The following is a 70734-nucleotide window of genomic DNA, read 5'->3' as shown; positions in this document are numbered from 1 at the left end:
AGCTGCAATGAGACACAAAAGATTATTTGTCATGTGCCGCAGCACACAGTAACCCTGACCAAGGTCGAGCTCTGCCAGGATCATACATGAAATTCCTCATTTCCTTCTCATCCAAATCGAGCAGTGAAAAACCCATTTCACCAAAATCCAGAGGAGTGAGAAATCCTGCCCAAGGCCACACTCAGTAAGAAGGACTTGGACCTAGAAGTCTGGCATGAGGTCTCGAGCCGTGAATGTCTGCACCTGGCAGCCTCCCTGTGACAGGAGGAGAGGGGGCTTTGCAGTTGGCTCTTTAAAGGATGGGCTGATACTAACCATGTTGGGGTACCAGAGGCTGCTGCTGGCCAGAGGGCCTATCATGGGGCCAAGGTCAGAGTCAGTATGGAATGCTGGGAATGCTGGAGAGTCATCAAAACTGACCTTGAAAACCTCCTGCAAAGTCCAGTAGATACAGCTATGAGAAGGGCCCTCTCAGTGACGGAGCAGCAGGAGGTAGGGATGACCAGGGAGGGCCCAGGTGTTTCGGCCCCCATGAAAGCAGAGGCTTAAGGCCAAAATCCCCACGGCCCCAGACCTAGCCAGCTCCCCTTTTGCAACCCCGGAGCTTCTCGGGCTATGGTGGCACGTTCCTGTAGACTGAGTCATGGGGGTAGCTTCCTGTGCAGGAGACAGAGGGACCGCCTCCAGGAACTGCCCCTCTCCAGCCACTTACTGGCCACAGACCCACGCAGCCAGACAGCAGACGACATCATAACCACAGCGGTGGGCTGGCCCGCCAGTGACATCACAGGCCCCAGAGAGCTCCAACATATGCTCCCAGTTGAGAGAGGGGAAGCAGGGTCATGGGGCCTCCAAGGCCAGCCACTGCTGTTCTTCTGGAACCCTCTGGACATTCTTCCCAGCAGCTTCTTAGATGAATCGTCGACTTACAACTTGGATTACAGAGACATAAGAATTATTACTAAAAGCAGACCAGCCAAAGGAGAGAAATGGAATCACAGCAAACCTCAGTACACAGAGAGAGACACTCACATCGTTCAGAGTGTTTCCACCTTTCTACTTTGAGTTTTTACAAACATAGTCCTACAGAATATAATTATTTACACATTTAAAAAACAAAAATGACACATATGATAGGTACTGTTTTGTAGCTTACTTAAAACAAATCTTTTAAATCAGATGTGGGCACTTACTGCATCATTAATTATTCTGCTGAGTAATTTTTAATCACGGGGCTTCCCTGGCGGCTCAGCCAGTAAAGAATCCGTGTATTACTCTAGTATTGAACCTAGCACGAGTATTACTCCAGAGCTGAACCTAGCACGAGTATTACTCTGAATCCTGCAGTATTGGAGGGAGGTTCAGCTCTGAAATCTTGAGTAAAAATCATATACAGCCTATACTGATCTTGAAAATCTCCTATAAATGTCCAGTTGGTACAGTTGTATAGAATGTGTGTGGTGTGGCATGTGTTAGTCATTTAGTCATGTCTGACTCTTTGTGACCCATGGAATGTAGCCTTCCAGGCTCCTCAGTCCAAGGAATTCTCCAGGCAAGAATATGGAGTGGGTTGCCATTCTCTTTTCCAGGAGATCTTTGCAACCCAGGGATTGAACCTGGGTTTCCTGCATTGCAGACAGATTCTTTAGCGTCTGAGCCACCAGGGAAGCCCATAGTTGTATAGAATATGACCTTTCAAAGCTAAACTTTTACTCTGATGTTGGAGCAGATCCTTGCTTTTTTGTTTTTTTCTGGTTGAATATGAAAGAGAAATAGATGGCTTGTAGTTATAGGCATTTGATTCAAAACATTTCTCTATTTTCATCATACCAATATTATTATTAATTACTTAATGCATAGAGCTGACTACCCACAAGTTAAATGCAAACATGACCCAGTTTCACCATTTTGGATCTTCCTCAGCCTCAGTTTGGAATAGGAAATGGCAACCCACTCCAGTATCCTTGCCTGGGGTATCCCATGGACAGTGGAGACTGGCATGGGGTCACAAAGAATCAGCCACAACTGAGTGACTGAACAACCTCATTTTACCTCCTCACTGAGGACCAAGGAGATCTGACGGTTGGAACAGTCCCACCACAGAGACCATGCTCTACAGCACTGTAGCTGCACAGAAGATCAGCGCTTGAAGGGGCGTCTGGGATCATCTCATCCCGCTCTGCCATTTTCTAGTTGGAACTGAAGCTGGAGGAGAGGAAGGGGCCCCCCAGTAGGTCAGCAGCTGGGCTACATGCTATCAGGGCCCTCAAGTAGCTTTTCACATGGTCCTTGAGTGGCCCGGTGGGGTCACCAGACACCCACTCCTGGATTCTTTTATATAAACACGACTGTCTTGGGAGTGTCCACAGGCTATGGGTATTGATTAACTTGTCTGATCACCATAGCAACTCAGGCACGTATGGAGAACAATGCTCATCTGCCTTTTACAGCTAGGAAACTTGGGCTCGGAAGGGTTGAGTGACTTGTCCACCATCACAGAGCTGTCCCTGGGGTTTCCTTGGGTCATTTATCTGATACCAACTCCAGGGCATTTTGGCACACTTCCTTTCACCCACTGTGTCATGCTGTGTTTCATAAGATGATGGAGAAATAGAGCCACTTCTCTGGAAGTAGTTAGGGCAGTACCTTCTGGGTCCCACAGTTGGATTAGAACATAGGGCTCCTAATTCCAGGGCCGAGTTCTGGGTGCCCTGCTCGTCCATATAGAGTGCTTATACTACTTAGAAGAAGGTGCTCCACTCTGGGGAGGCCCCTGTCGGTTCATGGCCTGGTGACAGACAAGAGATGGATTTCAGCCATTGCCCTCTGACTGGCAGGGGCTAAGCTGATGCTGCTGTGCAGAATGAGACTCCCCCCTGCCAGATGCAAAGGCTTGTTTGCATCACTCAACCGAGTTTTCTGCCGATGACTACAGATCTCTATTGCCCTGGCTGAACACGTACTTGTTAAGAGTCATCTTCTCCCTCCCCAGTTTGTTGTTCAAGCTTTTTAAAGATGCAGAATTTCTTCCAGCCAGGCCACCCCCTCTTCGATCCTGCTGGGAAAATGGGAGAAAACAGTGGGTCCATCAAGTTGCTGAACATCCAAAGCTAGAACTTTCTGCCTGAGATGTCAGTCTTTTCTGTTGCAGGCAATGAGCTCGGGGGAAGTCAAGAAAGAACAGAGCTGCAGAACCGCTCCCTCCTGTGGTCAGCCCATGCCCCCGGGTCAGGTGGTGTCACCTCCACCCCTGCCCTTTCCAGAATGCTCTCTGCTCTTCTTCCTGGGGAGCCCTTCTCCCTCCTTCCTGTCTCCCTTCCTGTGAAGCCAGCCTGAGCCCCTCTGGGCCCTCAAGAGCTCTCTCCACCTTCCACGGAATTTCACTCACTGTTCCGTCAGCACGGAAAGTGCTGACTTGCAGTCAGTAACTTCCCTGCCTTCATCTCTGGGTGATGAAGGGTTCAAAGACTGGAAATGTGTCTTAATGATTTCTGTAGCTTGAAAGCCTTTGTCAGTGATCTCATGTTCTCAAACTTCCCAATTTTTTTGTGTTAACTTTTTTCTTTAATGGGAATCAATGGCTCAAGCTTCCAACCCTCAGATTTCAGGAAGTCCACTGCCCTCCCTCAAACAACGTGTCTGAAAGTGGCCTAGGGACTCTTTCCCAATTACCTAGACGATGAGCCACCTAGACCTGGGGTCCTCATCCTCCTGGTCTGAGGGACCACACCCAAGCTGGGTTACAGTCTAGACTTGGTCTTCTGGCCCCGGCAGCTGTTGTCTGGGCAACCAGGTTCCCATGGTCCTCAAGCTCTCCAAGCCCTGGGCAGCTGGTTGCCTAGACAACAGCTGTAAACCACTGGCACCTGAAAGCAGAGCTCCTGGCCATTGGCAGCTTGTGCAGTCCCACCAACGAGAGTGCTTTCTCTCCAAGACACGGCCACCTCCTTGGTAGCCAGAGCCTCCCTGCCGCCTTGGCCCCTGCCTCTCTGGGGTGATAGGAGGCTTGGGCTCCTGTGGCTTCTCCTCTTGCCAACCCAAACTGAGAGGTTTCTCTGAGGCAAGAAAACCAATCCCATGTCCATGACCTGTGGCCTTCATCCCCAACTCCAATGACGCCTTAGCAGTGTCCCAACATGTAGAGCCTGGAGGCTCCCCCTGCTGCAACACCGACACGCATAGGCACACACATATGGACACGCACATGCACACACATGTACACACACATGCTCAAGCTTGCTCTCCCTCCCAAGTGTGGTCCTCTGAACCCCTTGCCCCTCACTCAGCCTGCTTTTCTGCACCTCCTTCCCACAATGCCCTCCTCTCCTTGGCACCTCCCCACCTTCTTCACCTGAGAACACCACCTGCTTGCCTGACAGACTTGTCCTAAAGGCTGGGGTCATGAACACCACCCACACAGATCAGGAACAACTTGATACAGGACCCTGGATATTTGGGCTTCTTGGCCATCACACCCTGGGCCCTCTTTTTCTAGCCTCTCCCCAGGCTTACCGCCCGTTTACTCACCCATGGAACTCTTGCGATATCTCCCTCTTCTCCTCTTTCCTGACTCTGGCCTCTCTTCCCCTGCCCACCAGAAAAGATCTGGAATTCCTCTTATGGTATCAGGTGAGTCATCTTTACCCTCTCTGCATCCACGTCCTGGGGCGGGGGGTGGGGTGGGGAGAGGTCTGTGCTTGTCCTGATCCAAAAGGCCCTCTATGGCTTTCTTTCTAAACCAAAGTGTCACCCAGCATCGTCAGCCACATCATCCCTTCTGTCTTTTCTTTCTTTTTTCTTTCATTTGGCTATGCCACAGCATACAGGACCTTAGTTCCCCTACCAGGGACGGAACCCGCGCCTCCTGCAATGGAAGCACAGAGTCTTAACCACTGGACCGCCAGGGAAGTCCCCCTTCCATCTTTTCCACCTTTAGCTCTTGTTCATCAGAACAGTTCAGAGGCTTTGCAGGAGTCCCTCGGTTGCCACCCTGCCCCTCCCCGGGCACCTGCCCCCAGCCACACAGACAGGGCCCGTGGAGGTGCCTACTGGTCACGGGCTCTGCAGCTTTGGCCTTTCACACTGGCACAGTGGGGATGAGTGAGCAAACGCTGTTTCTTTGTGTGTTTAGGCGGGGAGAGTGGATACATAGGGTGGGGTTGGAAGTCATGTGAGTGCATGTTGTATGTGTGTGTGTGGGCACGTGTGAGCACATGTGACAGGGCTGGAGACTGTGTGCATGCTCGTGCTCCCTCGTGCTCGTCCCGGGAGTGGTGTGCGTGTGCACACATGACCATCTGTGCTCTGGGCTGGAGGTGGTGTGTGTGTGTTCACATTCGCCCGAGATGGATGTCAGGGGGCGGGCTGGGAGACATTTGTATATGGTTTGAGATTTCCCAGGCCACCTCTTGCCAAGTGGTTTCCTCTGAAGCTCAGAATCAGCCCATATGGCCTGGGATGGAAAATACCAGTGTCAGCGGCCAGGCCCTGACTCATTCTGAAAGCCCGCAGGCCTGCTGCTGGTGGCTGGGAGCCCTGCCCTCCGGCCGGCTCGCCCCTGCCTCCAGGTGGTGCCTCTGAGGACCCAGGTTCCCTCCCCAAGGTTCGGAGGGCCGTGAAAACCCTTCACTCCCTCCATCACCGACTCCCTCCCTCGGCCCGGCTCCCCTCCCAAGAACACAGCTCCATCTGCCACCTCTGCACTCTGCGTTCAAAATGCCCCCAACCGGAGCCTTCCCAGGTGGGCCTGGAATGTCACCGAAGCCCCAGAGGTCCTGGTGGCCACGGCAGGGAACAGCATCACCTCCGCCGCGGCGGGGGCCCTGAGACTGAGTCCAGCAGAGAAACCACAGAAACACCCACCATTTCATACCAGACCATCATCCTGTCCAAGACCCCTCCACTGCTCCTGATCCTTGCCCCCACCCTGCGGTGAGAGTCCCCGGCGGCTGGGGACCTGGGGCAAGGCTGGGGGATGTTTGAGAGCACGCTGAGTCAGCAGAGCGGGTGGCCACTCAGACCCGGACATCCTGATGCAGCGAAAGGCAGCGCCCGAGTGGCCACATCAAAGGGCCCCAGGGTGGGGCCACCCTCTGTGCTGGGAGCTGTACCCCACATGCAGGGTGTCGTCCTGAGCGGAGGCCACCCTGTAATTTCACAGGGTGTACCTTCTGCTGCTCCGGGGAGGGTCTGTTCTGATATTCAGCTGGAGTGGATCGGAACCACCATGCTGGTGATGTATTTGTAGATGCCCAGCGTGCCAAATGGCTGATTGACTGGCCCTGCTGTCATTGAATATTCTCCCTTGGGGGAGCGGCCGAGCGAGGGGGGAGTCCCTTCCCCCCACCACCTGTCTACCACCCCCTACGACTGCTTATGCATTTGGGGCCTCACTGTCATTCAGACACCCAAAAGCCTCCCAGGCTAGCAATTTCTTCTGACTGAACTACAGCGTCTACTTCCGCCTCTAGTCCCCTCTTCCTTCCTGGTATTAATAGATGGTGAACAGAGCCAAATGGAAATGTCACGCAACCTTGTCTTCCCAAATCCTCTCCTAGCTCCCCTGTTTCTCTGCAATCTAATCCCTCCCTCCCATGTCTGCTCCTGATTTCTACATAAAGCCTCAGTTGCTGCTCCAGGTCCCAGGATGCTCTCTGAAATGACCAGGGCAGACCAGCGTGGACCTCCACACCACTCAGGAGGATGCTGCCTCGGGGAAACAGAGCTGGACCCAGGGAAGCATAACTGCTCTGCTTACAGGCGGTGTTATCATCGCTGGAGAAACCCTCAGACAGGAACCTTGTTACCGCGCAAGGAACGTTCTGATTATCATGACAGTGGGTTCTGAATTTTACTCTCTCCAAAAGAAATTAGAAAGTCCAATTTAAAGCTTATTTTGAGGCCTGCTTTTTTGCCAGGTAACAGAAAATGACACAATGTAGTCATTCCTTGACAAATTGAGTCCCTGCCACTACCTGTGGGGACTCTTTGGGGTGAACATGCAGGAGCAGACATTCCTGGCCTCCTCTCCCACCAGCTGTTGCCTGATTCTTGGATCTCTGGATGTTGATGGGGACTGGATGTCTGGTCCATGTCCTCAGCTGTCCCCTAATGATGCCTATGTGTGCATGCTCAGTCACTAAGTTGTATCTGACTCTTTGCGACCCTTGGACTGTAGCCCATCAGGCTCCTCTGTCCATGGGATTTTTCAGGAAGAATCCTGGAGTGGGTTACCATTTCCTCCTCCTGAGGGTCTTCCCAGGGATTACATTGGCCGGCAGATTCTTTACCACTCAGCCACCTGGGAAGCACCTAAGTATGCCCACAGGATGTAAAGGTTCTCTTCCAGAGTTTGGTCTTTGGGAGCCAAGGTCTCAGGAAAACAGAAGTGGGGCAGTCTTTGCTCCAGGTGAGAGAGGCAAATCTGGACAACTCAGCCCTCTGGCCCCCACCTGCCGTTCTTGTTACAAGAAATGAAACATTCAATCGATCAATTGATTAGACGTTGCATATTTTTTTTAGTTATTCTACATTTGAGAAGGTCTGGCCTCAGTATATAGAAGCTATTACTAGATATGTAGTAGAAATACGGGCTTTGGAGAAAACAGACGTGGATTTGTAAATCAAAGTGTGAATGAGTGACACACAAGAATTCAAATGTGACCTGAACTCACTCTTGACTGGTATGAGACCTTGGTGTTAAAAAGTCAATTTCAGTACAGTTACATTTAGGATATATTCATATACAAATGCTGTACAATCTCATTTTCAGGATTGTGTAATAGTCTATCTTAAGATTCTATTTCTAGGTCTATTTCATATTCAATGTTGGACATCCATAGAATTTCTAATGTTTTGACAAATAAAAAATTCTTCCTAATGAAAGAGAGACACATTTCGTAGAAGGTCTCTATTTTGTTTTTTCTCTTAAGATGTTCATTGTTTTTTGTTTTTTTTTTAATTGTAAAAGTCACACAAATTTGCCATGGGAAGTTTTACAAATGTAAAAATTATGTAAATAGAAACTTTAAAGTCACCCCCAATCCCCTCAGAAATGCCAGAAACGATCATTGTAAATATTTTGACATATTTTCTTCTGACCTTTTGTCTCTGTGTGTGGGTATGTGTAGATTTACATAATTATGCTTGTTTTTTACATACACTTTGCATTCCTTTTTGCTTTCTGTTTCTTTGTTTTCTTATATCTACTGTTACACCATGAGTTCTTTGAATTTCCCACTAAGATATCTGTGAAGACATTAAAGAACAAAATGAAAGAGAAACTTAAATTTTTTTTTAATCTTTTTAGCATATCATGTCTTGGTGCTGTGTTTAATATATCTTATATTATCTCTCTTCACAGCAGCCATAGATGGGAGGCACTACTTTTTGTCCTATTTTACAGATCAGGAAACTAAGATTTAGACAGGTGAGTAATGTGTACAAGGTAACAGATTGTAAGTTGTGAAAATAAGACTGAATCAATGTCTATGATCCCACACCACACCATTCACTCATTCACTCTACAAATGATGAGTACTTCTCTTGCCAGGCATTGCTCTAGAATAGCTCAATGATCAGAACAGGTGAAAAGAAATGCCCTCTTTGGGTTACTTTCTATTGGAGGTCAGTGGGTTAAAAACAGATGATGAGTAAAAGAAATATAAACATCATACAGTAAAATAAATGGTTATGAGTGCTGTGAAGAATAACAGGGAAGGAAGAGGAGGTGAGGTGGAAGAGCATCAGCGCCTGAAACAGGGCGCTTAGGACAGACCTCACTGAGACAGTGTATTTGAGCAAAGTCTTGAAGGAGGTCAAGGAGGGCATCTGGGGAAGAATGTCCCCCAGAGAGAGAAGCACATGCAAAGTGCCCACGGCCGAAGGTACTTGAACTGTGAGCAGGAGCGAGCATGGGAGGAGATAAGACTTGAGATTTGAGTCATGGGGTCCAATCACTCTTGTAAACCAGTGTTAAGATGCTGGCTTTTCCTTTAGATGAGATGGGAAGGCATGAGAAGGCTTGAGAGTGACATGATTCAGCTTGTATTATAAAAGAATTCCTTTGGCTTTTGTGTGGAGAAAAGACTATACAAGTGAACAGGAATTTAAAAGAGAAGAGTTTAAACTATACTCAACATTTTGCAATAAACTGTAAGGGAAAAGAATCCGCAAAAGAAAAAGTGGGTTTAGGTGGCTCAGGCAGTAAAGAATCTGCCCGCAATGGGGGAGACATGGGTTTGATCCCTGGGTCAGAAAGATCCCTGGAGAAGGGAATGGTTAACCACTCCAGTATTCTTGCCTGGACAACCTCACGGACAGCCTTGTAGGTTACTGTCCACGAGGCAGACAGAGAGATGCAGATGGAATTGGACACAAAGAATTAGACGTACTGAGTAAGTGACACATACACTATAAGGGAAAACAATCTGCAAAAGAAAAAAGTATATATATACACATTTATGTATAAGTGAATCATTATGAGGTATACCAGAAACTAACATGATATTGTAAATCAACTATACTCCAATTAAAAACATTTTTTTTTTAAGCATTAAGAAGCTATTGCCATGATCCAGTGGAGGGGTGTAGACCTAGGTGATAGAAGGCAAGGTGAGAGCGGTCAGAGTCCAGATCCGCTTTGGAGGAGGCAGAGAGCACATAAGGGTGGGTGCCTGAGAGTTACTCCAGAGGATGTTCAAAGCTTTCGGTTTAGATGAGGTCACCTGGGAGGTGTGTCATGGAGAAGAAAGACTCCAGAGAACAGAGCCTAGGGCCATTAACAAGAAGTTGAAAAGAAACTAAGAAACCTGTGGTGGTGAGATGGGAAAGGAGTCTCTTTGGAGAGTCTGAGTTGACTCTCAAGCAAACTGAGTCGGGCAAAGGGCTGATGTCCGATGTGCATTAGTTTATCACAGTCCCACCCCTCATCTTCTCCCCAGTTTACGGCAGTGGGAAGTGGAAGCTCAGAGAGAAGAGAAGAATGATCCCAGGTATCGGATGAGGGTGGAAAGGAGCTTGGATCGAAGCCTTTCTCTGGGGATGCGGTGGGCAGCCATCTTGGGCCGGCTGTGTCCTGCACCTGGGCATCAGACTGCCTCGGCCTCTCTCTTTCTACCCTAGCCCTCAACTGCAACAGAAAGACACTTGATCAATAGATCAAGCCTCCTCCCTCCAAGGATGAGATAGTCCTGAGCTGTGTTCCACACCGTCTCCCAGAGCTCCCCAGTGGGGATGGGGCCCCGTCACCTGGTCACCACTGTGGGTCAATGATGTTTCTTACGGTCCCTGCAGCATTGCTTGACCATTCCTTTAGTGGGATTCCCCAAATCGCCTCCCAATACTTCCCTTGCCCTTGAATTCTCATCTCAGGAGCTTCTTCTGAAAAAACTCAAATGTAGACTTGTTCGTATTGTGGACAAAGAGAGTTACCTGTCATTTCAGTCAACAAAGAATGTTAAGGCCATAAAGTCATCAGCCACTGCAACTGTCCCCCACCCCGTCCCTCAATGGTGTACCTTGAGGGGATTCAGGGTGGAAAAATACAGGATGCTGGTGCTAGATAGTTATGGTGCATATCAAAAGAATAATTTCATTTAGTCCAGATGCTTGCATCTTCTCAAACACAGAAAAGTGCCAATTCATTAACTTAAGATATCTGTTTTTTTCTTTAATTAGATGACTATCTTTGCTGTTTGACCACCTGCGTTTTTGTTTTTTTTTTTTTCCTTTTGGAAGAAACTCCTATATGTCCTGGCTCCTCCCTTACCTCTTTAGAGCAGCCCCTCCAAGAAGCTGTATCTTGGGCTACAGTGCTCAGTAAGTCTGCCAAGTAAAATATTAATTTTCAACTTCTAGGCTGTGCATTTTTACTCAGTTGACAGCATGATGAACAAAGCCTCACAGCCTGGGGAGGAGAACAGATCATCTCAGAGGCCCTGCTGTGTCTGCAGTCAGGGGCTTGGGGGTGGGGTCCCTACGCACATGGAGCCTGTGTATGAGACACGTGAATGAGGGCACACATCCTCATGTACACGTGGGTGGCTGTCCATGTCTCTGGGCAAGCTCATGAGCTAAAAATAGGAAAGGAAAATGTAAGCAGCTTCTTACGTAAATATTGGGCAACTGAATAATTTTCTTTTGTTTCTAGTCATTTCAGTCTCTGAAACTTTGCTGCTCTTTCCCTTGGATGGAGGGTGGGAGTGGAGGTGGGGGAAAATGAGGTTATTTTGGTCCTGGGGAATTCAGGGTCCCTTACTCAGTGCATGTATCCCCCTTCTCTCCCACCCACTTGAGCCTCCAAAGGAAAGATCTGCTGAAGAGATGAGTTTCCTGTTAGCTTGGCAACGCAGGGGATGCCTCTGCTCGTCTGGATAGCAGACAATCCACAGAGAGACACAGGCTCAGCCAGTGGCTGCCCCCGGCATTCCACCCCGTTATCCCAGCTCCAGAGGAAAGGAGAGGCAGGTGCCAGAGTTGAAACAGTTCTAGATTTGACGGTGGGAGCAGAGATTTGCAGTTCACTTCCATCTGTGACAAAGTTAAATCATTCAACACTTCTCAATCTAGGAAAGGGAATGATGGAGCCCGCCTCAGGGTGGCTGTGAGTCTCAGATGTGTGTAGGAGCCAGTGGAGAACATCTGAAAAACCAGGTTTTGGAACCAGACAGGTTCAAATCTTGACTCTGCCCTTCCTGTGACCTTGGGGAATAAATGAATCTCTCTGACTCTGTTTTCACTTGTGTGAACATACTTCTGGGTGAATGTTTAAATAAATACAGTTGACCCTTGAACAACATGGGTTTGGACTGCATAGATCCATTTACACACAGATTTTTTTTTCAATAAATATATTGGAGATTGTTTTGGAGATTTGAGATAATTTGAAAAAAATACAAAATACACAAGCAGCCTAAAAATATCTAAAAATTAAGAAAAAATTAGAAATGTCATGAATGCCTAAAATATACATAGGTACTACACAATAGGCAGAAAGTGAATAGAAGTTTTAATATAACATAAATAATATGTTCATTTTCTTACTGTTTTATAACTTTGCTTTCAAAGAATAGCATTACTGTACAGTCTGCTTTTCTGATAACTGGAGAAACTGCCTACTAGCCTATGATCAAGTGTTTTCTTTACAAAGTAATGATGTTTCCAATGCTGTATTATGAATATGACTGTAATATGGCATGGCATAAAAACTTGATGACAATTCGTTCAGTAGTGTACAGGCCAGGCTACCATGAAGCAATCAGGTCAACTGCCCTTGCCTACCATAGGGATCACATCACTGTTCTTTGTTATCAACACGTGAATCCTTCAATATGAATGCATAAATAAGAATTTCTTTTTCAAATCATCTTTCTACTTTTGAGGTCTATTGTTAGTAAATACCTACAGTGTTTTACATGATATAAGAAAATATTGATGTAGATACTGAGAGAAAATTCATCTTGCTCAACAGACAGCATAAACTTACAGTATTGATAAACATAATGCAGTCCTGTAAATGTATTTTCTCTTCCTTATGATTTTCTTATTAACATTTTCATTTCTTTAGCTTGCTTTATTATAAAGATATAGTATATAGTACATAGAGCATACCAAATATGTGTTTTATGATCATTTATGCTGTTGAAAAGACTTCCAGTGAAACAACAGTCTATGTGTAGTTAAACTTGGAGGGAGCAAAAGGTTATTTATGGATGTTTGACTCTGTGGGGATGCCATTCCCCAACTCCTGCATTGTTCAAGGGTCAACTGTAAAGTTACATTGTATCAGGGAACATTATGAGATCATCTAAAAACCATATTTAAATGATATCAGTTTGATTAATAGGAATAGGCTGAGTGACAACAGTGAGATGCAAAGAGATATCTTTATATTATATTATGCCATTTTGATAATGCAAACAGTGATCAAAAAACTCTGTACACACACACGGATGATTCTAGGAGCAGAGTGGACAGGGCGTGTGCACATCAAGCTGGTAACACTGATTGCGCAGGGTGGTATTGGGAGTGGGGAGGGCTCATCCAGCAAAGGGAAGGGAGTGAAAGAAACAAAAAGGGAAAAGAAGGGAAAAACAGATCCGTGAGGCCAGAGACAGGTACAATATCATCTCACTTAGGGGCATGTGCCTACATGCATTAAAGTTGAGGGAAAATACAAGATTCCATTAGGGGTGCAGCCTCCTGACTTAAGGGAAGGACTCTGCATGTTGTTGAGTGAAATGAAAGGAGTAACTATAGTGAAAAGACTAATGAGTGGGACTTGAACTTTCAGTGGCACAGGGAAAGGGTGGAGGGGATGCGAAGGTTCAGATCTGGAAGGTGTAGGGTGTGCTCCTGGCCTGGAAAGGCGCAGCCCAGGGTGCTGGGAGAACGGACTCAGAAGTGACAGCGGGAATGTGATTAAGATCCCGGAAGTTTTCCTCCTTCTGTTGGCAGTGAAGTGGCCTATAGAAGTTTTGAGAAGATGGAGGAAGGATAGGCAGGAAGAGTGAGGAAAATGAAGGGGGTTTAAGGGTCCTGATCTTCTCATCCTCAACAATGCAAGTGACCGTTAGTCACTCAATAGTGCCTGACTCTTTTCAACCCCTGGACTATAGCCCGCCAGGCTCCTCTGTCCATGGGTTTTTCCAGACAAGAATACTGGAATGGGTTGCCATTCCCTTCTTCGGGGAATCAGCCTGACTAGGGGTTGAACCCAGGTCTCCTGCACTGCAGGCAGATTCTTCACCATCTGAACCACTAGGGAAGCCCTCCTAGAAAATGAATTGGCCTTGTGCAAATTTGATGAATCAGAAGTAATAAAGAACTAAGACAAGTGAGAAAAACCTTCTAAAAGGTGATAAATGTCATACCTCTTAATTAACCCACATCTTCAGAGGACTAGAATATTCTATTTCCCAAATATTCTGAAACTGCAAAGTTCATCATTCAAACTATCTATATTCACAGACTATTTTGAAATTGACAGATGTAGAAATCCCATCTGTGCAAGCATATCCCAAGTCAGAAGAAACTTCAGAAAAGATTTATATCCCTTATCCCTTATTTTAGCAAATTCTCCAGTACCCATCTGATGCCATTCCCTCTCTCTGATGGATCAATTATCAGGCTGCTGCTGCCATCCAGGGAGGAATCTGAGATCAGAATGATAGGAAGAAGGAAAGAAATCACCAGGTTCAAGCCCTGTTTAAGAGGTAAAGTCAAGAGGATTTGTTAAGATGTTAGATAAGGAAATGAATAAATAGCCCCATTTCCCTGGCATTAGCAAGTGAGCGGATGGTTGTGGCTTTATTAACATGGTGAGACTGTGGGAGGGCCAGTTTGGAAGTTCTGCCAAGAGCTCGGTTTTGAACATGTTGTCCTTGGAATGTCTATGACAGATCCACTGGACATACGCTCTCAGGTTCCCAGGAGAAGACTTGTCTGGAATTGTCCATCGGGAGCCACTGGTGCACCGCTGGTATGTCAAAGCACTGGAGTGTGCGAGGTCTCAGGTGAAGCAGAGAAGAGACCCTTAAAGAGTTCCAAAACCAACTCAGCTCTTTCCAAAAAAAATACCCAGCTTCTTGAGTATCTTTGAAATAAAGGATTTGGAAGGATTTCCTCCGAGGAGCTTGGTCCCGTTAATCATCTTTGGCTGCCGGACTGATGTTCTGCCCCGGTCCTTGGCTGGCCCACGCGGTGCAAAGTTGGCTTGGAAACCGTGTCTCCTCCTGTGTTTCCCCATCCCACTTCTTCCTGCTCCCCCTCCTTCCTTCCACCCCACCTCTGCCCCAACAGACAATGAGACTTTGGCCTTAGAGTTCTGGAACGGTTCTAAGGACTTGAAAAGATTTTGCCTTCTTTTTCATATACTATGACTTTAGTTAGGGCTTCCCTGGTGGCTCAGAGGTTAAAGGGTCTGCCTGCAATGCAGGAGGCCTGGGTTCGATCCCTGGGTCGGAAGATCCCCTGGAGAAGGAAATGGCAACCCACTCCAGTATTCGTGCCTGGAGAATCCCGTGGACGGAGGAGCCTGGTGGGCTATAATCCATGGGGTCGCCAAGAGTCGGACACGACTGAGCAACTTCATTTTCACTTTCCTTTCACTTTCACAACTTTAGTTAGTATTAGTCACAAATGTCTATAAAAGAAGTGAGAAGGCCAGGTCTGTGGGATTTGGTTTTGGAGAAGCCTCAGTTCCAGGATGAACAGGTGCTGGAGGAGATCAGGGAGGGTAGACACAGAATAAGTGGTGGGGGGTGGGGGCGGTGCTCCGGTGTCGGGCAGGTAGAGGTCACCGCAGATGGAAGAAGGGGTATGAGCATCTATCTCAGATAGAGCATGGCTGGGGCTTTCACTGTCCTTCTCCTTGCACAGGGGCTTCCCAGGTGGTGCTAGTGGTAAAGAACCCGCCTGCCAGTACAGGAGACATAAGAGATGTGGGTTCGATCCCTGGGTCTGGGAAGATCCCCTGGAGGAGGTCATGGCAACCCTCTCCAGTATTCTTGTTTGGGAAACCCCATGGACAGGGAGCCTGGTGGGCTACAGTCCATGGGTCACAGAGTTGGACACAAGTGAGTGACTTAGTACCTCTTTGCACAGTCCATCCTCCACACAACAGCTAATCTGGCTAAGGAGTAGGATGACTATGCCATCCCCATGCAGTGGGCCTTTATTGTTCCTAGAACTGAACTCGAACTCTGGCCAGCACTGAGGTCCAGCTCCTGCCTAATTCTCAGCGCTCATCTCCTTCCGAGCTTCCTCCGTTCACTGTGCTTCTCCACAAGCGCCTCTCTTTAGTCCTCAGTCATCTCACCCTCATCTTGCTTGCTGGACTTCGCATTCTCTGTTCCCTCTGTCTGTACCACCCTGCCATCAGACTATCCTGTTTCTGCTTCTTTCTAATCATTCAGGTCACAACTCAAATATCACGTGCTGTGAACTTGGCAAAAGAATTTGCTGCCTCTGGGTCACTCTCTGCCTCAGTATCTTATTTTCTTTTTCCCCACCACAGCACTTAATGGTACCTGACATTCTTTTGTTTATTTAGGTAGATATTTATTATCTGACTGTCTTCTCAGAAGCCAGGAACCCTGTCGTTGACACTTCTGTATCTTCCGAGCAAGGAGGAGTGTCTGGCACACAATTGGCACTTAATAAGTCTCTGTTAGTGTGGTGCTAGCTGCTCAGTCATGTCCAACTCTTTGTGACCCCATGGACTGTAACCCACCAGGCTCCTTTGAACATGGAATTCCCCAGGCAAGAATACTGGAGTGGGTTGCCATTTCCTTTTCCAGGGGATCTTCCCAACCCAGAGATTAAAGCCAGGTATCCTGCATTGCAGGTAGACTCTTCACTGTTTGAAATACCAGGGAAGCTTCAAAATCTCCTTTGATTGGCCAGTAATAGTGAGATGAGAGCTAATATGTAATAACCACTCTCCTTGTTCTGGGAAGGATGGTATGTTATTCCATGAATAAACTTCAGATTTTACTTCAATGAGCTCTGCAGTTTGTCCAGCCTCTTTAAAGAGTTAGAAGGCATACAAGTGTTGTCACTCAGTTGTGTCTGACTCTTTGCCACTCCATGGATTGTAGCCTGCCAGGCTCCTCTGTCCATGGCATTCTCCAGGCAAGCTACTCGAGTGAGCTGCCATCCCTTCTTCAGGAGATCTTCTCGACCCAGGAATCGAACTCAGATCTCTTGCCCTGCAGGCAGATTCTTTACCATCTGATCCACCAGGGAAGCCTAGCCTACTTAGCCTCCCTGAATAAGCCAGGAGATAATAAATGTTTGTTTGTTTTTAAAAAGCCCTCCCTTCAAGGAAGTGAGGATGCAAAGGTCCCTGGAGCTGAAAAGCTCACCTGTTTTTTGACCATTGCCTGTTCTCTCTCTTACTCTTTCCGATGGCTGCTCTGGAGTGAGCGCCTCCTTTCCACTTTTCAGATGAGAAGGCTGACACTCAGAGAGTGTCAGAGAGTGACCGGAAGTCACACGGCAGGAGGTTCTGGCAGAGCCGGACCCACGCCATCCACACCGGCAGCGGTGCTCAGGCCCCCTTCACATCCCCTGAGTTTACATTTGGCCTGTGAGCACTCAGGTCAGCTCTCCTCCTCAGTTTGCCGTCAGCTTCTCTCGGCCTCTGTCCTCCCGTCCGTGAAACAAGCGAGTGGTCTAGACACTGCCCCCGCCTCTCAGCTCCCGCCTGCAACCCACGGCTGGGTGGGAGGCTGGTTCTCACTCCATTCCTGGAGTGTCTAGCTGTTCTTCCAGAGTTACTTGTGGCAGGGAGACAAAACCCACAGCTCACGTCCGTGAGGATCAAGGGATTTAAGTCTGAGGTTAAACGCTGGCTTTGGGCGCCTCTGGCCAAGCCCAGATCTGCCCCAAGCCCATGAAAGGCGTGTCTTGCCCAACATTGATGGCCACTTGCATGGCTTTTGAGTGAGCTCACGGTGGGCGAGCAGTGTGGGGACCACAGTGTCAGCTCGGATTGGTCCAGCACACGGTCCTGCCATGAGACAGCCCCCTTCCAGATCTGTGGAATGGCCTGAGACCAGGGGTTTGCAAATGCCTGGAAAAAGTTAGTTCTGAAGTTTTATCAGCCAAACCTCAACTCTGGCCATGGTCGGGCAGAAAACAAGGAAGAAAGCGGGAGAGAAGGAAAAAAGGGGATCTTATCACAGGATGGAGCAGTGGTGGGGAGGGGTGATGTAGGGGTGGGGCCTTATCCACACCAGATCTGGCTCATTCTAAACCCAGTCTGTGGACACCTGGGGCTTCCAGGGTGGCTCAGTAGTAAAGAAATTGCCTTCCAATGCAGGAAACACTGGTTCAATCCCTGGGTTGGGAAGATCCCCTGGAGAAGGAAATGGCAACCCACTCCAGTATTCTTGCCTGGAGAATCCCATGGACAGAGGAGCCTGGCAGGCTACAGTCTACAGTAGGGTCACAAAGTGTCTGACTGAGCATCGAAGAAATAACAACGACTCTGAACACATGATTTCTTTTCTTTTTTAATTTAACTTATTTTTTTTAATTAATCCTTTAAATTCTGCAATGTTTCACAAAATTTTCATTTCACATGCACGATTTCATATAATCCCATAATAACCCCCCCTCCCCGCTATCCCTGCTGTCCCTCCCCACTTCCATCCCACAACTGAATCACTAGTCTCTTTACTATATCTACGAGTCTGCTTCTTCTTATTTGTTTTACTCATTGGTTTTTTCTATTTTTTAGATTCCACATACAAGTGATATCATGCAAGACTGGTTTTTCTCTGTCTGACTTATTTCACTCAGCACAATACCCTCAAAGTCCATCCATATTGCTGCAAATGACAAAATTCCATTCTTTTCTATGGCTGTCTGACCCAGAACTCACCTCATTTAGCCACACTCTTAGGAAGTAGCTGGGTGAAGGGGCTTGTGAAAAAGGTAAGGTCAGGGATGCATTTTCCTGCCAGGACAACAAATGAGTGGGGTCCAGAAGAAGAGAAATGAAGAATCTGAAAGATGCTGGGGGGTCTAGAGAAGCTTCACTCCCAGAGAGGTCCCAGGCTTTAGGAGCTGATCTTACCCTGAGAGCAAAAGGAAACTTCTGTAGATTTTAAGAAAGGGACTGTGATGGTCAGGTTTTTCTTGTAGGCCAGTCGCTGCAGCAGCGGGAGAGGAGGAACTGGTGGAGGAGGGCGGCAGAGAGACCAGAGAAGGGTTTGCTGTGAAGCGACAGGTCGGATGCTCTGAGATTCACTGTGGGAAGACGTCCACGCGCAGCAGGAAGCAGGGCCTTCATCTGCATCTAGGTAGTGCCCACCACTAGCTGGCCTTGCATCCTTCCCATCCCCCAAGCAAGGTTTTCTTTCATGTGGAGTAAACAGAACCAGAAACACATGTCCTGGGTTTCTCACACTTAGGAAAACAAAACCAGATTTAAAAAAAAAAAAACAAAAAAATCTTCTGAACTTGTGCTTTGAAGCTCTGGGCCAAGCCCTGAAGGATAGAGGGGGAAAAAAGATTGTCAGCAAATACCACGCTTGTTAACCATGTTTATATGAGGGCATCTCTCCTCGCTGCACTTCTCCCCTAATCTTCTACCTCGCCCCCAGGCAGGCCATGTGGGGCGGGGCAGGTCCTAAGGAGGGTGCATCTGTAGCTCCTTAGTGAGATGTGGGCGGCGACCAGGCTCCTGCGGTCCTAGACAGAGAGGCTCAGGGAAGCGCACTGGGGAACACAAGTCAGGCAGAGGCGAGTTCAAGGAACTCAGAGACTGGCAAATCCTGAAGCCTCAGCCCTGTAGGAGGGTCTTGTGGGTAACATAATCGCCCAGGGCTCTGTTCCCAGACAGACCGGGGTTCACATTCTGACTGCGCTGATACAGTGATCGGAAGCTGGAACCAAGCTAAGTGTGCAGCGATAGGGGATTGTTCCCTTAAGCCAAGGTGGGTCCATGCATGGGATTTGTTACTTAGTCACTAAGTTGTGACTGACTCTTCTGTGACTTCGTGGACTGTAGCCCACCAGGCTTCTCTGTCTGTGGGATTTCCCAGACAAGAATACTGGAGTGGGTTGCCATTTCCTTTCCAAGGGGATCTTCCTGACCCAGGGATTGAACCTGTATCCCCTGCTTGGCAGGCAGATTCTTTACCACCGAGCCAACTGTAGCTAATTCACTGTAGGCTCTCCTGGGAAATTGAAAGCACAAAATGTTTAGCTTAAAATATCAAGTAAAAAGTAAATAAATAAAAGTAGCAAGACTTCAGTTTCTAAATAAACATGTAATATACACATAGAGAAAAATTATTGAATGTCACTCAAAGTGGGAACTCTGCTTATCTCTGGAAGTGAATCTTTGTGTATCTTTTTATTTTCTTCTTTAAAAAGAAATTTGATAAATATTATTTTTAAAAATATAAATGATATGAACGATTGGTATTAAAAATAGCCAGCATTTCTCCATGTATCAGATGTTTGGCCAGACTCTTTATAAATGTTCTATTTTAATTCTCACAAAAGCACTTTCTGGTCAATTATTGGCTTCCCCTGTGGCTTATCTAGTAAAGAATCCGCCAACAATGCGGGAGACCTGGGTTTGATCCCTGGGTTGGGAAGATGCCCTGGAGAAGGGAAAGGCTACTCACTCCTGTATTCTGGCCTGGGGAATTCCATAAGCTGTATAGTCCATGGGGTCAAATTAGTAATTCTCATTTACAGATGGAGAAATTGTTAAGATACTCAGTAAGTGAGCAGAAATTAGATTTCACACCTGTGGCCCCTCCCTCCGGGCCTGGAGTGCCCAGCTGTGAACCTCAGCACCCTCCCAGTGTCCCCCTGCCCCACCCAGGGATCTGCTGCCTCTCCCGAGGGTGGACACTGGGGTGAGTTGTTTTGGAAACCAGTCTGGGCTGTTTGCCACAGAGGCTCACAGTGAGTTCAGTTTATTGACAAATGCTAGATTCCCACTGACCTGGCAGCTTTCTCCAGGGCAGAATTTGCTGAATCTCATAGAAACTGGGAGGGGGTGGGGCGGTGGGGGGTGGAGGGGGGCAGGGAGTACACAAATTAACCCAGATCTGGAAGAGAGAAGAAGACAGGCAGCATTGTGTCCAGGCAAGGCATGCAGACCGGGGACAGGGCTCCCACGCAGAGCACAAAGTTGCTCTGGAGTCCGCAAGGCACAGATCAGACCCCATTCCAGCTGGGGTGCTGGCCGGCTAGGCAAGGGGCTGTCCTGATTCCCTCCACATCCAAGGAAAGAGCTGAGGTTCACCAGGCAAGTCAGGGAGAGTCCGAGGGGAAGTTCAGATGATCAGCCTAACTCTTCACCTTACAGAACAGGAAACTGAGGCACAGAGAGAGGAAGGAGCAGCCCATGGACACACAGTGCCATGGTGCTCAAGTGCACCATGCCCTAGACTCAAAGGGAAGTTGTGCTAACTCTGCACCAGGCCAGGGAACAGCTGTGGGCAAAGCACACGAGTTCATTGCTGCCTGGAAGCTACATGTCCATGTGATAAGCACTGTATCCCCATTTAACAGGAAAGTGAAAGTCACTCTATCGTGTCCAACTCTTTGTGACCCCGTGGACTATAGAGTCCTTGGAATTCTTCAGGCCAGAATACTGGAGTGAGTAGCCTCTCCCTTCTCCAGGGGAATCTTCCCAACCCAGGGATCTTACCCAGGTCTCCCGCATTGCAGGCAGATTCTTTACCAGCTGAGCCGCAAGGGAAGCCCATTTAACAGGAAGGGAGACTGAACCCTGAGGGATTAAACAATTTACTTCAAGTCCATCTAAGCAGGGATCACCGAAGTCCTCCCTACTGTCTTTGTACACACAGATGGATGAATACAAACAACGGTGAATTCAGAGCCAGGAGCCAGGTCTTTAGGCTCAGATCATCCAACAGCCAGACAAGTGACCCTGTCATTCTCTGAGACCACCAGACCATACACTGTGGGGCTCACCCTGCCATCCCAATGGTTTGCAAGAACTCTAAAATTTATCTTCAGTTCTCCCACATTCCTGTTTCTTCAATCATTTACTCATCCATTTAGTCACCATCTACCCATTCATTTGTCTACACATCCACTCATCCATCCATCCATCCATCTATCCATCTCTCATCATGTCACTTCCTGCTCAGAAGCCCCAGGAACTGCCATCACCTGCAGGCTGAAGTCACCTCTCTCCTAACACGCTCTCCTTTCCCCATTGAGCCTTTGCTTCCACTACATCCCTCGTGTCCCCTGAGCCCAGCCACTCCCGACACTGTACCCTAACTGGCTTCCAACTGGAGCCCACACCTCCAACACTCCCCACCATGCCTGTTCCTGATGGCAGCCGCAAGGAACCTTCTAGAAGATCTGACCTCAGCGCAGCTCTGTCAACACCTTTTCTGCAGCTCCCATAGCTCCCAGAGGGGCCCCACGCTCCTTAGCAGGACCACAGGGGTTTTCAAGATCCAGGTCCTCTGCAGCTTTCAGAGTACCTTCCGCTGCAGGCTAGACCCCTCCAGGCCCAGGGACCTGCAGAGCTTTCCCCCCTGTGCCTCTGGGGCCCTGATCTTCCTTCTGCCTCGAAACCATGTTCCCTAGATCTGCCTTCCTGAGTGCTGCCTTCTGTGTCTACTTCCTCTACCTGCAGAATCTCACCCACCTCTGGTCCCACATCCCACACCACCCCCAGGCTGAGTGTATCCCCATGACTCCCCAGGTTTGCCTCAATTGCAAGTTTGCTGCATAGTATTGGGCTTGACTATTTCCTTACACATGGGCTTCCCAGGTGGTTCAGTAGTAAAGAATGTGCCTGCCCATGCAGGAGACTCAAGTTCGATCCCTGGGTTGGAAAGATCCCCTAGAAGAGGAAATGGCAACCCACTCCAGTATTCTTGCCTGGAAAAATCTCATGGGCAGAGGAACCTGGTGGGTACAGTCCATGGGGATCACAAAAAAGTTGGACTCAACCTAGTGACTAAACAAAATTTCCTTCTCTAGTAGTGTCTTTGGGGTCAGGGCTGTAAATGGCCACCCTAACCCCAGCTCCTTCCAGTGTCTGTCAAACTGCAGGTGCTCAGAGAACAGTGCTCTCATCAGGCCTGTAGAGAACTAGACTGGAATTGTTCTATGGAGATAGACTTGGGCCCAAGCTCTGTGGGTTCGAATCCCATCTCTGCCATAAAATTTGAGGCATGTGGTTTGATTTATCTGCAAATATAAAATGGAAATCAAAGGATGGCTGTGTTTTGTGGAGAAGATTGTTGAGTGAATATATGCAAAGTAACTTAAAAGGCACCTGGTACAAACAAGGAGCTCTGTAAGCACAGGGCTGCATGGTGAATCCGCACATTGTTTCCTTCATGTGGAATCCGATGCCGTCTCCACACCCTACCTGGCGACTGAACTCTTATTCATCCTCACATGCCTCTTACGTCCTGCCCACGGCCTTCCCAGGTTTGCTGTTCTTGACCCATGGCATGGATGATCCCCATCTGCTGTGTGGGGAAGCCGCATGTGGACCTGGCGTGATTTCCCATGCCTGCAGGACCTTGGCTTGTCCCCTTGATCACCTTGGGGGTTACATTTGTAAGGGCAGCTTGTCTCACAGCTGGCTCTGCAGACACTGTTGAGTTAAACTGACCCACTCTACCCAGACTCTAGTGAGAGATTCAAGAGTTAGGACCTCTGAGTTGGTGCAGAGCCAAGAGCAAGGGTCAGGAAGCCATCATGTTGCTTCACCCACTGACACCTCTGTCTCCGTCTGTGTCATGGATGCTGGATACAGAACTGGGGCAGGCGTGAAACACCTGGCACTCGAGAACAGTGATGCCCAGAGAGCAGCATCACTGCCCAGAGGCACTGGGAAAAAATCACAGCTGTCTACAAAAGTCCCAGACGGGCTTGGCAGAGAAGACGCCGAACTGGGGAGGCTGTCTGACTCCTGGGACCTCCCACGCATTCAGAGCTCAAGGGAATCCTGTGAGACTCCAGCGGGCTGGCCTCAGTGTTGAAGCAAACTGAATGCTGAGCCCAGGGGAGAAAGATCCTTCCAGCCCTGCTGAAGACTGCCCTTCCCCACCCAGAACAAGCCCAGCAGCTCTGCAGAGACAGCACAAACCCAGTAGCCGCCTGGCTCCCCAAACCCCAGCCCACACTCTGCTAGGCTGCACCGCTCACCACATCCACGTGCCTGTCCCCGGAGAATTTGCCCTGATGACTGATTCAAGAGAATTTGGCAAGGACTCGTGCAGAGAGCTGGGGCCCAGCCAGTCGCTCAGGCAGGGTCAAAACAACCAGGCTTGTAAGGACATAAAGGCAAGCAGAGCACCATGCTGTGTGTGCATCAGACCTGGGTCATCTGTGGGTGGGCCAAAGACTGAACCACCCCAAAGGTCCGGGTTCAAGTCCACCTCTGTCGATTACCAACCATTTGTTATGTTGTTGTTCAGTCACTAAGTTGTGTCTAATTTTTTGTGACCCCATGGACTGCAGCACTCCCAGGTTCCCTGTCTTTCACTGTCTCTTGGAGTTTGCTCAAACTCATGTCCATTGAGTTGGTGATGCCATCCAACCACATTGTCTGTCACCCCCTTCTCCTCCTGCCCTCAATATTTCCCAGCATCAAGGCCTTTTCCAATGAGTCGGCTCTTCTCATCAGGTGGCCAAAGTATTGGAGCTTCAGCAACAGCTATGGGCTGAGTTTTACACCTCCCTAAAATTGGAAGGAAAGTTATAACCAACCTAGATAGCATATTAAAAAGCAAAGACATTACTTTGCCAACAAAGGTCCGTCTAGTCAAGGCTATGGTTTTTCCAGTGGTCATGTATGGATGTGAGAGTTGGACTATAAAGAAAGCTGAGCGCCGAAGAATTGATGCTTTTGAACTGTGGTGTTGGAGAAGACTCTTGAGAGTCCCTTGGACTGCAGGGAGATCCAACCAGTCCATCCTGAAGGAGATCAGTCCTGGGTGTTCATTGCAAGGACTGATGCTGAAGCTGAAACTCCAATACTTTGGCCACCTCATGCGAAGAGTTGACTCATTGGAAAAGACCCTGATGCTGGGAGGGATTGGGGGCAGGAGGAGAAGGGGACGACAGAGGATGAGATGGCTGAATGGCATCACCAACTCGACGGACATGAGTTTGAGTAAACTCTAGGAGTTGGTGATGGACAGGGAGGCCTGGCGTGCTGCAATTCAAGGGGTTACAAAGAGTCGGACACGACTGAGAGACTGATATGAAAACTGATATGGCGAAATTCTAATCCCCAGACCTCAGAGTGGTGATTGTATTGGAGATAGTCTTCAAAGGTGTGATTAAGTTGAAATGAGATCACTAGGTTGGCTCTAATCCAGTGTGATGGCGTCATTCTAAGAGGAGGTTACCAAAGAGACACCCACAGAAGGAAGACCGTGTAAAGACACAGGGAGAAGACAGCCATCTACGTCCAAGGACAGAGGTCTCAAAGACACCAAGCCTGCTGACATCCTGGTCTTGGGCTTTCAGCCTCTAGAAATGGGAGGAAATAAATATGTTTTCTGTTCTTTGAGCCACGCAGCCTGTGGTCCAATTTTCAGCAGCCCTCGGCAGACCATACACTGCGTGAGCTCCAGGAGCCTCAGTTTCTCTGGCTGTGAAGTGGGCACCACTATACCTGGTGTCCTAGGTTTGGGTGGAAAAGAAAATGAATTGTGAGCTTAAAAGTGCCTGGAACGTGGAACACGTGCCCCCGTTCTACTTCCTCTGTTTCCTCTCTGTGACCTGCTTCTAGTGTGTTCTTTTTATTGTTGAATAGAATTCCACAATGTGGCCGAGCACAGTTGGTTTAAATAACCTCGTGAAAGGCATTTTGGTTTTCTCCAGTTTGGGGCTCTTCACAGATACAACAGCGGGGAGCCGTCCCGCACAGCTTTTTGTGCCAGCATATGTTTTCCTTCCTGCTCTCTCCTCTTTCTTTCTCTCTCACCCTGCCTCCTTCCTTTGTTCTTGTCATCCTTTTCCTCTTCTCTTTCCCTTCCTCCTTATTTTTTTTTTTTTTTTCAGTCTCTCTTCCATCTGCTTTGTTCCCTGGGGTGCAGATGGGTGAGGTTAGCCATATTTTCCGGTCTGTGGCTCCTTCCATCAGTGTTTTCAGAACTCCTCTAAGTTCCTTTTGTCCCTCTTCCTCCTGGTCCCACTCTGTTCTCCTCTCCTCCACAGCCACGGGTGGCATTTCTGGGTGTGCCCTCCAGTATGTGCAATTATTTGTAAAAAATTGCGGTTGTTTGCATCTGACTTCAACTCACATCAGCAGTACTGGCTGGAGGCCTCCTTCCTGTCTAAGTCTTCCCTTCACCCCTGGGTTGGAAGTTCTCTCCTTCGCTCTGGGCCCCTGTGAGGGTGTTACTGCATGATTTGCATCACCAACCGTTTACTTCCTCGTGTTCCCCAGGTGGACACCAGGCTCCCTCAAGACCCTCACCACCATAAGCAAAACCCAGACTAGCATCTTCCCAGGTTCTCTTTTATAGTCTTTGGAAAAAGTCTCTGGGGCATATACACAGGAGTGGGGATGCCAGGCTCGTAGGACACACGCCTATTTTATTTTACTGATCTTATTAAGCAGTGCCAGATTGCTCTCTAGAGTGGCTGCCCCAGCCCACATGGGGAGGGGGCCCTGATTGTGCAAGCTTCATCTTCAGCAGATCATCTCCAGGAAGCAGGGGGAGGGGACAGATGTGGCTTTAAGGAGACAATGGCTCCAGGCCTTGGTCCCAAGCTTCCAACAGTGACAGACAGGACCACTCATGGCAGACACCTCATTCCCCAACCAGAAGAAATACTTGAGTGTTATGTGTCTAGAATGGCTCTCTGCCTAGAACAAGGATGCGAGCTAGTCAGAGGGGTGTGTGTGTGTGTGTGTGTGTGTGTGTGTGTGTGTGTGTGTGCATGTGTGCGCATTTCTACTGTAGTCCTCAAAGAAATCCTTATCTTTTGTAGAAACAAAGTCGAAATTTCTGAAAGCCAAATCCTAAGGCTGCTGAATTATAGTAAATGGAATTCACAGCCCTGCAAGGAATGGGGAGTTGGGTAAACAGCGCCCTCAATATCAGAATGAGGACATACAGGAAGATTCCAGTGAATCCAAGGATTAGGGGGGATTATAGATGCCCTAATTCTATAAGCCTCCTGTTCAAGTAGAAACAACCCTTCTTCCCCATCTGGGAGGATCATCTTTCCTTGTCTGTAGAAACTATGAAGAAATGTCTCAAGGGGTCTGCGTGGGAGGGGGAGGGTCACTCCTCCCCCAGGTCCACCTCCACCAGCTCATGTTGCTCCTAGATTTACACCCAGACACATCACTAGGGGATTCTGTACAATTTTGCTACTTTATATCAACAGGCACTTGGGTCATATGTGTAGGAATGAGTCATAGAAGATATTGGATAAAGATGAAAGGAACATGGTGTTAAATTAGATTTTATTTGTTGATGTGATCTAACTAGCCAGAGATTATGGATTGAACATGCCAGTTTAAGCAGCTGTGAGTAGTTCTAACAGTTTATTTGGCCAATTCCCTGAGACTGGACCTAAAGGTGGTCTTGCCAGTTGAAGTGCCAGAATTTCCTTAGTCTTCCATGATGGACTTAAGAATATTGGGTTGCTGGAATGGTTGTTTTCTTTTTTTTAAAATACAGTTTGCTCATCTTGAGTTATTTCCCCCGGGAGGGGCCAGAGGCCACTCCTTCTCCAAGCCTTTGGGACATGAATCGATGAGAGAACTTTAGCATCCTTGAGAGCCTCTGGTGGGGCAGGAGCTTGGATCAGGTCCAGACCAGCTTGCATCATAGCTCAGGCTTATTTACTCTGCTCTGGTTTTCAAATCAGACTCCAAGGAAGCCCTCCTTCAGACTCTCCAGGAAGTGTTTGTTTAAAAGCAAATTTGCAGCCCTTCCCAGACATACTGACTCACAGCCTCTGGGTTGCAGTCCTGGGAATCTGTACATTTATTTTAAATGCTTCCAGGTGAATCCCATGCACGATTACTTATGAAAATTCCTGGTCAACACTAGACTGCAGCTGAGGCTGGTCAGATGCCCAGGGCCTCAAGAATGAAGACACGCCGGCTCTCCCAGCGTGGCTCAGAGGCTGGGGTGTCTCCTGGCACAGGCTGGCTTGAGACCCGCTTCTCCAACATTCTTTCCACGAGTGCTTTGGAAAGCCTCGGAGCCAAGGACAAGTGTAACATGAAGCTCCTTTCCACAGCAGAGCCGTTCACTCCTTCCCCGCCTGGAATCCGGCTTCCTTCCCACCCGCTGCCAACCCAAACTCAGGGCAGCCTCCACAACCCAGTGCGACACAGCTTTTCCAGCAAACCCACCCAGGACTCCAGGCCACGCGCTTCCTCCTCTGAGCGCTCGAGAGCCCTGAGAGCCCGTTTCCTTTCAGAGAGTCACAAACCTGGTCAAGGGCACTGACATTCCGGGGTCCGAGCCACAGCTCCACCCCCATGTTGCTTGTGCTAGGGCTTAGCCGCTCGGCTGTGTCCGACTCTTTGCGACCCATGGACTGTAGTCCGCCAGGCTCCTCTGTTCATTGGGATTCTCTAGGCGAGAATACTGGAGTGGGTGGCCATGCCCTCCTCCAGGGGATATTCCTGACCCAGCGATTGAACCCAAGTGTCCTGCTTTGCAGGCAGATTCTTTACCCTCTGAGCCACCAGGGAAGCCCCTGTGTCTTTGGGTCATTACTTACTTCTGTGAACACAGGTTTCTGCCTCAGTAAAATGGGAAGGATGTTCACGCCTGGCTGTCCAGTGGTTCTGAGTGATGAATTAGAACAACGAGATGCTATCCCACACCTCCTGAAATGGCCCCAATCCAGGACACCGACAGCACCAAATGCTGATGAGAGCTCAGAGCAGCAGGAAGCCCCGGGCACTGCCGGTAAGGATGCAAAATGGCACGGACACTTCAGAAGACAATTTGGCAGTTTCTCAAAAAACTACACGTGGCCTTCTGTACAGCCCAGCAACTGTGCTCTGGGTATTTACCCAAACTCACAGCCACCCAAGAACCTGCCCCAGAGGTGCTGTCGTTTAGTCGTGTCTGACGCTTCGCGACCCCATGGACTGCAGCACTCCAGGCTTCCCTGTCCTTTGCTATCTTCTCTTGGAGTTTGCTCAAACTCATGTCCAGTGAGTCGGATGTGTATTGCAGCTTTATTCATAATTTTCTACACTTGGAAGCAACCAAGATGTCCTTTGGTAGGTGAGTGGATAAATAAGCTGGTGCATCCAGACAATGGAATGTTGTGTGCTCAGTCAGGTCAGACCATTTGCAGCCCCATGGACTGTAGCCGGAAAGACTCCTGTGTTCATGGAATTTCCCAGGCAAGAACACTAGAGTCGGTTGCCACTTCTTACTCCAGGGGGTCTTGCTGACCCAGGGATTGAACCTGTGTCTCTTGCATCTCCTGCACCGACAGGCAGATTCTTTACCACTGTGCCACCTGGGAAGCCACCCTGTGGAATATTACTCAGCACTGAAAGGAAATGAGCCACCCAATGGAATACTACTCAGCACTAAAAAAGGAATGACTTTAATAAAAAGACATTAAAAGCAAGGAAGAAACTTAAGTGTATATGGCTAAGTGAAAAAAGTCAATCTGAAAAGTCTATATGCTTTAAGAGTGCAACTGTATGACGTTTTGGAAAAAGAAAAAACTATGAAGACAGTAAAAAGTCAGGGGTTTCCAGAGGTCAGGGAGGATGGGGGGATGAATAACAGACCTCAGAGGATTTGGAGGGAAGTTAAACTGCTCTGCACAATACTGTTATGGTCAACACATATCATTATACATTTTTCAAACCCATTGAATGCACCACACCAAGAGTGAACCTAACTACGGACGCTGGGTGATAATGATGCATGAATGTTGGTTCTTCTTGATAAAAAAAAAAAAAAAATGCCATTCTGGTAAGTGATCTTTACAATGGAGGAGACTATGCATGTGTAGGTGCAGTAGGTATATAGGAAATTCCTGTACCTTCCTCTCAGTTTTATTTTAACCCTAAAACTGCTCTAAAAACTAAAGTCTTTTAAAGCAAGCAAACAAACACGGGGAGGGCTTGGGCAAGAACCCAGCACATAGAAGCCACCCGTGTCAGCTCCTATCCTGGGAACTGGAGCCACAAAGAGGCACTTTCTTTGACTGAGGGCTCACAAAAATCCCATGCCGTGGATGGCATTGTCCTCTTGTAAGGGAGGTTTATTTTTGTAAATAACATCCATTGAGTGACTGCTGCATGTTTGACACAGGGCCAGCTCCCAGAGGGCATGGAGTTGACAAGGGTGTCCTGTGGCCTTGTGGCCCCTCTATCACCCACAGCCTTGCTTTTGCCCAGGAATCCTTGTAATTGGAGCCCAGCTCCGGAGTGAAAAGAGAACATGGAGGCAGAGTCCCTGCTGGGTCCCCCACGGCAGACAGGGCGGGTCCCAAGGCCTGGGTCTGTGGCCTCGCCCCCGCACCCCGCCCCTGGACAGGAGCAGCATGACAGAACTCACGACCCTGCAGATCCAAGCAGCTCCTGCTTCAGGGAACCCATGATCTTGCAGATCCAAGCAGCCCCTGCTTGCAGTGATCCCACCATGACTCCCCCAGATGAGGTGCTGGGCCAAAGAGTCCAGAAGCAAAGGAGCAGGACATGGATGCCTCTGTGTGGGGCCAGAACAGACAACATGAATCTACAGTGCTAGAAGCCATAACCATGACTTCACGAAGGAGGCATCAGTGGGGAGGGGGTCGTGAGGCAGCCTTCCTTCCTTGATCAGGGGTACACGGGTGTGGGCCTAACTTGTGGGTCAAACTGATCAGTCTGCACACTTGAGACTTGGGGGCGGGGGGACTCCCCTGCTGGTTCAGAGGATAAGAATCTGCCTGTCAGTGCAGGAGACACGGGTTCGACCCCTGGCCCGAGAAGATCCCACATGGCAGGGAGCAACTAGGCCCTTGTGCCACAACTACTGAGCCTGTGCTTTAGAGGCTGGGAGCCGTGACTGCCCAGTCCATGCGCCCTAGGGCCTGGGCTCTGCAGCCAGAGGAAACTGCAGTGAAGAGCCCTTGCCTTGCGGCTGAAGAGTAGTCCCCGCTCGCCGCAACTAGAGAAAAAACCCTCACTGCAACAAAGGCCCAGCACAGCCAAAAATAAATGAATAAATTAAAAAATTTTTAAAGACTTGTGCAGTTTCCTGTGTGTTATATTTTAATAAGTTGCTTTCCAAAGAAAACTGGGCATAACCACCTGTCTGTCCGCGGCACAGCCCGTGGGGCAGGCCGGAAGCCTGGAGACGTCCAGAGGTCTTGCAGGTCTGGGGCTGGAGGGGGTCTCCAGGAGGAAGGGTTCAGGACACGTTTGCTTCTGGTCTGAAGGGGTCTCCAGGGCCCTGACCTTGCCTCACCTTCAGGGAAGAAGCCCCAGGGTGCTGTCAGGTGCTGGCAAAGAGCCAGTCAGGCCAAGGCAATACTGGTTTTATTTCTCTTTCCCCCTCTGCACACACCCCCAATCAGTTTCACCAAAGAAACCAGCAGAGACACTCACCCTGAAAACTGGGAGGACGGGAGAGTTTGCTGGACAAGGTGGGACAGAGAAGAAGAGGGGACGCTGTGTCCCAGCCTCAGGCCTCCTGAGGACAGGAGACTCACAGCTGGAGGGGAGAGACCCAGGTGACCTGGGGCAGTACATGGGAAGAGCATCTGTGATGAATATTAACAATTTATTCAGCATCTACCACACTCTGAGAAACAATTCATCTCTATCAAGGCCCTGGGGGATAGCTATTATCATCACTCCCATTTTACAGATAGGAAAACTGAGGCTCATAGAGGTGAAGCGGCTTCCCTAGGATCCCCCAACTGATACGTAACAAAGCGAGAGTTTGACATGGGCCTGCCTGATCCCAAAGCCCTTGTTCTTCTCTTTCACCTTCCCAAGGGGCCCCCACCTGCAACCACAACTGGTACTAGAGGTGAGCTTCTGCCCAAGTCAGCCACAGCTCCAGAAATAAGTAGTCTCAGGGGAACTGGCTGGGGACCACCCAGTGACCCTCCCAGAGCCAACCTAGCTGTTTAGGCTGGGGCTGGAGGGACAGTTACCTTGATGCGTTGACCTCTAAGCAGACCTGGAGCCCAGGGTCACCCTTCACTGGGGTGCCCCAGGGAGAAAGGCAGAACCCCACGTGCGCCAGCCAGCCAGCATCACAGGGAGCAGGGGGCAGAGCTGACCAGCCACCCCCCACTTTTGCTTTCTGAAACAGCTGGTTTGGTTGAGCACAAGGCCTCTGGCACCCCGCCCCGGGAGTGGGAGGTGTGGTGTGTGTCTGAGTAGCCCCAGGAGCTGGCATGGTGCCCCCGTTCTGGGTGGGTGCCGTGCACATTTGAGGGACAAATGACAGACAAATAAGCCGTGAGCAGGTCTGGGGCCTCTGGGCGCCTGGCCCCAGGAGTTACTGGAATGCTCTGTGCATCTGGCTCTGGTCAAGGAGGCCTTACTGTCTGGCGTCAGAATGCTCTCAACAGGCCTCTGTTTTTAAGCCCCCTCCACCAGCCAGTCTTTGGAATTTATTTACAGCGGCTCTGGAAGGTCTCTTAGAGGAACCACTGAGACACTGCACTCAGACCGAAGGAGAACTCACACACAGCTGGGTGCAGGGACCCTGGGCCGGTAGGGGTGGGCATGGAGGCAGGGCCTCCTCGGGGATGGAGTCTCCCCTACTGCGGTCCCCCATCCTCCTCCGCACACGCCCTGAGTACCCACCGTGGATTGGGTCAGGATAATGGCCCAGAAATGCCCCTGTCCAGACCCTGCCCTGAGCTCTCCCCGTCCAGAGACCAAGGAAGAATTTACTCCTTGTCATCATGAACGAGGGGGTTTACTGGGCATCTACTGTGAACTAAGCATGTCTAATACATCCTTCCACAGCCCTTTCTCTGTGCCCGAAGCAATTTGCAGTGATCAGCACCTCCTTCACCCCTGTTTTATGGAGGAGGAAGTCAGCACACAGAGAGGTGAGGGACTTCTCCGAGGTCACACAGCAGATGCGTGACGGGGACAGGAGACCGACCCAGGCCTGTGCGGTGGTACCGAGCCACACGGCGATGGTACCAGCTTGTGCTGAGGCCTGAGTCCCGGAGACCGGCCCCACCAGGCCCGGAATGGGGAGAGTCAGGGTCACAAGAGGGCCCCTCGCTAGGAGGGTGGGATGAGGCAGGACCCGAAGGCTGAGTGCTGGGGGAACCAGGGCAGCAGGTGGAAACCACACACTGGATAGAGGGAGCTGGGGAGGTCGGAGAACCAGATGGACCGGGGGAACGGAGGGAGGATGGGCCTGGGGCATCCTGCGCTTTCCCTGTGGGGCAGACACCCGGGTCCACTGTCCGCCGTGAATCTGCTCTCTGCTGCTTACCGGCTGGGTCATCTCTGGCCGGTCCTTTATCTCTTTGATTTCCTCCATGTAAAGAGGGGAAGAGATGAGCACAGACCCTCGAGGTTCTCAGAGAAGAGCTCAGCCCATCCTCAGTGCTCGACGTTGAGATAATTAAGTTGACCGCCGCTCCATACTTTACAGGGATCCTGACATACGCACTGGGGCTTCTCTTGTAGCTCAGTAGGTAAAGAAGCAGCCTGCAATGCAGGAGAGCCGGGTTCGATCCCTGGGTCGGGAAGATCCCCTGGAGTAGGAAATGGCAACCCACTCCAGTCTTCTTGCCTGGAGAATCCCACGGACAGAGGAACATGGCAGGCTGCAGTCTCTGGAGTCGCAGAGTTGGACACGTCTGAGACTAAGGGCAGCACATACGCATGGCTCAGGGGTCCTGCTGTGAGTAGGTGGGGAGAGGCGGGAGATGCAGGGATGCGGGAGCGAGCAGGGGAATGCTGGGTTCAGAGGGGCCCTGTGTGGCCTTGGCAGTGGGCCATGAAGCCTGTGCCACGCAGGAGGAAATGAATTACAGACAGTGGAGATAAATAACCCCCTGTGGTGGCCCTGGGCCCCCCGCCTGGGAGGTGCACCTCATCCAGGACCGCCCCCCTCCCCCCCACATTTCTGCTGTCAACTAGACCCGCCAGACACAGCTTAGCCCTGTGTCTCTTTCACTCCGGAGCTTCCTCTTTCCACAAATGGATTCTGAAGAACTACCATGGGCTACGCTTTCTTCCAGGGACTTTGAGGAGCAGAGTTTGGCCTCAGTCAGTCAGTCAGTCAGTCAGTTCAGTTGCTCAGTCGTGTCCGACTCTTCGTGACCCCATGGACTGCAGCATGCCAGGCCTCCCTGTCCATCACCAACTCCCGGAGGTTACTCAAACTCATGTCCATTGAGTCGGTGATGCCATCCAACCGTCTCATCCTCTGTCGTCCTCTTCTCCTCCTGCTTTCAATCTTTCCCAGCATCATGGTCTTTTCAAATGAGTCAGTTCTTCCCATCAGGTGGCCAAAAGTCAAGTGAATTTATTGGTCTTTCCCTCCAGGCCTGTCTTCCTTCCTTCCTTCCTTCTCCTCTTCTTCCTTCCTTCCTTCTTCCCTTCTTTCCTCAATCTAGCCGTCCTGTCACTACATCATCCTTCTGTGTCCTTCACTGCTCTGACCCTTCACTTGAAATCTGCCTCTAACACATGCTGGGTTCTGTGGGTTGCCAGGCTGTAGCCCACAGAGGCAGACAGACAAGGACCTGGTTTCACCCGTGGACCTCACTACCCAGGAGGGAGACAGTCAATAGCTAAACAAACAAGCCTGGGCCCGGGCAATGGAGGAAGTCGGCAGGTGATGAAGCTGGAGTCAGGTGGAGGGGGCAGAGAAGGGAGACGTGGAAGACTATAGACGCGGAGCCCATCCTGGGGAGACCTGGTAAACGGACTATTCCAAATGGTAGAATAATCTTCCCACATTCAGTCATTCATCCACCTGCCCACTCATCTATTCATCTACTGCATTCTTTCCTGCATTTTTTCATTTACTTGTTCCCTCCATGAAGCAACTTGGTCTACTCGAAAAAACTGTTTGGGACCACACAGGTCTGGGCTTCCCTGGTAGCTCAGACAGTAAAGAATCCGCCTGCAATGTGGGAGAGCTGGGTTCGATCCCTGGATTGGGAATATCCCCTGGAGGAAGGCATGGCAATCCACTCCAGTATTCTTTTCTGGAGAATCCCAGGGACAGAGGAGCCTGGCGGGCTATAGTCCATGGGATCACAAAGACAGAGACACAACTGAGCGACCAAGCCCAGCACAGAGGTCTAAGTTCTGATGACAACTTTGCCGTGCAGAAGCCTAATGACTGGAGAAAGTAATTTCGTCTTTTTATGCCTCTGTTTTCTCATCTGTAGTATGGGCAAAAGATACCCTGAGACAAGGATTTGATGAGATGGCAAGGGTCTGCAGGAACATGATAGATGCTCCATAAATGCAGCTACTACTCCTGGCACCACAGGCTAGTCACTTAGAGATTTCCCAACTCACAAGCGGGAAATGCCTGACCCTGGACCCCCACTCACCAGGGCTGACTAACCCCAGACACACTGACCCTGGCTGCATCATGAGGTCTGCCAAGATGCCTAACCCCTGACACAGAATGGACCCAAGGCCACCACCCAATCAGACCAGCCTGGGATGCGGCCCATCCCGGCTCCTCCATCCACAAATCCCGGGATGCTCTGAGTTGTCTGCTTCTGGCCTCCTAGTGATCACATAGTGTAGGCACTAATATGGTCCTAGTCCTTCAAGCAGGCAAACTGAGGCACAGAAAGACTGCTGGCTGGCCAAGGCTCACCAGCGAGCCGCAGAGCAGTGATGGTGCCCCAGGTGTTTCTCCTCCTAACCTGCTGCCGTGCCCGGGACGCTGTGTCACCTCACTCCAGGTTTCCTTGGCAGTGAAGAATGGCAGCTGCCAGTGGGGCCAGCTGAACCATCCCGGCTTCAGCAGCAGGCACATGGGGCCAGTATTTCGATCATGACTTGGGGTGAAAGTATTAGTTGCTCAGTTGTGTTTGACTTTTTGCAACCCCATGGACTGTAACCTGCCAGGCTCCTCTGTCCATAGAATTCTCCAGGCAAGAATCTTGGAGTGGGTTGCCATTTCCTTCTCCAGGGGATCTTCACAACCCAGGAATCGAAACCGAGTCCCTTGCATTGCAGGTGGACACTACTATCTGAGCAGCCAAGGAAGCCCTATGGATTGCTCTATCTGCTGTAAACGCTTGTTGCAATCAGATTTCCTGAAAGCAGCTCTGGCATTCTCTGGGTTCAGCTTCACTCTTAGTACAGAACCTTGAGGGACTTTGGCAGGTCAAGCCTGCTTGGAAGCGCTCGGTTTTTGTCAGGGTTCAAAGACTTTGGCTCCAACTTCCCGCCTGCCGCTAATTTAGGGCCTGGCATCCCTGAGTTCCCATTTCCCCTTCCTCGTAACATAGAACGGTAATACCATCCACCTTGTGGTAACTCCTTTAATCACACTTTAGTGCAGTGGTTGCCTCAAAGAATTTGTTTCTAAGAGTATCAAGTATGATCTTGAGAACAAAATAAGAACTGACACTTATTGGATCGTTTCTATGTGACGGATATCTTTGCTGCCACTTTATATACATGATTTCTATAAATCCCATATATTAGTTAGGACGCATCTGGCTCAAGGAACAAATTACTCTTAATCTCTAATCCATACGTGGGAAGTCTGAAGGTCCAGCTTTGACTCAGCAGCACCTTAGGCTCCGAGGACCCAGGCTCTTTCTCTCCTCCTCTTCTACCATCCTCGGCACGTTAGCTTTTCATCCTCCAGCTTGTCCCTCGTATGCTCAAAATGGTTGCTGCAACTCCAACCATCACCTTTGAACTCAAGGGAAAAAACAATGAGTAGAGAAGTTTGTTCCACCTCCTGAGGAATGAAATCCTTTCTAGGAGTACCCCCACAAATTTCTCTTTCTGTTTCATTGGCCGGAATTGGGTGAGAGGCCCACCCTTAGGTCAATGAATGGAGAAATCATCAGAGCCACCTCTTACGGGGTCATGTCTATGGTCATAAACTCCCTCCACAGACACAAACCTGCCACCACTTCCAAGCAGCCACATGTGGGTCAGCATCCCCTTGTTTAAGTTACAGGGAAAGGGAAGACATGGAGTAAGTGTTATGAAAACCACAGGGGAGAGGGTTTCCACTGAGGTCCAGGGATGGGGATTTGCTGGGGAATGAGACAGGCAGCACGGGGTCCACTGAGGCTGAGTGCAGTGCAGAGGAGGGAGAGGCAAGAGAAAAAAAGAAATCAAGGAGGCAGCTGGCCCGGAGGCCACGCCGGAACTGGGCATTCCATGCTAAGTCAATGGGCAGGCTTAGGGAGGCTGGGACCGGGAGAATGCCATCACCTTAGTTCCCTTCGCCAAGGTTCGCTCTGGGGGCTCTGAGAAGGGTGGTCGGTAACCAATAGGAGTCTGTGGGAAAGGCCCACACAGGGGTGAGGGGGCTGGACTAGGGCAGACCAGGCTCCAAAGGAGACCCCCTTACCACTGTGGCAAGTGTGTTGCAGAGCATGACGGCCAGCATCCAGAGCCCATCAGGGACGGCAAGCACCCGGATGCAGGGAAACAGCTCCAGCATCCAAGGGTGTGTGTGTGTGTGTGTTAGTCGTTCAGTCGTGTCTGACCCTTCCGACCCTATGGACTGTAACCCGCCAGTACCCAAGTCTTCAGGCTAAGAGCAGGGGAGGGAATGCCTGCAAACTGAAACCAGGGCTTTAATCTGTAGACGGGGTAATGATGGTGTCCCGGGCTCCAGTTCTGAGCTCATTTGTGAATTCCTACCATTTCGAGATCAGTGGACTAAAGCCATCCTCTTTTCTTGCAGCCAGAGAGAGAGGAGTGAAAGATGACAAATGCAAACCAGAAGCAGGAGCAGCCGGGAGGGGATGGGAGGGAGTTGATTTTCTCCACTGGGAGCGCTTTCAAAGCCTCTGCCAGCATCAGGTCCTGAAACTGGATCTCTGCCTCCTCCCGGTACCCTCCACCACCTCCCCACCTTTGAGCAATGCCCAGGGAAGATGACCCTGGCTCCTTCTGTGAGGTTTTACTGCCCCCGGTGTGAAATCACAGCCCTGTAACTTTCCCTTTAAGAGCTGTCAGAGCCGGGGAGGCTGGCCAAGCTTGGGTTGGAGGTGGGGACAGAGGAAAGAAAGAAAAAAAAAAAAAAAAAGAGGAGAGAGAGAGACAGGAAAAGTTTTTTCAGAGGAAAATGCAGGGTTTGTCCTTAACCCTGACGTCAGATCTTGCTTTAATAAAACCCCCCGAGGGCTGCGGGAAGAGGCGTATCTGGCACTTCTGATGGGCCAGGTCAGTCTCGGTCCAACTCCCCCGAGAAGTGGCCGGATCCTCTGGGCTACTCCGTAGATGCCTTGGCCACTGACCTCCAGGCATGAGGTGGTTACTGCCCTGGACGCTGGTGGCAGCAGCAGCAGCGGGCGGCACCTTGGCCATGGTGAGTCCTGCCCCGAGGGGCGCCGTCCCCACCGGTCCTGCAGCGCGGGTGGGCGGGATGAGAAGGGCTGATATGTCGGGGGGCGGGCAGGGAAGTGTCCATGAGGAGCCAGGGCGAGCCCCAGGGTGAGGAGTCGGGCCGCTGGGGACAGCTGGGGCTGGCAGGACGGGCATCTCGGCCAGTACCTGGGGAAACAAACCAAACAGGACTTCTATGCCCTTTACTTCCCACCTGAAATGCAGTAGAAAGGGGTCACTCGAAGGAAATGAGAGTCAGGGGGCCTGGACTCCAGACAGAGGTCTGCACAGACTCGCTGTGTGACCTCGGGCTAGTCACTCACTCTCTCTGAGCAGCGTGAGGTGAGGAAGATTGTTGTTAGACTTCTCGCCTTTGGCTTTGGAAAATGAGTCTCCAAGTGTTGGAGATACTACAAGAGGCGGAGGAAAGGACCAAGGAAAGTTGGAAGGAAAAGGCCAGCTTTCAACAAAAGCGCTCATTTGTGCCACAGGGCGCATGATGATTCTCCAACCACAACCGCCTTGGGCTTGCATAGCTCTCTACAGTTTATGAAGCATGCACGTTTGGGTCCTGTAGAAGATACCCGCTGGTTCGGGGGGACCCAGAGGGTCCTCTGTCTCCCACCTCCATCCTGGGGCGCACCGAGGGGAAGGGAGAAGGTCTGCACCTCCGAGAAGCCAGGGAGCGAGACACGTGGCAGCATGAAGCCAGGCAGCTGGCACAGGGCGGGAAGCAGGCACAGGGCGGGCAGGGGGTGGGCAGCTGCAAAGAGCTTCTGAGTCAAGAGCCCACGGCCCAGGCCAGGGCCTGCTGCCACTCCCACAGACAGCTTTCTTGGGAATTGATGTGCCCCATTTCCAGGTGAGGAGACTGAGGCTGGAGGGGGTAAGCTACTTGCCCATGGGCTCAAAGACACTGGTTCTGATTCATCCAGATCTGAGGCTCAGAGCTGACGATAGGCCAGTGGCTCATAGGCGCTGGGAGATGAGTGTTCCTCCAAGCACGGTAGAGTGCATGATGCGGGCAGGTAGAGCTGGTGACTCGCTGTTGAATCACCCTGCCTTGGGTGGCTGTTGCCCAGTAATTGCCAAATAAAAAGCATATTAATTCCATTTTACGAATGAAAGAAATAGAGACAGGGGCAAGCCAGGGACTTGCCCAGGGTCTCACCATCAGTGAGTGGAAGATCTTTTTTTGCCAAATGCCACTCTTTGCTGCAGACCCAAGCAACCAGGAGGCACCACAGCAGCCTTTATTTCAGAGCTGCTGTGTCTGGGAGGACAGGGGGTGGATGGAGAAGAGGTGAGAGGGGTTGGGTAGCGAGGTCTGAGTGAGGAGGAGGAGAGAGATATGTTGGGGGGGTGTGTGCCCAAGTACATGGGAACACCGAGCACCTCCTCAGAAGGGAGGTACTTTCTCCCCTGGGAAAGAGGGGCTACCGGCCCACAGACTCAGCTGAGGGGGCATGCAGCATGGGAGCTGGGAATCCAGACGGCCCCAGAAGCAGGATGGAGGGAAGGCTTTCAAGAGGAGACGGGGTACCTCACCTCTCCCCCGACTGGGACCTTCTCTGGGGACCCACGGTAATCCCCTAACACTGTTGTGTGATTCAGGAGCTCCCCACAGAGTCTTAACGCCCCCAGTGAGGGCTGGGAGACACACACCGTCAACCTGCACTTTGCTTCAGAGCCAGGTTCCATCCGTGCTCATTCCCCCCAAGCTCACATACAAGGGGACTATAAGTCCACTCAGGGTCCTGGGGGCGTTTAATGAAGAAAAGAAATAAATGATGATAAATGTTCACATGGAAGAAAAAATTCGGTGAGAACTGCCAAGAAAGCTTCAGGGAAATCATAGTGTGAGGGAGGACTCGCCTCATCAGATAGTAAAACATTATCAAAGTTCTGTAATTGAAGGAGGAAGAAGCCAGCGCAGGAAGAGATAAATCCAGGAGCTGGACAGGGCAGCGAGCTCAGAAACACAGCCAAGTGTATTCGGGAATGTAATGCATGATAGAGGTGAACCACAGGCAGGCCTTGTTCTTCCATCTCTTTGTTTTTTTTTTTCCTTCTACATGTATTGAGGACTTCCCATGTGCTAAGAGAAAGGGCCTACATTGTGGGGTGGAGGGGGCGGTGTTGCTGTACCAAATACTATCTATTTATACACATAAGACGTTCCTCAGTTCATCCAAATGATATTTTAAAAAATGTATTTATTTTTGATCAGAGGATAATTGCTTTACAATGTTGTGTTGGTTTCTGCCAAACATCAATATGAATCAGCCACAGGTACACACTTGTCCCTCCCTCTTGAACCCCCCCACCCCATCCCACCCCTCTAGGTTGTCCCAGAGCCCCGGTTTGAGTTCCTGGAGTCACACAGCAAATCCCCACTGGCTGTCTGTTTTGTACGGTGGTGTATATGTTTCCATTCTACTCTCTTACGATTCTTTATTAAGCATCTCCTAAATTCTCATAGCAACACTGTTAAAGCAGATATAATCATCCTTCTCTGCAGATTACAAACTCTAGCTCAGAGAGGTTCAGTAATTTGCCCAAGGTCACACAGCTAGCCATCAGTGGAACTGACCTTTGAACCTAGGTCAGCTCTCAGCAGTGCAGCCTCCTGCCTCCCTGGTCCTTGTGCGGACATGAGGAGCACAGGGTCTGCTCACCTACCGAGTTTACTAGGCTGGAGAGGCAGGCAACAGCCCCTCCCACCATGGGAACGAAGGCAACAGGGGTGATGCCGTCCTGGAGAGCGAGGCTGGGTACAGACCCTCCACTGACTGGTCCCCTAACCACTTGGACCTCCCTGTCTTCTCTTGTTAATCCGGGCTGACAGCCTGAGCCCCCCGCAAGCTCCCTGTGGCCAAGGAGTGAACACGGAGCTGATCGGGGGAAGTATCTCAGTGTCATGGGACCAGGACACAAAGAAAGTGAAGTCGCTCAGTCGTGTCCGACTCTTTGTGACCCCATGGACTGTAGCCCTCCCAGGTTCCTCCGTCCATGGGATTTTCCAGGCAAGAAGACTGGAGTGGGTTGCCATTTCCTTCTCCAGGAGATCTTCGTGACCCAGGTATTGAACACAAATGCTGTGCTAATAAATTCTGGGGGGCACACGTGAGGTCTCTGATAGTTTGTGTAAGGCTGAGACTCATGTCTCTTCTCCCATAGAAATGTGTGTGGGTGTGCACAGAGGTACAAGCGCATGTGTGTGTGTATATGTGTGTGTGTGTGTGTGTAAGTGACTGTGGCTTGTCTGAAGGTATAGATCCTCATGGTGTGAGGATGCGTGAACTGGGTGTGAAACTCAAACCCACTCTCAGCCTCTGGGATTGACCGCAGGATAATGTGGCCCCGGATAAGTGGCACATTCCCTTCTAAAAGATTGCAGGAGTGTCAGCGAGATGCCTTCTTTACAACCCCTGTCTATAGTGGGACCTCAGCTAGCATTTCAAACCCCACCCCAGGCCCCATACCCACCAGCTCCCTGCCCAGAGCCCCTTCTGGCAACTCGGACACTCTGCTCCCGGCTCTGAGCCCCTCCTGCTCACCGCTGGCCCAGGATGCTGGAAAGAGCGTGGCTGGGACAGACACTTTCCACCTGGGCACGGCCCCTGGCCAGGGCTCTTGTGCCTCTGGACCCGGCACAAGAACAGTGCTCCGTGGGAGACCAGATCCTGACCTCGGGCTGGGCAGTACCCCCAGGCCATCCGCGGACTACCTCCCCAGGTTTCAGGAAAGGCCCCTGCCCCATGCTAGCAAAGCAGCCAAATGCCAGGAGGCTGTCTTTGTACAAACAGAAACCCTGGAATTCCTCCCAGGAACCTTTGCCATCTCTCTGAGTGCAGGGAGGGGCTGCTACACACCCCATAGGTTACGTGTGGGGGCGGGGAGGCGAGCCAGCCGTGGCCCAGGGTGGGATCCCGGGAGGAGCCGGGAAGGATGCCAACCACAACCCGGGAAGTAAAGCAGGGTGAGGAGGCTCGCAAGAGAAGCCTGCAACTGTGGGTGTCTGGGGTGGGGCTTCAGGGCTTCGGCCAGTCATTAAACACCTCCCCTGTCCCAGAAACAATGATGAGAGCTAACACTGACCCAGCACGCACTGTGTTCTGGGCACCCAATCCCAAGCATCTCCATACATCAACTCACTTGAAAACCACACGCCTACAAGGCGGGCTTGTGACAGTCTAGACCAGGCTCATTACATCGTCCAACCAGTAGCCACTTGCCACATGAGGTCCTTGAGCCCCTGAAATGTGGGCTGGCCCCACCTGAGCTGTAAGAGTAAAATACACAGGGTGAACATAAGACTGCAACATTCTCATGATAATTTTTTCTATTGACACAGTGTTAATAATACTGATAATAATATTGATAATAAGGATAATACTGTTAATATATTGGGCCAAATGAAGCATATTATTACAATAAATTTCACCTTTGCTCTTTAGTATGACTGCTAGTTCCATCTGGAACTCACATTGTGTTTTACTGGACTGTGTTGGCCTAAAAAGACACAAGGTGCATAGAAAAGATATAGTGGGGAGGGGGAAATACTGAGCTCCTCGCCTTCCAAGCTGTGCACCCTCAGACGAGTAACCAGGCCTCCCTGAGCTAGCTTCTTCATCTATAAAAAAGGCATACCATTAGTACTTGCTTCTTGGGCACTAATCCTCTTGGCATGATTAAAGAAGACAGAGAGGTAGCACAAGAAGACCCAGCACGGCCAAGGGGGGGTGGGAACTGACCCTCCTTCCGAACAGCAGGGGAGGGGTCTCCCGCCTTGAGCGGAAGCACTGGCTGCAGACAAGTGCTCCGATCCGAACAAGTGAGCAGAGGTTTATCAAGACCCCAGGCTCCATACCAGGTGGGCAAGGAGAGGGGCAGAGCATCGGGTGGACGGTGCTGGGTTCAGAGCTGAGCTGGTCTTCGGAAGACCTCAAGGTTTCCAAGTCCTGGCCAGCTTCTCAGCACATGTAGAGGGAGCCAAGGAAGATCTTTGGATTATCAGACAGGAGAAGGAAATACAGATAATGATGATGATGGTGACGATGGTGATGGTGATGGTTGCTGCCGATGGTGGTAATGATGATGATGACGGTGGTGATGGTGATGATGGTGATGGCTGCTGCCGATGGTGGTAATGATGATGATGACGGTGGTGATGTTGATGATGTTGATGGCTGCTGCCGATGGTGGTAATGATGATGATGATGGTGGTGATGGTGATGATGCTGATGGTGCTTCTGGGAGTGATGATGGTGATGATGGTGGTAATAATGATGGTGATGATGGTGATGGTTGCTGCTGGTGATGGCAGTGATTAAGATGATGATGGCTTGTGATTTGCATCTTCCAACCCTGAGTCAGGTTGACAATGACTGAGATTTTCTTAGTCCATCCGTTCACTTGTTCCATGGATGCTAACAGGCCTGCTCTGTGCCCAGCCCCACCCTGTTTCTACAGAAGTGATGATAGTCTGTCAGCTCATGGTAGTCCCTACCATCAAGGATGACTCACGTGTTGGAGACAGACTTTTAGCTCAGAGGAGTGTTTGAAAATCTGATAAGGAAGCTCAGAGAACTGCAGGAGAGAGGAAAAAAAATTCAGTTCTGGGGCCCCGAGCCTGAATCCCTGGGGAGACCACCCCACCCTCACCAGTGTACAAGAATTGACATCTTGATTATTCTTATGCACATATCATGTCTAAAACCATCGAATTGAGAGACTCTGGTCTCTCCTCCAGCCTTGACTTCCTGATAATTTGGCAGCTCTCCTCCTCCTCCTTCCATCCCAAGGGGGAGGGGGGAGGAGCAGGGGAAAGAGAGACAGAAGCAGAGAAGGAACAGGGCCTCTCAGACGTGAGTGATGGGCATTCCAGGGGAGGTGATAAAATCTGCTCATCCCGTCCCCCTAATCCGGAGGCAAGTCCAGGCTTGGGGCACAGACCATGACTCTGCTTAGCCTTGGTGGGGATGTGAGCGGGGAGCAAGGGAAAGAGATTCCGGGCCCGAAGGACAGGAAGGGAAGGGCCGTCCCCGCCTCTCCCCATCCCAGAATCTGTGTTGAGTCTCAGGGTGCAGAGAAAGGCCATGTGCCCTGATCTTGCCAGAGCTGGATGGGGAGAAGGGAGGAGCAGTTCTAAGGGGGACGGAGCATTCTAAGAGCACTGGGACTCGGATCCTGCTCTTGGGGTAGAATGGTGGACTTGTCCAGAGAGTCAGTCATCCAGTCGCCGCTGTCACTTTAGACAAGCCACTCACCCTCACAGCGCTCACTGGCTAATCCTGAAAATGCAGAGACTGGACTTGACCCCAAACTTGCTTCCAGCCGGAGCCACGACCTCGTCCTAGGGCCACACTCATTCACCGGGTAGGCCAGGAGCAGGGCTCATTGCCATGATTCTTAGGGGGGAACTCATGCCGCTGACCCTTCATTAGGAGCATTGCTGGCCTGGCACCCCAAAAGCCCATGTTCTGGGATGTCCCTCTAGATGCGTTTCCTCCCTTTGAGGTGTCCCCAGCTATTCTCCCTTTGGCCCGTGTCTCCTCTTTTGACTCTCAGAGTGTACCCCATGGTTTCACAAAACTGGAAAATGTACCCCCAGCTGAATCTCCCAGGGTCCCGCCATCTCAGTGGTACCTGGTCAGGCCTGGTCCTTAGGATCCCCAGATGCTGCAGCAAAGACCAATGCCGGCTCCCGCAGGCCTGCTGAGTGGGCTGTGCAGGTGCCCAGGACTCCAGAGTCCTAGCACTTATCATCACAGTCGATCCTGGACGTCTTGCAAGCTTGAGAAGCATCCTTGTAAATACCATTGAAGAGCCTGGTCCCACCTGCGTCCCCATCTCCGTGAATAATGCCTACATCTGCCCCCCCATCAGAAACCTGGGGCCATTTTCCACCCTAACCTCCCCACCCACTGCCTCCAGCTCCCCACTCCTCCCAGCTGCTAGGAGGAGCTGGACCCTCTTTTGGCTGAGCCCTCCGTCCTAACACCTCGCAGGATTCCTGCTGGACCACAAGTGCAAGTCCACCCACGAAGTTTGGCGGCAAGAAAACAAATTCTGCTCTGTGGAGTCAACCACAGAGGTTGAATTCAGAAAGGAGATCACCTTGAGCTTTCTGAGCCTCAGTTTCCTCATCCGTGACTCTTGGACATCCACCTCTGAATGGGTGGTATTGAGTACAGAGCTTGGAGCAGACAGCACTCTTGAAACAGTCACTTTACTGCCTCCTCTGAGACCAGCCTAAGCCTGGTTTCCAGCCTCACCCTTTGGGACCGCCCCTCTTCACCTTCTTTCCAACCTCGAATCCATTCTTCCAAACGCTCGAGTGTTCCCCCTCTGCGTACCTGCCCCTGCTGTCCCTTCTGCCTGAAATGCCTTTCCCCACCTTCTCGGATCATGGAACAATGTCTTTGTAACCGGTACCCCTCTGAGAAGCTTCCTTCGGCCTCTCCCACCAGCTAGAGCAGCTGGCATCCCACCGTGGGCCCCCACAGTCCTTGTTCTCACTCAGGGGGAAAGAAACGCATCCTCAGCTGGAGCTCTCAGCCGGCCCTGCCTCTCCTGTGAGCTGCCTTCCTCACCCCCTTTCCTCCTGCAAGGCAAACCCCAGGGCCTTGGCACATGCTGTGCCCACCCCCAGCTGTGCTGGTGCTTTCTCCCTTCAGGCCCTGACACTGTCTCTGCTCAGCTTGCTATCACTGTAACACACGCTATAGGTACCCAATGCACGGATGAATTAGTGAACAGAACCAGAAGCCAACCTGGGTGGCTGGATAGGATGGAGGGGAGAGGGCAGACCCACCGGTCTTTTTAAGAGTAGGCTTTGTGCTGGGAGGGGGAAGGAGGGACCCTGATGATAAGGCCTGGAGCTGATTGCTGAGAGGACTGACCGGGTGAGCTGCAGCCACAGGCTTGGTTTCTGAGCCCAGAACGAGGAGTCAGAAGACTCCACTCTCGTCCAGGCTCGGGTTTGGTCTCTGAGCCTCGACCTCTTCCCCCGAAAGTGGAGACAAGAAAGCCGCTCTGCCCGCGCCCTCAGCAGGATGCAGTGGGGGCCCAGGGGCGGTGGCAGCGCACAGCCCGGGGCTAAGGGCCAGCTCCCCGCTCCCTGCCGGGCCTCAGCTTCTCATCCGCACAAGGGACCTGAGAGTCCGAGTCGCAGGGCCCTAGTGGCAGAGGCAGACCGCAGGCCGGGTGCTGAGCATGTGCCGGAAAGGAGCTTGGGGTCACGATGAGAGAGTGACTATGGGGGTACTTCGGGGTTGCAAGTGTTGCCTTCTCAGCTTTTCTGAGTTCCTGGACTGCAGAAACTGGTGGGTGGGTGCTGCACGGATGGTGGGGGGTCAGGGGGCAGCTGTAGTCATCTATCTGTCCTTCCTACTGCTTCCCTTGATGTTCAAATCTGCCTCCCCCAACACACACACACACACACACACACACACACACACACGCGCGCGCGCGCGCGCACGCGCACACCCACCAATTCTTCCTGGCCCCGTACTCCAAGTAGCCATGGCCTGACACATGCAAGCTTCAGCTCTGAAAGGATCAAAGCAGCAGCCCTCGTGGGGCCCTCACGGTGTGCTGAGGACAACAGGCATCAGAGTCACTGCAGAATCCTGTATCACCCCTGCTTTACTGAGCTGGGAACTGAGGCACAGTTTAATGACCTCCCTGCGATCCAGGCTTCAAGGACACACCAGAGCTCCCCACTCAGGACCGGGGGGACCCCTCCCAGGGCGTCCTGTGAGCCAGCCCCTTGCCCACTTCCTATGCTCCCTGCCTGAGTCAGAGCCCCATCCAGGAGGAGGAAGGGGGTGGGCTCAGGCTCCAGCCGTGGAGGGAGGGGAGACCTTATCTGAGGCCAGCTTAGCCAGCCGGCGACATCAGAGCCAGATGGCGCCAGAGGGGTTGCTTCACCCCAGCCTGCCCTGTCGGGGAGCAAGCGGCTCACTTGGGGCCACAGTCTCAACATGGTTGCTGGAACCCAGGGACCCCCACTGCAGATCTGGGGGCTGAAACCCAGGGACCCCCACTGCAGATCTGGGGGCTGGAACCCAGGGACCCCCACTGCAGATCTGGGGGCTGGAACCAAGGGACCCCTACTGCAGATCTGGCCACAGGAGCCGAAGATGGTCACCTCTGTTCTACTGGATGGCTGTTGCCTCCTCCCTTGTATTAAGCAGAACAGGCCTGAACTCAGCGCAGGCCACTCCCCCCGCCGTGTCTGTCCTGGCTGTTGCTCCAGGGCTGGTCCCTTCCCTGGCTGGGCCGCGGCCACCATCACAGCCAGGCCTGCGGTGACCACTCTCCGTTCCTCCCAGTGAGTTGAATGAACTGGAAATTGGGCGAGAAAGGGTCCCTTGGAGTCCACAGGAGGAGGACGAGACCCACAGTCAGAGCCGAGTGTGTCATCCTCTGGCTGTCTCTAAGCTCAGAGGACGCCAGTGTCCCCGTCTGTCAAACGGGGACCACCAGCGGCCCTCGCACGGCTGATCCGGTCATCACCTGGCACGATGGACTGACTGACTCAGGAAACATCCCCGTCTCCCCTCAGCGGGTGCACACACCCCAGGCATGGCCCTCAGCTCCTCTTGCTGTGACCCCTGCCAGGCCCTAATCCCTGGCAACAGTGACCTCTGGTCATTCCCGCACCATGCCACATTTCTGCTCCCGCACGCTCCCTGCTCTTGCCATTCCTCGGCTTGGACCCCTCTCTGCCTTTCTGGTCAATTCTCATTCATCCTTTAAAGATGCAGAGCAAGTGGTTCCTCCTCCAGGAAGTCCTCCCTGCTTCCACAGCCCCACCCCTTCCCTCCTCATCCAGCTCTTATAGCCCCTCCTAGACTCTGCCGAGAAAACCCACAGTGGGGCTCTTGAGTGTGATGCCTTAAGAGGTTGATACCGGGCTCAAATCCCAACTCTGCTGCTTGCACGGGGCCTTTCTGACTTTTCTGTGGCTCAGTTTACTCATCTGTAAACTGGGGGAGATGACTATACAAGCAGCCTGTCTCAGAGTTACCATAAGGATTAGATGACTTAGAGCAGAAACTCATAAAAGAGGCACAAAAGGCAAAATGCAGACCATGTAGACTTCATTTTGCTCTTGATTCAAAGAAACCATCTGATTGTTTTTTAAAGCTTTGAGATAGTGAAGTTTGATTGTGGACTAAGTATTTGCTACAGAGAAAATCATGAAATTGTAACCAATTTTATTGGTATGAAAACTGGAATTTTTTAAAAATTCTCTGTATTTTAGAGACACTCTCTGAGGAATTTCGGGTAAAATCATGAGGTCTGAGATTTGCCTTGAAATCCTCAAGAACGAGAAAGCATGTGTGTAGGTAGGAGTAACAGAGGAAATAAGATATACAGAGGGTTGATAATTACTGAAGCAGAGGTAGGTATGTGAGATTCATTATATTATTCTCCCAAATGTGTAAATGTTCGAACACATCTCTGACAAAGAATGAACACTTCTAAAGTTTGATTATATGTAACCCTGATAGAAATTCCCGTCACTTGCTATGCACTCTATCAGGGTTTTAGCTTATTTAGAGCTCTGTCACTATATAACAGAAGTTAGTGACCATTTCCTTTTTCTATTTATCAGTTTATCGGCTGCATGGGGTCTTTGTTGCTGCATGCTGGCTTTCTCTAGTTGTGGTGAGTGGGGGCTGCTCGTCACGGATGGACGTGGGCTCCTCACTGTGCTGGCTTCCCTTGTTGCAGAGCACAGGCCCCAGGGCACGTGGGTTTCAGGAGCTGTGACGCCCGGGTTTAGTTGCCCCTCAGTATGTGAGATCTTCCCGGACCAGGAATTGAACCAGTGTCCCCTGCATTGGGAAGCAGATTCTCAACCATGGGACCACCAGCGAAGTGATCATTCCTTAAAAAGACCAGATAGTAAATATTCTAAGCTTTGTGGAATATAAGCTTTCCATGGAATATTCTTTTCTGTTTTTTGCTTTGGTTTTTTTTTTTTTAAACAACTTTTTGAAAGTTGTTTAGAATCCATTCTAGTCGGTTACAAAAATGCCGTGGGTGGGATGTCCCCAGGGCTGGTGTCTGGTCCTTTGCTTTGTAAGGCAGTTGCCTTGTCCATGCTCCTGGCTCCTCGGGAGACTGGCCCCTCCCTCAGGCTTTGTACCAGGAACTCTGTAGATGCTTTACATACATTTGATAAATGAAAGAACCCATGAGGGTTTATCGTTTGGAAAGAACTCTGGCTTCCTGCCGCTTCTATCTTCTCCATATAAAGGCTACTTTCCCAACCAGAAGCTCACGAGACTGCATGTTTATAAAACCAATTAGCAGAAAATCTCAACAAACCTTCCATCAGCCACGACGGGCAGCCTGGCCTGCACTGAGTCAGTGCCCGGGCCTCCAGGTCCCTGGAGATGCAGCCGTCGGTGTGGGAGTGAGCGTGGAAGACAGCCGTGCTGGGTCCTCTGAACACTCAGGCCAAGTGCCCTACAGGGGCTGAGCTAAGAGCTGCCCAAGACAGAGGCCCCCCATCCCCACCCAGACCCCAGGTACAGATGCAAGGGGTACACTCGGAGGAGGAGGAGCTCAGAAAATGTGTCCACCGATGCACATGGTAGGCAGCTGCCTGTTACTTAGAGATATAAAAGCATCGGGAAGGGGAGGCCACAGGGCGCCCCCAGCTCTGGGCCCAGGCCTGTGTCCACGTCCTCCCACTGCCCCCAGACCTCTCTTATCAGTGAAGGAATGAGCAGAAACTGCTTCCAAATAGGGCAATCCTATCCTTATAGTCCCCAGGGCCCAGCTGGGGCCGGCTGAGGCCATTCCCGTCTCAACCCTGCCCCCTGGTGGAGCATCTGGGTGCGGCCGCCTACACGTGGGCAAGCTAAGTTCTGGACTATGCTGTTGATGGAGGGCTTGCCCAGGGCGTGCCAGGAGCAGTGCTGGGCACTCAGGAGTTAAGAAACGGGAACCTGTCCCTGAAAACTCCACAAGAGTCTCCCATATCCTCTTTAGGGGACCCCTGGCAACTTGGGCTCAAGTGCATTACAATTCTCACCACCGCATGTTGCGATCTTATATATGTGTCTGTACTCTGACTGCCTTGGGGTAAGGACCACGCTGTGTCCATCTGAGTACCAGCCCAGCGATGCAGGAGGTGCTTAGTACATGTGTGTGATAGGAGGATGGAGGAATGAATGAATGAATACGAATGTGAATGAATGAAGGAGTAGGGCAGCCTGGTGACAAGTCCCCTGGAGGGACACTCTGGGGACACTCTCCCAGCTTTAAAACCATGAGCAAGTTACTTCAACACCCTGAGCCTCAGTTTCCTCATCTGTGAAATAGGGGTAAGACTACAACTGCTCACTAGGGCTGCTGGAGGATGCTGTCATCATTACTACTTTACACATGAGTACACAGATGCTCAGAGAGGGTGAGTCCAGACCCAGGTCACACAGCCTTGGGAAATGGGTTCTGCTCCCTGCAGATGCCCCGCCCTTACCTCCTGGTCCCAGGGCCCCACTCACTGATGAACTGCAAACACTTTCAGAGGATGGTGGGGTTCAGCTCCCTCATCTATCGGGATGATTAAGGTCTCCTGGGTGGCACCCCACCACCGCCAGCCTCCTACTCTCTGCTACTATACCCACCACCACCCACTTTTGTAAAAATGAAGTGAAACTCTTGGTAAAAGTCAGATGATACATTTACATGTTCCTGGATCTATTTTCAGGGAGTTGGAAAACATCAGAAAATTCACAGTCACTGCCCACTTCTAGACATCACCCCCAAATTATACATGCAGGGTTTCCTGTGGGGTCTTCAACTGAATATTCTTTCAGTTTTTTCCTTCTTAATTTTAATCTGCTTACATTTGCCCAGAAACTATGATTAAATGGATTGCTTTGAACCTGCCCACTGACTGCCCTCCTTGTCCAGAGGGTGCAGTATCGGACACGGTCTTAGTCCGTCCGGGCTGCTGGAGGAAAACACCACCCACTGGGTGGCTTACAAACGTATTGCTCACAGTTCTGGAGACTCGAAATCCACGAGTAAGGCCAGCATGGTCACATTCTAACAAGGCCCCTTTTCATAGTCGGCATCTTCTTGCTGTGTCCTCACGTGGTGGAAGGGACGAGGGAGCTCTCTGGGGTCCCTTTCATAAGGGCACCAATCCGTGAGGGGTCCACCTGCATGACCCAATCACCCCCAGAGGCTCCACTTTGTGGCTCAAATGGCAAAGAACCCACCTGCCAATGAGGAAGAGGCAGGTTCAGTCCCTGGGTCAGGAAGATCCTCCGGAGGAGGAAACCGCAACCCACTCCAGTACTCTTGCCTGGAAAAATCCCATGGACTGAAGAGCCTGGTTGCCTACAGTCCACAGGGTTGCAAAGAGTTGGACATGACTGAGCGCACACACATACACATTAAGACCACCTTTAGAGAGGTTAGGATGCCAGCATATGGATCTGTGGGTGACCTAACAGTCAGTCCCCAGCAGACACTGAGGGGTCTTACCATGGGGAGCTAGCCTGTTTTTTATTTTGTTGTTGTTGTTTTTCAGTCTTTCTCACAAAACATGAAAAGCAAAGTAAACCATTTTCAGTTAACTACACGAGGCCCGCTTACGGAGCCCAGTGTCACCCCACGAAACCACAGAATGGCGTGTGTTCCGCGGGTTGGCCTGGGCTGTTTAGTGTCCAGGCTGATCAAGCTGCCAGTGGGCTAGGCAAGTAAGTGCAGTTCTATAAAAGTCACACGTTAAGACAGGAAGATGGCCTAGAACTTCCCCCCGCCTCACCCTCCCCGGCCCAGTTCTGTAAGACACGGGTACCATTCCCACAAGAATCACCAGGGATGCAGGTCAAATTACGGATTCCGGGCCCAGCAGAGAAGAGTTGAAGCTGAGGCAGGCTGTATCTTGTGGCATCCAGGCACCTGTATCTTACAAGGTCCTGAGGCCAGCGGTTCTCACCCTCGGCCACATTCAAGGTCCAGCCCAGGCGCCTCAGTCTGGCTGCCTGGGGCCGGTGGCCAGGCACCAGCGTTCATTAAAGCTGCTGGGTGGTTCTGACAGCGGCGACGCTTGGGAGCCACCCCGGGAAGTGACTGTTTGAGACGGTGCCCTGAGGTCGCTGATGATGGAGGCGGCGGCTGAGTGGACAGAAGCAGGCAGGGGCCTGAGCCCTGGGTGCCTGGCCCGGGAAGCGTCAGGGCACAGCCCCACTCTCCCGTCTTCCCCATAGACACAGTGGCATCCTCGGGGAGTCCGCCTCCAGAAGCATTTCGTAAAAGAGACTTCTGTGTGAACAACTGCAGTTTGGAAGTAGCCAAGACTATTCTTGACTCTCTCTGGCCTCCCACTGCTGCTGCGGCTGCTAAGTCGCTTCAGTCGTATCTGACTCTGTGCGACCCCATAGACAGCAGCCTACCAGGCTCCGCTGTCCATGGGATTTTCCAGGCAACAGTACTGGAGTGGGTTGCTATTGCCTTCTCCTCTGGCTTCCCCTGGATGATAGATACTCTCCTCACTTTCTGGCTGTTATCCTTCCGTTTTTTCACCCTTAGCTTCTGCTGTTAGAAAAAATGACCTAGGCCCCACACAGCAGTGAGTTTACAACGGTCCTTGTGCCAAGACCAAGGGCACGTGGAGAGGCAATGCCATCTTGGGCACTCAAGATGGCTGGTGTGTGTGTGTGTGAGTGTGTGTGTGTGTGTGTGTGTGTGTGTGTGTGCAGTCACCTTCCCTGGGATGGGTACTAGACAAGGCAGTCGGGATTCAGAGGGTCATGCACCTATCCCAGGAGACCTCAGGCCCTGCCTTTAAAGGGCCTCCCACCCACAGCTCTCATCAAGGACCTTCTAGGGCTGGGAGCTTTCTTACCACTAGATGGCGCCAACAGCAAGGGCTTGGCTCAGAGGACCCCGCCCCTTTCCCTCCAGTCCCAAGGCTGCCCTCATCTGTTTCACTCGTCCAAAGGGGGGCTTTCACTGGGGCTTCCCTGGAGGAGTTCTGTGCCCTGGGGCTCCCGGCCGGTAACTGGAAAACAGGCTTCCTTCTGGGGAGCTGTAACTTGGTATGGAGGCAGCAGGATGGGTGGTGACCCTGGTCCCAGCTCAGCTCAAAGGGTGCAGACCCCCAGGCCCTGCGACGGGCCCTGTGGGTGAGGGAGGTGTGCACGAGCGTGGCAGTGCAAGTGAAAAAGTCTTGCTTTTGTGTGTCTGCACACACAGTGCTTCTGTGTACACGATGCCCCCCCCCCCCCGACAACCCCCCAAGGGGGCATTATTGTGGCCATTTCACAGACAAGGCCGTTGAGGCTCAGGAAGGTCAGGAAGCTTGTCCAAAACCACACAGAGGGAACCCTCTTCTGGCTGTTTTGGATCCCATGCTGTCTTCTTGACACTCCAACTTGGAAAAGAAAAGGCTCCAAGATGGCAGGTCCTGGAAAGTCAAGAAACTGCTACCAAGTCCCTTGGAGTCAACAATCCCCCATCCCACCAGGTGACATTTCCATAGCCTGCTACAGGTCATGCACCACGTTTCAGGCCCACAGAGGGAAGTAAGGCGCAGACGACACTGCCCTTTACAAGCTCACATTCCTGTGAAGGAAGCACTACTTCTAATGCAACCTGGAAAAGGCATGGAAGGCTTCCTGGAGGAGATAAATTTTTTTTTTTTATTTGCTGTGCCAAGAATAGGTCTCTAGGGTCTAAGAGCTGTCAGAGATGGCCTGGGGCGGTGGGGGGGGGGGGGGCGGGGGGGAGGAGTCTCATAAATCTCCGGGCCTCCGGTGTCATAGCCTGACTAGGACAAGTCTCTCTCCATGGAGTCGGAAAGAGGAGGGTGTGAGCGCGTGCCTGTGTGTGTGTGATTTCATTGATTTACGGGTTTGATGTTTTGCTGTGTCTTGTGTTTTTGAGGAAAAGCAAACAAGTGCAAGCAAACTAAATGATTTCCAGATGAAAACAGACCAGCATTGCCAACCTCAGAGCAATCTGTCCCCTTACCAGCAAACTTGAATCCAAGCATAGAGGTGACAAAAACCTCAAATCAAGGTTTGCGTTTTTGACTTTCAAAGGCCCTTTGTCAAATCAACATTCACCGCACTTGTCTTGTGCCAAACCTAGAACCCAGAGCCCAACTAATCCAGCCCTTCAACCTGCACCGCCTCTCCTGGCCTCTGGTTCTTACAACCAAGGGCGCAGGGATGCAGACCACTCACCTCAGCAGAGAGCTTCCTGCGCTGGTGGTCAGAGAGCTCCTGGGGCTGCCCTGGTGTCCCCCACTCTCCACACAGGCTCACGTTGTAATAAATCACCTCTATCGTCTGTCTCTCCCGTAAGCCATGGTCCCATACACACAGGAGATGCTTAACTTCATCTTCAAATGCTTAAAACAGAAGCGAGATGGTGAACTAGCTCAGCAAATGTTCGTTGAGTGAAAGAGCGGGCAGAGGTCAAGGGCGCGGAGACGAGAGCTGGGAGAGTCACTGGTATCTAGGCCGTGACGTGGCCACGTCATCTTGGACACCCTCTGCCTCTTTGGGTCTCGGTTTCCTCTCCAGGAGAAGGAAATGGCAACCCACTCCAGTACTCTTGCCTGGAAAATCCCAAGGATGGAGAATCCTGGCAGGCTACAGTCCATGGGCTCGCAAAGATTCGGACACAACTGAGCGACTTAACTTTCTTTTTCTTTTCCTCTCCAGGAAGAGGGAAAAGAATCTGTCTGAATAGCTCGGTATCTGTTTTGTTCAAAGAATGAAATGCAGTTCTATAAACCCACAGAACAGGGCTCCTCTAGTTCAGGATGGAGGGGATAGGCTGTGGGGGCCCCCACCTCTGCTAACCTCAGAATTCAGGAGTCACTGCTGAGAAGACCAGACAGGAGACTCTCCAGCCATGACCACCAGCGCGGGGGTGGGGAAATGGCTGGGAGCTGCCTACAGTCCTCACTCTCCATCCTCAGGCAATTCTCCTCCTCTCTGGGCTGAGGTTTCCTCGAGGGTAAAGAGGGAGGGGCCAGGATGGAGGGGCTGGGCAGGTGACTGGATCTCTGAGATACAGGCAATTTGAAGCTGGTAATACTGACCCCAGAGCCTTCTCCCTTTCCATCAGCCTCATCTGCAGCACAGAAGCGCTCTTTGGGGCTTAACCCCCGTTCCCCGCGGGCTTGCTGTCTTGTCCATCATATCTGCCAGGATATAGATGAATATATTGCTTGTGGATGGGAATGGGGTTCTGGGAAGGAGCATGGGTGGAGGGAAGTGGAGTGGATATCCACCACCCTCAGCACAGAGTCAGACCCCTCTCTGCAGGGCTGGCGCTGGACACAGGATCAGTCCTCTCCCCATGGGGCAGAGCGGGCCAGCAGCAGCAGCCATGAGGCTGGACACCCATTGCCACCGCCGATCCCTGTAGCCCCTTCCTGGTGCTCAGAGGGGAAAGTAATTAATAATAATGATAATAATAGGATGACCAGTCGGCTGACCAAAACCTGGCTGTACATATGTATATTGTCTATATGTGGAAGTTATAAAGAAGACACAAAGGAACTTATTAACAAAACAGAAACAGACCCACAGGCATAGAAAACCAAAGGGAAAGGGGGAGGGATAAATTAGGAGTTTGGGATTAACACATACAGATGATGTATAAAGGGCTTTCCTGAGGGTTCAGCAGTAAAGACTCTTCTGCCAGTGGAGAAGACACAGGTTCAATCTTGGTTCGGGAAGATCCCCTGGAGGAGGAAAAAGACAACCCACTCCAGTATTCTTGCTTGGAAATCCTGTGGACAGAGGAGCCTGGCAGGCTATAGTTGAAGTGGTGGTAAAGAATCAGACACGACTTAGCCACTAAACCAACCAACCAACCTACAAATGTATTAATATGTATGACTGAGTCACTGTGTGTAACTGAATGTGTACACAGTATAAACATATGTATAATGAATACAGTTAATATATATAACTGAATACACGTGAAACTAATCCAACAGTGTAAATCAACCATACTTTAATTTAAAAAAATATATATGAGTCAGCTCTTAAGGACCCTTAGTGCAGAGAGGATAGATCCATAGGACAGAGAGAAAAGGGCGATGGGGTGAAGAGAGAGTCGGGTTTTGGGGCTGAGCCCACAGTGTGACTCATCAGAAGGCATTTTCTCAAAGCCGCAGCTCTCTCTTCTGCAAAGGAGGCCGATTCACCAACCTCCCAGGTTGCGGGATGGTCAGAGGGGAAGGAGACACCCATGGGCTCAGAGAGCTGACAGGAAGCCTGACCCAGCACCCCAAGCAGGGGAATTTGGGCAGCCGACTTCTTGTCCTAATGCCAGCTCCTCCATCCTAGTGAGGAAACAGGAGGTGTCTGGCCGTCCAAAGCATGGCAGAGAGTTGGAATTTGACATAAACCTTTGGAACTCCGTGAAGATGGGAAGGCGACTGTCCGCCTTTGGCCTGGGACCCCTCTTCCGGGCAGCCTCCTTTACGTCTTCCCTCCCCCCGCAGGCCCTCTCCCCACCCCCCACGGCCATGGGCCCCACGGCGGCCCCGCTGGAGGACACCTCGCGCCCCCAGTTCTGCAAGTGGCCGTGCGAGTGCCCGGCGGCCCCGCCCCGCTGCCCGCTGGGCGTCAGCCTCATCACGGACGGCTGTGAGTGCTGCAAGGTGTGCGCCCAGCAGCTGGGGGACAATTGCACGGAGGCTGCGGTCTGCGACCCCCACCGGGGCCTCTACTGCGACTACAGTGGGGACCACCCGAGGTACGCAGTAGGAGTGTGTGCACGTAAGTGAGACCCCCCACACCATCGGCCAGCCCCAGACCCCCAGCTCTGGCCCACAGCAACCCCCCACCATCCATAGCCCTTCCTCTGGCCAGGCTTGTTTCTGCAGGAGGTACCCAAACCCACTCCCCCTCCACCCCAGTCCATGATGATGGGCCGGAGGCTGAGCAGGGAGGGACGCAGCGTTCCTCTTGCATCTGGACCTTGTCTTCTCTGGCCTCCATCCGTGGATGAGTCCAGGGAAGAAGGATCCACCAGGAGAGACCTAAGCCTGGTTCTGTTCTCCCCACGGTAGAACACTTTGCAGGATGCCCGGGACCTCCCAGGGGCACTAGGACCCTGTGGAGCTCCAGATATTTTAGTAGCGTTGTCAATTAGCATAATCTGGTATGAAAACATTTAGTAACCTTGAAAGAACAAAAAGCAGCAGCCTGAAGCCATCTCTTCCTACCACCCACCCACGTTCCTCTAGTTCACTACAGTCACTTTTAACTTTTCGGCCCTTTCTTCTGGTAATTGCAACTATTCTAGCGTGTCTTGTTATATCTTAATCAGCTTAAAATATCAATTGTGCATAATCTATAATTGTGGGTGATCCTATATGATAGTTGACTTAACTCCTTAATACTGCCTGACACCTCCCCCAGCTTCCAATATCATTGTCATATTTTTTATTTTAAACCACTATTTGACCACTGTGTACAATATTAGGATGATGTAAATGGTTTTCACTAATGCATGAGGTAGTAACTTGCTCGAATTTCCTTTATTATGAAGTTTTTTTGTTTTTCCTGGAGTTTCTACTTGCTTTTGTTCTTTTTTACTCTTGGTCTTTATGATAGCCCCATACTGGGGGAGAAGCAGTTGTTTTTTGTTTGTTTTTTCGTTTGCTCTTCAAAGGGTTATATCATTTCCTTTGTTGTTCCCAGAGGCCTCCTTTCTGGGGCTTTCTGGTCTCCTTCTATCTGGGCTGGCATTCACTTACCTTGAATCATATGAGCATTTATTCAATATACATGACCAGTATGAGATGAAAACAGGTAAATTAGCATCATGAAGTGAAGTGCAAGTTGCTCAATCATATCCAACTCTTTGAGATTCCATGGACTATACAGTCCACGGAATTTTCCAGGCCAGAATACTGGAGTGAGTAGCCATTCCCTTCTCCAGGGGATCTTCCCAACCCAGGGATTGAACGTCTCCTGCATTCAGGCATATTCTTCACCGTCTGAGCCACCAGGGAAGCCCAAATAGGCATCATGGCAGCAGCTTAACTTCTGAAAACACAAAGCCTCATAAACTCAAGAACTCCTTTCTTGCCTTAAGGCTGAATCAAGCTTTCCTCATGCCTGTGACTCTAATACACCCTACTGCATGCTCACACACAGCAGACTCTATCTTCAGCTAACTCATTATATTTCCTCAAGTGTCATTGATGAGGGTTATACATATAATTTCAAGTCAAGATACTTATGGATTTATGGTTAATCTATGAGCACTTTCTGCTATTTTTACATTAATTCCTGCTTCAACTTTCATATCAAGTCATCTTGCGTTCCAAGTAACCATCACTGGTTCTCCCATCTTTCCATGTTTCCCCCTTTTATGGAGACTCGTTATTAACCCCACAAACCAGTGTGTTCAAAGAGAACTTGCAGATTCCATCTGCATAGAATCATCTGACATGTTGGTTACAAATGTTTTTCTGAGCCCCACCCCGGCCTTACTCACTTCAGTTCTTTGGAAGTGGGGGTGGGAGTCGACAAATTTTAGCAAGCTCTCTGGGTGACTCTCATACTCAGGTTTGAGACTGATGGCCAAAGTATACAGTCGCTCATATACTCTCTCCCCGCACCCAGGTAAGGAAACCAGGCTGAGCCCTCTTGCACTAGAATCCCCTCCACTTCTACGAGACTGTCTCATCATTTCTTTCCTCTTTTACAGCTGTTCTTTAAGGCAATTCATTGTGACTGTATCATTCTCTAAAGTTGCCCTGACACCTCACCACGTGCCGGGCACCACAACTCTGTAGACATTCTCTCATGGACCCACAGACTCTGCAGACCCACAAGCGCCTCTCCTCCCTGTCTTTACCACCCAGGACCTGGAAAATCACCTAGCTCTACTCCACTCCCCCACCTCTTTAGATGTCACCTCTTTACTCAACATAGCCTCTCGGTTCCCCCTCATCGTGAGTCTCCGTGTAGCTTCTTTCCTTGCATTTGGAAAGAAGATGGTGGATTTCAGGATACTGTAATAAATATGACATGGGCCAAGGGTTTTCCAGTCACAGAGATCTACAGACATTGAAATAAATAAGGTTCAACAAGGGGAACAGACTTTATCAGAGGTGTTACATGTCCACATCCATTGTGAAATTCCAAGAACAGAGCTATCATAGGAAGACTTTTTACATTTATTTGCATAGTGAATACTTTTTTCCAGGCAGAATTTTACCCAGTTATCCACCTGCACACCACACACACACACACACACACACACACACACACACACACACACACACACAATTCCTCCATGTTCTATGGAACATCTTCTCAGAAATACTGCCATAGTGTCTAAATTCATGAAACCCTAATGCAATAAAGAAGAGAGTCCAGGGTCTGAAAGCTATAGAGAGAAAGATGTTTGGGGGCCAGAGGGGAAAGAGAAAGAAGAGGTTATTTACATAGAAAAATCTGTCAGCAAATGGCCAACCAATGGACATTCCCCAGGACAGGCTAAATCTGTCCTTAGAGATGTGCTTGTAATTAGGCCAGGACAAGGAAATAAAAAACAAGAAGTTGCAACACTGCCATAAACGATTCAAAGAGAGGATGGTGGGGACTATGGCAAACTAATGAACGTAAACTTTAGCCATTGAGGTCAGGCAGAAGAGGGAGCCTGATTTGGTCTAGTCTACTTACCTTTCAAGAGAATCCAGAAAAAGAAAATCCAGGTTCATGTATGGTTTGTAACTCTGGCAGTGCGTTCAAAACATTTTTTATAAAACACTCCATGGGCCAAACTAAATACATCTGTGGGCAGAGTGTGACCTCTGAATTAAACTGTTTGGCTATTTTGGTTGTGCAAACACGACTCTGCATTCAATGCAACTGGGTCAGGATTGAGGGCAGTGTGGTTTGCTGGAAGGGTCATGAAATTTACAGGCAGACAGACTTGGGTTTTGAATCCTGGCTCTGCCACTTGCTGGCTACGTGACCGTGGGCACATTACTTAAGGAGCTTGATCGAACCAACCCTGTATGATGGTTGAGGCTAAACAAAGAATTTCACAAGAGCCTAAACTGTGACCAGTTGCTCTTGGATACTGCTTCGCATTTCCTTTGTAGAACTCCCCTTAGCTTCATCCAGGGTTATCCTCACAGTCTGGGAGGCAGGGCTAGTTGCAAGCTCTGACTCTCCTGTCTGATGAGTAAAGGAGCAGAAAACCCATGCATGGTGTTTGAAGCTAGACAACCTAAGTTCAAACCTCAGTGACATAATCAACTAACACAATGGGTCTAGGGAAGCTGCTTAACCTTTTTAAGTGTCAGCTTCCTCATCAAGGAAAATGCAATGAATAATGTCTACCTTTTTGGGTGGTTCGGATGTCAAGTGCCTGATACATGGGAGAAGCCCAATATAGAGTAGGGCTAACCCCACCTGATATCCCTCCACCCACTGCTTCATTCACTCATAATGAACACAGGTTAGTGATGGTACATCAGTGGGGTTACAACAAGGCATAGCCCACTGTCCTAGCTCCCAGGAAGCTGACCAGGGGTGGAGCTAGAAGAGTAAAGGTCTGGATGGCACAGCAAGGTGACTTGAATTCCCAGAAGTCCCTCAATAAGAGGAAAGCCCACCAGGTCATGCCTGAACGGACCCGCAAGTCTGAATGGTAAAGGAGGCTGGGTCAGCTTCCCTGTCTAATCAGAAGCTGGTCCTTCAATCAGTTATAAAGAAATCGAATAAGGAAGGGGTGCCAGAGCTTGCCAGTAGGACCATCACAGCCATCCCACGTACCATCCATCTTTGCCCCCACCCCCCCAAACCTCCCAGGAGACTGTGAACAACTTCTGGAGGCAAAGGGTCCCAATCTTGGCTGCAAACTGGATTCACCTGGGGAGCTGCTGCTACGTCACTTCAGTTGTGACCGATTCTGTGGGACCCCATAGATGGCAGCCCACCAGGCTCCTCCGTCCCTGGGACTCTCCAGGCAAGAATACTGGAGTGGGTTGCCATTTCCTTCTCCAATGCATGAAAGTGAAAAATGAAAGTGAAGTCGCTCAGTCATGTCTGACTCTTCTCGACCCCATGGACTGCAGCCTACCAGGCTCCTCCGTCTATGGGATTTTCCAGGCAAGAGTACTGGAGTGGACTGCCAGAGCTACCAATGTCAAAAAATGAAAAGTACAAATACCGAAGCCCAGGTCCACCCCCAGGTACTGGGGCGTGGTGTGGGCGTCATGATTTTAAGGAGCTCCCCCAGGGAGTGCCACTGTGCCGCTGGTGATGAGAACCACCGTGCTAAGGCTCCCAGCACCCAGCAGTGCCCTCGCCACCCAAAGTTCCTCCACCCAGGGGCAGAGCCGGCTCCAGCACTCCATTCTCCCATCCACCAACACACAAGCGCACACACACTCCCTGGAGTCAGAGGGCATGGCCAGGCTCAGAATGAAAGATGAGTGATTCACCAGGTGATTCATTCATTGTTTTGCTTTCCTATTTCCCCTCCTTTACTGGTGTCTGATGGAAGGAAATGGCGGTGGAGTCAGAGCTTGGGGGTGCAGCTTCATCAGACGCCAGCTGGGGGACTTGGAGCAGATGAATCACTGTGCCCCCACCCACCCAGCTCCCCTCTCTGCCAAAGAGAGAAAACAAAGCTCTCCTAGGACAGTCACCGAGAGACTGTGTGAGAAAACTTAGATGGTGCCTGGCTCCAGATCGGACGGGCAGCGTGAGTGTCCTTCCTGTCTGTCCCTCCTCCCCCAGATCAATCACCTCCCAGGAAAACCAGCAGTCACCCCAACATCCCCACTGGCTGCTATCCTGCCCCCTCCACTTGCTGAACAGAGCGCTGTCACTTTAGGCGTGTGACTCAACCTCACTGAGACGCAGGCTTGCAGCAGGTGAAAACGCAGGTGATGACGTGGTCCTGTTTTCTTCTGGGATGAAGTCAGCGATGCAAGGAAGCCTAACACAAAGCAGGTCGGGTGACCAAGAACCTTCCCTCCTGTGAGATAAAGGGATGATGGTGGTGGTGATGGTTCGGCTTCAGGTGAATCCAGGAGATATGCTGGAACTATTGGCAGACGAGCCCTCCTGGGGTGAGTGCCCCTGGATGCCCTGGGCTTTCTGTCTGCACTTCTAGACACTGTCCTCAGAACGGGACTAAGATGGAAAGCCGGGATGCTGGTCAGAGCCCGGTAGCCCCGCATCTTTTCTGGAGCTCCAAGTTTGCAGAACTGGCTCCACTCTGAAGTCCACCAGGCATCTCGAGACTAGGAAAGAGCTTGAAGCCACCCACCCCAACCTTGCTCTTCTCAGGACAAAGCATCCCTGTCCTTCCAGGGCTCGGGACATAGAATAAGGAGTCCTCCTTGATTCTCCTCTCATCCTCACATCCCAGCTGTCAGCGATTCCCTCCAAACAGACTCAGAAGCGGGGCCCTTCTTCTCCTGGTTGCCCGTCCCTGGTCCAAGCACCACTGTCTCTAATCTGCTTTTATCTGGGTTCCCCGGCGTGACTTTCTGACTCTGCCGGAACCCTATCGGTCTGTCCTCAACTCAGCACCATCAAGGTTTTTTTGAAGCATAATGCATATCGCCGATTCATCATTACTCACTGAGCACATACTGTGTATCAACCGGAGTTCCAGGCTCTAAGAGCTTTGCATTTTCCTCTGAGCCTCCGGGGAAGCCCTCTCTCCCCTCATCTCCTGCCTCCAGCCCTTCTCCCTCCCTTTCCCACCCCAGGCCTTCCTGCTGCCTATAGTCCCTTCCCTGCCTAGAAGGCTTCTCTCCCAACACCTGGGCAGCTCAGCTCCCCGCCTCCTTCCCATCTTTGCTGAAAAATCATCACCTCTGTGAGGCCCTGTCTACCCGCCTTGTTTAAATCTGAAACTTTCCCCCTCCCTCTTCCAACTCCCTGCTTTAATGTCCCCATCAACACTCTAGATGGTCCACTGTCTCCTCTGCCCCCTTTCTTCTCTGGCGGTTCAGACACTAAAGAATCTGCCTGCAATGTGGGAAACCTGGGTTCAGTCCCTGGGTTGGGAAGATGCCCTGGAGGAGGGCATGGCAACCCACTCCAGTATGCTTGCCTGGGGAATCCCATGGACAGAAGAGCCTGGCGGGCTACAGTCCATGGGGTGGCAAAGAGTCAGATAAGACTGAGAGGCTAAGCACACAGGCACAAGCTCCTTGAAGTCATGACTTTTGTCTCCTTCCTTCACTACTAAATCCCCAGCACCTGGGACACTCCACAAAATAGGCGTTGAATGAACCCAGTCTCTTGCAAAGTGTTCTGATGGGTTTCCCATCGCATCTGCCTGCTCTCACAACTGTGGCCCTTGAGGCAGATAACTGTCAGGACCAGGCTCTGTGCCACTTGCTGGGACAGGACACTGGGCTAGCTGCCGGGGGTCCCGGTCCTGGCCAGTCTGTAGCCTCCCACCCCTTCGTCCAGCCCTCCAGACTGGCACCCGGTGTTTCTGCGCGGGTTCAGTGGGCGACCACACCCTCCGCTCAGGTCCCACCAAACTGGCCAGGGCAGCTGGCCCCAGTCCCTCTCCACGATGGGGACCCCGGGGCATGGGGTGCGGGGGCCATGGTGCAGTGGCAGGAGGCTGCCCTGTGGGGTCCGCCCCGCCCCTCGGCCGGCCTGACCCTCGGCACCTGTGTCCGCAGAGGTGGTCGGCGTGGGCTGCGTGCTGGACGGCGTGCGCTACAACAACGGCCAGTCCTTCCAGCCCAACTGCAAGTACAACTGCACGTGCGTGGGCGGCGCGGTGGGCTGCACGCCGCTGTGCCTCCGCGCGCGCCCCCCGCGCCTCTGGTGCCGCCGCCCCCGGCGGGTCAGCGTGCCCGGGCGCTGCTGCGAGCAGTGGGTGTGCGAAGACGACGCCAGAAGGCCCCGCAAGACGGCGCCGCGCCACACGGGCACCTCTGGTGGGTGCGGGGCGCGGGCGCGGGGCGCGGGGAGGGCCGCCCCAGCCCGCGGAGGAGGAGGGGATGGCGGGCTCGGTCGTCCCCAGAGGGCCTCCTAGAACAGAGCCACCGGGTGGGGCCGGGGCCGGCGGCGGCCTGCCCACCGCGTCAGTGTGTGTGGCCCGGTGACCTCCTTCTGAGCGAGCACAAGCAGAGCCCCTGCCGCGTGGGTGACCTAGAAACCAAAGCCTTTTCATCCTCCTCGGCAAATCCCTGCCCACCGCCGCCTCCTTCGCAGCCCGCCCTCCTCTCGTCAGTCCTCAAAGGCCTCTGCTGTCTCCTGTCTCCCCAGCATCCTCTTCTCTCACTCATTCACTCCTGCATTCGTTCACCCATCTCCCCTGCACACCTGCTGTCTCTCCCTGCAGGTTCCCCTCTCTGGCTTCTGGGCATGTGTGTTATCAAGAGGGACCAGCTTCCTCTTCCCGTCTTTTTCCTGTGGATCTTGCTCCATCCCTCTGTGAGATCACTCCTTGGTCTCCCTGGCTCTGCACCTGTCTCCACCTCTCAGCTCACTCCCTTTTCCATTTCTCAGACACTTATGAGCCCTCCCCATATTCTGCTTGCCAGGATACATCCATTGAAAGAAGCAGCCGAGAGCTGGCGTTTATTCCCCCCTTCCTGAGGGCTTACTAAGGATGGGCACAGCTTTTGGGTCCTGTCACGTGCCTGAACCCCTATTTTCTATCCACAACCAGGGACAGGAGGCAGGGAGGTGCTAGTGTCAACCCCACTTACAGGCGGGGAGCTTGGGGCTCAGAGGTGGGAGCCAGTTTATTGGAAGCTATCCAGATGCTAAGGGGCCGCGCTCAGAGCTGGACTCCGACAATTTGCCTCTGAAGCCTGCGTGTCTCCTTAGCCACGATGCCCTGAGCTTCACTCAGATGACGTTCTAGTACTGGGCAAGCATTCCCCTTGACCTTCCCCAGATAATGTCATCTCCGCAGGGGCAGGACCGGTGTCTTTTACCCTTTTATTCCCAGCACCTTGCAGATGCCTGATGTGTACTCGGTCAATATCTGGACCCTTTTATTGCCATACCAGCCCTGCAGGGCAGATGTTATTGTTCCAGAGAAGAGCCTGAGGCCCAGAGTAAGTTGTCTAGAATCAGGTCCACCTGTCTCTAAAGATGGTCCTCCCTCTGGAGAAGTATGAGGAACTCATAACAAGTTCTCTTCTCCCTGGGGACCCATGCTAGTTAGAAGCCAACTTGACCTCCAAGTGGAGGGACTGCCCACTCTCTGAGGTTCAGGGACCCCAGCCCTTAGGGTTGTGACGGCAGGGATTGGGGGGCTGATGGAGGCTGGGAAATCACCGGGCACCTGGTCTGCATCTGCAGGGACCACGGATGAGATAGAGCCGTGGCACAAGAACTGCATCACATACACCAGCCCCTGGAGCCCCTGTTCCACCAGCTGCGGCCTGGGGGTCTCCACCCGCATCTCCAATGTCAACGCCCGGTGCTGGCCTGAGCAGGAGAGCCGCCTCTGCAACTTGCGGCCGTGCGACATGGACCTCCGGCCACACATCAAGGTGGGTCCGCCTCCCAGGGAGTGGCAGGCATCTCAGGTCAGGAAGATCCGCTGGAGAAGGGATAGGCTACCCACTCCAGTATTCTTGGGCTTCCCTGGCGGCTCAGCTGGTAAAGAATCCGCCTGCAATGTGGGAGACCTGGGCTCGATCCCTGGGTTGGGAAGATTCCCTAGAGAAGGGAAAGGCTACCCACTCCAGTATTCTAGCCTGGAGAATCCCATGGACTGTATACTCCATGGGGTAGAAAAGAGTTGCACACAACTGAGCGACTTTCACTGAAGATAGCTCTCAGACGGTATGAGCTTCAGGCCCACACATTGCCTGGATCGGCTCCACCCCCATTTCATGCAGGGTGCTGTGCATAGTTGACCAGAACAGCCATTCGTTCAATGAGTTTAGTACGTGCCTACTGGGGCTTTCCTGGTGGCTCCGTGGTAAAGAACCCACCTGCCAATGCAGGAGACATGGGTTGGATCCCTGGGTTGGGAAGAGCTCCTGGAGAAGGAAATGGAGACCCACTGCAGTATTCTTGCTTGAGAAATTGCATGGACAGAGGAGCCCGGTGGGCTACAGTCCATGGGGGTCTCAAAAGAATTGGAATCAACTTAGCAACTAAGCAACAAGAGCCATGTACCAGGCAGAAAACTAGACTGTAGGGATGCGGAAAGAGCCTCGCCCTTGAGTGGCCCACAGCCCCACAGAGCTCCCTTTAAATAATGCCAGTTCAGTTGAATAAGTTGCATGAAAAGGATGTGTGTGAGAGTCTATGGGAGGCAGAGGAGAAGGAGTTTAGGGTTAAATGAGTTGCCTTGGAGGCCATGATGGCTCTGCCCCAACCAGCAGGGGGCGCTTGGCAGGCTGAAGGAGCCCACAAAGTCATCCTGTGTTGGAGAAACTGACCTGGGCATTGGCAAGGCAGAAGGCGGGAAAGAAGGGAAATTGCAGGTTGAGAGAGATGTGTCGCGGCAAGGCAGTCTCTTTCTGTGCTCGGCTTCCTCTTGCATAATACAGCTGGGTCTCGTTGCCTTTGGGGTGATCCTTCCTAGTTTGAAGATGCTGCAGATCCGAAAGTAAGATGGGGTGCATGGCGAGTGAAAAGGGAAGAATTGAGGGTTTGGAGCTGAAAATGTTGATCCTCTGAACATCTCAACCGAAACCTCCTTTCACGCAGGAAGGGAAGAAGTGTCTGGCCGTGTACCAGCCAGAAGCGCCCGTGAACTTCACGTTGGCCGGCTGCACCAGCACTCGTGCCTACCGGCCCAAGTACTGCGGGTTCTGCACCGACAGCCGGTGCTGTATCCCCTACAAGTCCAAGACCATCAGCGTCTCCTTCCAGTGTCCCGATGGGCCCGGCTTCTCCCGCCAGGCCCTGTGGATTAACGCTTGCTTCTGCAATCTGAGCTGTCGGAATCCCAACGATATTTTTGCCGACTTGGACTCCTACCCTGAATTCTCAGAGATTGCCAATTAAGCAGCCTTAGAACCTGGGCTCGAGGCTGACCCAGTGCTTGTAAGGCAGCCAGCCTTCTGAGGCCCCCACTGAGCCTTCTTTTGTCCACTTCCCACTCGTTTCCAATGACCTGGATCCAGGCCCGTGACCCCTTGTCCTGTCTCCAACCACCCAAAGCACCCATCACGGCACGCTCAGGCCCAGACAGTGGGTCTTCTCCTTGGCAGCGGTCCACATACACTCCAAAGAAAGTGCCCGGCTCTGGACAATACCCGAGCCCGATCCGGCCTGTCCGAGTCACTGGAAGTCCTGCTGGATCTCGCCCAAGTCCCAGGGAACAGAATCAGCTACATCTTCGGTATCACTAATTCCTTCTTTAGATACCAAGCCACCAGACTCTCTGGGCCCATTCAGAAGGATAGAGGGGATTTAGGACAGTGGACCAGTCCATTCTTCGGGCCCTGCCAAGAAGGACCCTAATCAGCAGTTTTGACCTCTGCACACCAAAGCTCTCTCTCATTCTAAAGACCTGTGCCTTCCATGGTCACTGAATATTTGCTAAATGAGGTGAATGGTTGTTTGGTTTCTGTTTTTGAATGGACAGTTGTATCCATGAATCTGGGCATTGTTGCAGTTAAGTTTCTGTTCACCCATTTCAGTTAAGTTTCTCTTCACCCCTGCACTATGAAGGGTGTACATTGGGTTCATCCCAGTGAGAAATGCAAGCCGATAAACTTCCTCTTGTTCCTGGGAGAAGTCCCTGGTCAATACACCAGGGTCAGAGCATGGGCAGTCTATTTTCAGAAGGAGCGATCAAGCCCTGCACCAAATCTGCTGCTCCCGGGCAGGGCAGGGCACTGAGCAGTCAGCCAACCTCCTCTTCACACCTGACCATCTGCATGCTGGGGGCTTGTGGGACTTGGTGGATCCCCTGGGACGACATCGCTGACCCCTCAGAGTGGTGTCCTGTGATGTCCTTCTGCTCTGAGGGAGCCTTGGGTCCAGGTTGAGTGTGAGTCAAAACAAAAAATGTGTTCACAAACCAAGAAGTGGGTCCAGTCTGCGTCACCCTGGGCCCAGGGCATGTGTCTCTCTGCCTCGGTGACCCATTTCGCAGACTGTGGGTCTACTGATCCATAAAGCTCAGTTCTGGTACAAAGACAGAAGTTTACCGGTTGTTTCAAAAAGAAGTATATTTAACAGGGATAAAAAGCCAAAAGGGTTTGATGCTAAAAGGAAGAGAAAGTTGTTATTAATGGAAATGAGGCTATTATTTATTTTATTAGTAAAGTATAAATATTTACTGCTACAGTTCTTTTATTTCGTACCTTCTACACGTCAGACATTGTTCTCAGCGCTTTAAGTGCACCGTTACACTAGCTCATGGAAACTGGGAGGTCATGTTGAAAAGTGCCCGTTATTATTTCTGTTCTTACAAATGTGAAATGGAAGCTCAGTAAGGTAAGGGAGCTTGACCGAAGTCACCCAGCTGGTCAGTGGGGTAGTCAGGATGCAAATCCAAGTTGGATTGACTCTGTAACCCATATTTTCCCTCAACTTTTAGAGCTTCCAAATGCATCAGAGCAGGAAAACATGACAGGATAACCATCTTCTCGCTGTCATTTTTGGTTCTTATTACTGTCTCTCCAGCTTCTTTCCCAAGAGAAGAGTGTATCTGACTTTCAGATTATTTAGATGTCTGAGCATCAGACAAAATCTAGGATAAACCGAAATCCATGACTCCCCTCCAGAGCATTCCCTCCTTCAAATCAGAACCAGCTCTCACCATGTATTTAAAGGTGATTTTGTTATCTGATGCTGCAGATTGAAGGATGGTGCCTTTTTCATGAGGGAATTCTGAGTGCTGAGCAGAGGGATTCCTAGACAGGGGAAAGGGATTGAAAATGTGTCCTCCTTACTGTGACCTCCTGAATGCCTGGTACAAGGCATACAGCGGTGCTCAATGTGTATTTGATGAATAAAGGAAATTGTGTATGTGTCTCTACATGTGTTCAGAAGATCTCTTTCTTTCAAAGGTACGTGACAATCTAATTCTTATCAGCCAAATCTGAAATGCCATAGAAAAAGAGACATTTAACATCAAAAGAAAGGCACATGTTCATTGAAAGAAAAAAAAAAATTCCAAGAGTTCTTTTGTGAAGAGAATTTTGTTGTTGTTCAGGTGTTCAGTCGTGTCTGACTCTTTTTGGACCCCCATGGGCTGTAGCCTGCCAGGCTCCTCTGTCCATGGCATTTTCCAGACAAGAATACTGGAGTGGATTGCCATTTCCTTCTCCAGAGGATCTTCCCAACCCAGGGATCGAACCCACAGTTCCTGGATTGGCAGGCAGATTCTTTACACTGAACCACCAGGGAAGAGAATTTACTCCATGAATAATCTTTCCTGTAAGTCCATGTGGATCATGTTGGATTTTTGTAGAGAGAAATCACCTGCCACCCACAGCTTCCAAGGACCAGGTGAGGGCTGACCCCTTTTGAAATTCGACAGACACCCAAGAACTAGGTTCTTACTGAATTTGCTTCCCAATTCAGGAAAGTGAACGTGGCTTCCAAGATCATAGGAAGCCTGGATGAGGGACTTGGGGCTTTCCTCCCCGGGATGGGTGGGATGGGGTGGCCAGAATGCCCTTGTTTGAAAAATGCATCTGTCCTGTGCAGGCCCAGAGAGGAAGTCTCAGCTTCATGTTTTCAAGTCACGGGGAAGGAGGCAGAGCCATGGCGCGACCTGCTCCCACAAAAGTTAACAAGCATGATGAAAAAAACATCTCTTTATTGAATGCTTACTTGGTACCAAGCCGTCTGCTAACTTTTGAATTATCTTACTAATCATGGCAGCAAGTTTGAGCAAGCATCTCTTCCCCATTTTATAAATGGAAAGTCTGGGACTCAAAGAGGCTGGGAAATCAGCCCTCAAAAGTTGAAACCCAGATCTCTGCTTATTCCACTCTGCCTTGCTGTGGGAGATGGGGAAGGACAGGGAAGCCCGGCATGCTGCAGTCCATGGGGTCAGAGACACAGAGTCAGACATGGCTGAGTGACTGGACAGCAACAGGTTGCTTTTGGGGAGGCCTCCAGGCAGAGCCTGAATGAGGCCTGTTGGAGGGTCCGCTTCTCCAGTCCCTTGTAACCCCATGTCCTGGGATGAGGGAAAGGTAAACTAAAGAATAGTCAACCTTTGGTGGAGAAATTCACGTAAGTGCTTAGGGTGAATATCTTGCATGCATAGATGAGCAAGAAAAAGGAGACCTGAATTTACCATATCATTAATGCGTGCTAAACCTTAGCATGAGCATTTGGTGAACACTTACCAGGCTTTAGGCTAGGTGCTTTACTGCATACCTAATTTAATCCTCAGAGCAAACCTATGAGCTGTGGCATTATCATCATTTCCCATTTTAGAGATAGAGCTGAGGCCCTTAGAAAGTATTTGCTCATTGTCTTTCCAGCTAATGAACTGCCGATCAAGGTTGCAAACCTTGGTCAGTCTCAACCTGAGCCATCTCTCCTGATGCTAAGCCCAGTTAGCCTGCCCCCACCCACCCCTGCAAACCAAAAGGCACAAGACAAGGCCTTACTGACAACAGCTGCAACATTAACTTTGAAAATGATTCAGAGAGAGATCAAAGAAAGTAGATTCAAACGGTATGATTATCTAGGCTCTCAACATTGTAAGTACTGTGTATTCCTACAAATTGTGGGGAAATAATGCAGCCTGTGACTATT

At 51.0% G+C, this 70734-nt stretch overlaps 1 protein-coding gene across 2 annotated transcripts; it reads left to right on the top strand.

Annotated features, from left to right (window-relative positions):
* The first annotated feature begins 37730 nt into the window (after window positions 1-37730).
* Window positions 37731-68995, top strand: CCN4 (cellular communication network factor 4). 2 transcript variants are annotated; one of them, XM_061123153.1, is made up of 5 exons: window positions 37731-37991; window positions 56523-56799; window positions 63708-63968; window positions 65347-65540; window positions 66712-68995. In XM_061123153.1, exons 1-5 carry the CDS (start codon window positions 37929-37931, stop codon window positions 67009-67011), a joined length of 1095 nt encoding a protein of 364 aa, XP_060979136.1. In that variant the 5' UTR covers window positions 37731-37928; the 3' UTR covers window positions 67012-68995. The 2 variants fall into 2 exon arrangements, with proteins under 2 accessions (XP_060979136.1, XP_060979137.1); XM_061123154.1 differs by lacking the exon at window positions 63708-63968.
* Window positions 68996-70734: the final 1739 nt, after the last annotated feature.

This window comes from Dama dama, chromosome 21 (genome assembly GCF_033118175.1).
Source record: "Dama dama isolate Ldn47 chromosome 21, ASM3311817v1, whole genome shotgun sequence".
Classification (NCBI taxonomy): domain Eukaryota; kingdom Metazoa; phylum Chordata; class Mammalia; order Artiodactyla; family Cervidae; genus Dama; species Dama dama.
Note: the sequence above shows the minus strand (reverse complement) of the source record. Positions and strands in the feature narration are given on the sequence as shown.

What these genes read in the sequence shown, in the direction of transcription:
- CCN4 (XM_061123153.1), top strand. Translation starts at nt 37,929, where the DNA reads ATGAGGTGGTTACTGCCCTGGACGCTGGTGGCAGCAGCAGCAGCGGGC. An exon ending in CGGGCGGCACCTTGGCCATG is followed by an intron (nt 37,992 to 56,522) that starts GTGAGTCCTGCC and finishes CTCCCCCCGCAG; the next exon opens with GCCCTCTCCCCACCCCCCAC. An exon ending in CGCAGTAGGAGTGTGTGCAC is followed by an intron (nt 56,800 to 63,707) that starts GTAAGTGAGACC and finishes CTGTGTCCGCAG; the next exon opens with AGGTGGTCGGCGTGGGCTGC.